At 39.2% G+C, this 72,089-nt stretch overlaps 2 protein-coding genes and 1 long non-coding RNA gene across 4 annotated transcripts; all 3 read left to right on the plus strand.

Annotated features, from left to right (window-relative positions):
* The first annotated feature begins 18,563 nt into the window (after positions 1 to 18,563).
* SPMIP4 (sperm microtubule inner protein 4) lies at positions 18,564 to 53,388 on the plus strand. The gene is made up of 10 exons (XM_007529056.3): positions 18,564 to 18,853; positions 19,543 to 19,697; positions 28,946 to 29,107; positions 34,671 to 34,742; positions 38,520 to 38,549; positions 43,806 to 43,987; positions 46,096 to 46,184; positions 50,067 to 50,241; positions 50,530 to 50,621; positions 51,621 to 53,388. The coding sequence occupies exons 2-10, from the start codon at positions 19,564 to 19,566 to the stop codon at positions 52,422 to 52,424; spliced, it is 1,740 nt and encodes a 579-aa protein (XP_007529118.1). The 5' UTR covers positions 18,564 to 18,853; positions 19,543 to 19,563; the 3' UTR covers positions 52,425 to 53,388.
* Positions 53,389 to 69,557: 16,169 nt separating this feature from the next.
* LOC132539887 (uncharacterized) lies at positions 69,558 to 70,351 on the plus strand. Of its 2 annotated transcripts, none has more exons than XR_009551173.1 (2): positions 69,558 to 69,818; positions 70,187 to 70,351. It is a non-coding gene; the product is annotated as an uncharacterized LOC132539887 (long non-coding RNA). The 2 variants fall into 2 exon arrangements; XR_009551174.1 differs by having other exon boundaries at positions 70,194 to 70,351.
* Positions 70,352 to 70,786: 435 nt separating this feature from the next.
* Positions 70,787 to 71,801, plus strand: LOC103118841 (cytochrome c, somatic). The gene is made up of 2 exons (XM_007529055.3): positions 70,787 to 70,964; positions 71,060 to 71,801. The coding sequence occupies exons 1-2, from the start codon at positions 70,796 to 70,798 to the stop codon at positions 71,206 to 71,208; spliced, it is 318 nt and encodes a 105-aa protein (XP_007529117.1). The 5' UTR covers positions 70,787 to 70,795; the 3' UTR covers positions 71,209 to 71,801.
* Positions 71,802 to 72,089: the final 288 nt, after the last annotated feature.

A 72,089-nucleotide genomic window follows, 5' to 3' on the forward strand; every position in this document is an offset into this window, starting at 1 on the left:
TCTCTATCCTGTCATGTCAAATGTGAAACAAGAAGACAAATAGACAAATCTGCCTGGTCTCTATAAGCCCACATAACATAAATAACATATTTTAACATGTGTGCTTAACCAGGTGTGCCACCACCCAGCCTCCAAATAACATATTTTAATATTTTTCTTTCACTGGACTATAATTATTCTTTTTGTTTATTTGTTTGCTTTTTTAGTTGTTTCACTATGAGAAGTGATTGTGAATGAGACATTGTTATTTTTATTTCACTTTAGTTCACTATTTACTTCTAGAAATGCCACAAATTTTTTTCTTTATTGAGGGATTAATGGTTTGTTGTCAACAATAAAATACAGTAGTTTATACCTGTGTAACATTTCTCAGTTTTCCACATAACAATTCAACGTCCCCACTAGGTCCTCCACTGCCATCATTCCAGAACCTGAGCCCTTCCCTAACCCCAGAGTCTTATTTATTTATTTCTTTATTTTTAATAATTTTTTAAAGTTTTCCCTTTATTGAGGGATTAATGTTTTACAGTTGCCAGTAAATTCAATAGTGTGTACATGCATAACATTTCCCAGTTTTCCACATAACAATACAACCCCCACTAGGTCCTCTGTCATCCTTTTCCAGGACCTGTACTCTTCCCTCACCCACCCCAGAGTCTTCTACTTTTGTGCAGTACACTAACTCCAGTCCAGGTTCTTCTTAGTGTTTTCTCTTCTAATCTTGTTTTTCAGCTTCTGCCTGTAAATGAGACCATCCCATATGCATCCTTTTGTTTCTGACTTATTTAACTTAACATGATTTCTTCAAGCTCCATCCAAGATGGGCTGAAACCAATGAAATCACCAATTTTAATATCTGAGTAGTATTCCATGTTGTATATATACTACAATTTACTCAGTCACTCATCTGTTGTTGGACACCAACCAAGAGTTTTTTACTTTGATTCAGTAATTTTCTAACTTATTATTATTATTAGTGATTCAATAATGATCAACAAGATTGCGACAAATTTTTATATGTTGACATTGGATTCTACCAATTTTCTGTATCATTTATTATTTTGAGTAGTTTTGAGGGGGACTTTCTAAGGTTTTCTATGTATTTTATCACACCACCTGCAAAAAGTCATAGTTTCACTTGTTTTGTAGATTGTATTATTTGAGTTCTCTTTCTTGCCTAATTGTTCTGATTAAGACTTCCAATGTTGTTTTGGCTTGGTTTGGTTGTTTGTTTTTTCTTTTTTAATTATTTATTTATTTATAAAAAGGAAACACTGACAAAATCATAGGATAAGAGGGGTACAACTCCATACAATTCCTACCACTAGAACTCTGTATCCCATCCCCTCCCCTGATAGCTTTCCTATTCTTTAACCCTCTGGGAGTATGGACCCAGGGGCATTGTGGGATGCAGAAAGTGGAAGGTCTCGCTTCTGTAATTGCTTCCCTGCTGAACATAGGTTGATCCATACTCCCAGCCTGTCTCTCTCTTTCCCTAGTAGGACAGGGTTCTGGGGAATCAGAGCTCCGGGACACATTGGTGGGATTGTCTGTCCAGGGAAGCCTGGTCAGCATCATGCTAGCATCTGGAACCTGGTGGCTAAAAATAGAGTTAACATATAAAGCCAAACAAGTTGTTGAGTAATCATGAACCTAAAAACTGGAATAGTGCAGATCAAGAGTTGGGGGTAGAGGGGGGTCTCCATTCTGTAGATAGCTAGTAGGCATATTTTAGTTATATTCCAAAGGGCCTGTGGCTATACTAGCTTTTTTTTTTTCCCTGAGCCTAAAATCTGATATGCAGGTGGATCCTAGTTATTGTCTGAGGAGATGATGTCATGGCTGGAAAAAGGACCAGAAAGCTGGGTCAGGGAAGAGAGTAGCTCCCATATATGGGAAAGGTATTTAAATACTGTTGATTGTTAAACCTCATTGATTTGATGTGATCTGGGGCCCATATTCATCTTAGAAGCCTATGTGACCTATGTATCCCTGTAGATCCGAGCTCACATTCTATGGTCATCAGTAGGAACATTCCAAGCTGCCCCAATATCAGAACCCATCTTCCTCAGGTGTAGCATAGAGTATGTAGTTCATGCTCCTTTCAGAGGATGGAACATTCTCTACCATTGTTGATCCATGTTGAGGGCAAGGTTCTATGGGGGTCCACAAAGGGGTCTGTTTTGTTGTTCCTGATATAGATGACTGGTAACAATAGAGAGAGGGATTTATTCAAGGTCTAGGCCCATCTTGTCTGTTTTGGAATCTCAGGACTCCCCCAATAGAGCCCCAGCTGATGGGGTGGCCTGATAGTGACTAAAGAATCATAGTATGCCAGTCTCTTGCCCTTATTCAGCTTTTGCAGTCCTTGCTTTGATAGGATAGCTTGGGAGCGAGTGAGGGAAGTATAATAGGAAATAGGTGAGGAGGGTATATAAGTAAACACTATTTCATTATGAACTTCATACTGACTCACTGTAGACTATTGTGTACTTTTTCTTTCAGGTATATATTTTGCCCTAAATTATGGATACATGTGAATATATGCCCTATCTCATGGGACCTGTTCTATATCTAGGTTTTGGGACTTTGTCAAGAAGTGAACCACCTGGAATGGAATTAGAGAATCCTATGAAAGGAAAGGTCTCACCCAAATAATGAAGCTGCAGGGTTGATATTCTATGCCATGTTTGTTTTTTCTACAAGGGAACATTAATGAAGTTTGGTGTACAACCAATCCACAACTCCTAGTGGCCATTTTTTCCCTTTTTCTTTCTTTTATGATAAAGACAGAGAAAAATGACGGTGAGAATGAGGAGAGAGACACTTGCAGCACTGCTCCATCACTCGTGAAACTTTCTCCTGCAGATAGGGACCAAGCTGTTGAATCCATGGCCTTGCTCATGGTAACATGTCCACTCCACCAGGTATGCCTTGCTCATGATAATATGTGCACTCTGCAAGGTTTGCCACTACCTGGTCCCTCCAGCTAGTGGTGATGGTAGGCATCTTTGTCTTGTTTCTCATCTTCAGGAAGAAAGTTTCAGGTTTGCTATACAATGCCTACATTGTATTGAGGGTTGCTCCTTCTATTTCCAGTTTATTGAGTTGTTAAAATTATAAATGGGTATAGAATTTTGTCAAATGCTTTTTCAGCATATGATCATGTGATTATAACATTTCCTTTTGTCTAATTAATTTGTGTATGTTGAAGCATTCCTGCATCCCTTGAATGAATTCCACTGGATTGAAATATATGATTCTGTTTATCAATATTCTGTTAATATTTGAATTTATATCTATTAGAGATATGGGTCTATAGTTTTTCACTTGTTCTTTTGTGCTATCCTAGTATAGTTTGGAAAGTCAGCATAATTTTGGCCTATTAAATTGTGTTTGGGAGCATTATTCCTGCCCCTTCAATTTTTTAGAAGAGTTTGAGGAAGATATATATTATATCTTCTTTGAAAGTATGGTAGAATTCATTCATGAAACCACTTAGTCCTGGGCTTTTTTATTAGGAAGATTTTTGATTACTTCTTCAGTTTGTGTATTTGTGACTGGTCTGTTCAATTTATCTATTTATTCTTGGTTCAGTCTGGTATGATTCTGAAAATTTGTCCATTTTAGGCTGTCCAATTTGTTTTTATAGAAAAGTATAGTAATCATTTGGTGATTCCTTGTATTTCTGTAATGTCTGCTGTATTTTTTTTTGCTTTAATTTCTGATTCTTGTTTTCCTTTATTTACCCTTTTTTAAAAATTTAGATAGGAATTCCCTTGTGCTTGTGTATTTATTTTATTTTTTTTGATTGTATATATTTATTAATGATAAAGACAGGAGGAGAGAGAAAGAGCTAGACATCACTCTGGTACATGTGTTGCCAGAGACTGAACTCAGGACCTCATGCTTGAGAGTCTAATGCTTTACCCACTGCACCATCTCCTGGACTGCCAGGCTAGCATGGGGGTGCCTCTTCCTGGGCACATACTCTCTTCATACTCTTTCATACTCTCTTTCATACTCTCTTCATACTCTCTTCATACTCTCTTTCTGGGCACATACTCTCTTCCTGGGCATGGGTTGGAAAGAACTCAACCAGAGCCAGCCTGGGATGCTACTCACTCAACGACACAGGAACGATGACTCATGAACTCGTGGTGGAGTGGCAATGCAATGTCTTTATTGATCAATGCTTTTAAAAGGTAGACCCAGAAGTGGCAAGTCGGAAATGGAAATGGCTAGGAAGGAGGTGGAGAAAGGCAAAAGTGGGCTGGAAAGGTAGGAACTTCCTTAGCAACTGTTGTGAGGATTTTAACTGGTAGGATTAATATTACCCTGCAGGCAGGGAGGGTCTCAAGGTAGAAAGAAGACAGATCAAAGGAATGGGATGGGTGGGGAATCTCTCAGGCAAAACAATGATTATGTAGATAGGCCATATTATCAGGAATGCAGGGTGCTTTGTGAGGCTCCTCACAATTACCCAACACTGGACCATACCTTTCTTTTCCTTTTATTTTCTTTTTCTGACACCAGGGATATGGCTGAGGCTCAAAGGACTGTACAACCAATCCACCTCTCCTGGTGGTCATTTTTTTTCCTTTTTTCTTCTTTTGTTGATAGAGACAGAAATTGAAAGGAAAGGTAGAGATAGTAAAGAGAGGGAGAAAAAGATAGAGGTACATGCAGCACTGATTCACAACTTGTGAAGCTTTCCCACCTGCAGGTACTCGAATCCATGTCCATGCTCACGGTAATGTGTGTGTTCCACCAGATGTGCCACTGGCTTGGCCCCTAATTCTCTTAACAAAGTTTTCTCTTATTTTAAATAAGTTAAGCCAAACTAAGAATTTACTAATTTTATGTATGCTTTCAAAGAGCCATCTATTAGTTTCATTGATCATTTATCTTTTTTAATCTTGTTTCATAGTTTTGGTTCTCTTTCATTGATTTCCACTTTAAGTTTTACTATTTTCTTCTTTAATTATTTTATGTTAGTTTCATTTGTTCTTTTTTTTTTTTTTTTACCAGTCCTTTTAGATATAAAGTTACATTGTTACTATGCAGCTATTAAGAACAATGAACCCACCTTCCTGACCCATCTTGTATGGAGCTAGAAGGAATTATGTTAAGTGAGCTAAGTCAGAAAGAGAAAGATGAGTATGGGATGATCCCACTTATAACCAGAAGTTGAGAAAGAAGAAAAGAAAAGGAAACTCAAAGCAGGATTTGACTGAGTTTGGAGTAGGGAACCAAAGGAAATATCTCTGGGTGGAGGGTGAGGGTGGATGTTCAGCATCAGTGGGGGAGGGGGACAGGACAGTCTTTCGGTGGTGGCAATGGTGTTTATGTACACTCCTATTAACTTGTGGTTATATAAATCACTTTAATTAATATGAAAGGGGATAAATGGATTGAATGTCTCAAAATTTTCAATGCACAGAACATAGGCTAAGTCTTTGAAATGCTGACTCTCCTAAAAGCTTATGCCAGGAGAACAGAATAACCAGTGGTATTACTTTATTAGATAAAGTATGTATATATAAATAGCATCAAAAGACAAATTATGGTGAGGTCGTATATGATATAGCAAATCCTAACAATGGGATTTTTCATAATCAACCCAATTGCCAAATAATTTGATTATAGAAATAACTATTACCTTCTTAAACCCTAATACAGCAGGAACTTCCTGATTTCTCTATGAAGCCCAAATTTTCTCCAGTCCTGGAAACTCTAGTGTGGGACTCACTTTTCTGCAGCTTCTCTCAATTTATACCAACTGATACTACATCTGCTGATCCCAACCTATTCAATGCAATGAGTACCACCTTGGCATGCTTCACTTCAGAATGTGTCCAGAGACATCAGGCATGGTATGTCACCCCTTCAGCCTCATTACTCAGATGAGATCTTTCCTTTCTCATAGGGCTCCTTAATTCCATTTTCGGTAGTCCACTTCCTAACAGAGCCTCAAAACCTAGATATAGACCAGATCCCATGAGATAAGGCAGATGTACACATGTATCCATAAATTAGGGAAAATATATACCTGAAAGCAAAAGTGCACAATAGTTTTCAGTGAGTCAATAAATGAAGCAAGCAAGTAGAAAGACCTAAAAAGACAACATAAAGTACCTAATGAAATAGTTTCTACTTAGACCTAGATACCCTCCTCATCTACTTCCTATTAACACTTCTCTCAGTCACTCCAAAGCTAACTTTATCAAAGTAAGGACTACAAAAGCTGAATAAGGGCAACTGACTAGCATACTTTAATGATGACTTTTAAATCACTATCAGGCCACCCCATTCAGCTATGGCCTGAGGGAGTCCTGGGATTCCCACACAAACACAATGAGCCTAGACCTCAAATAGATCCCCTCTTGATTGTTACAGGTCATCTCCATCAGGAACAACATAATAGACTCCTTTGGGGTCCCCATAGGACCTTCCCCTTCAATGTGGATCAACAATGGTAGAGAATGTTCCATCCTCCAAAGGGGTGTTGGATAACATACTCTATCTACCACCTGAAGATGATGGGTCCTGAAATTGGTACAACTTGGAATGTTCCTCCTCATGACCACAGAATGCGAGTTCATACCTACAGGGATGTAGATGTTACATAGGCTCCTATGCTGAATATGGGCCCCAGATCAAATCCATGGGGTTTACAGTCAACAATATTTATACACTTTTCCCATATTTGGGAGCTACTCTCTTCCTTGATGCAGCTTTCTAGCCCTTTTTTCAGCCATGACATCATCTCCTTAGACAATAATTTGAGTCCACCTGCATATCAAATGTCAGGCTCAGGCAAAAACTAGTAAAGTCATGGGTCCTTTGGAATACACCTAAAATATACCTACTAGCTATTTCCAAAACGGAGACCCCAAATATTCATCTGCAATAATCTAGCCTTTAGGTTCATGATTAGTCAACAATATATATATGGCTTTATATGTTAACTCTTTTTCAGCCACCAGGTTCCATGATGCCAATAGGATTGCCCTGGGCAGATGACCCCACAAATGTGTCCTGGAGATCAGTTTCCCCAGAGCCCTGCCCCATTAGGGAAAGAGAGAAACAGGCTGGGAGTATGGATCGACCTGTCAATGCCCATGTTCAGAGGGGAAGCAAATACAGAAACCAGACCTTCCACCTTCTGCACCCCATAATGACCCTGGGTCCATAGTCCCAGAGGGTTAAAGAATAGGAAAACTATCAGGGGAGGGGACGGGATATTGAGTTCTGGTGGTGGGAATTGTACTCCTCTTGTCCTATATTCTTTTAGTGTTTCCATTTTATAAATAAATAAATTTTGAAAAGGAAAAAAGTTACATTGTTTGAGACTTAGTATTATTACTATGAACTTCTCTTAATGCCAATGTTACTGTATCCCAATGATAGCTTGTTTCTTCATTTTCACTGGTCTTCAGAAAATTTTTTATTTCTCTTTTGATTTCTTCTTTGACCCCAGTTATTCATAAGCAAGTTTGTTGTTAAAATTTCGGAAGGCTCTGGCCGGCCGGTTTACCTTCACGGGCGGGTAACAGAGATGCGGAGACAACGGCTGGGCAGGGCAGCTGTATTTCTTTATTCAGGAACAAAGATTCACAAACTAAGACAAACTAATCACCAAACAGAACTCTGCTGTCTCTTTGCGGCAGCACAAGCACTCCCTCTTTCTGGAACTCGGGAACTCTCCAACTCTGGAACCCTCTCTAGCTTCACGGGCGGGTAACAGAGACGCGGAGACAACGACTGGGCAGGGAAGCTGTATTTCTTTATTCAGGAACAACGATTTATAAACTAAGACAAACTAATCACCAAACAGAACTCTGCTGTCTCTTTGCGGCGGCACAAGCACTCTCTCTTACTCTGGAACTCAGGAACTCTGTCTCTCTGGCACTCTCTCTTACTCTGTAACCCTGAAACTCTCGAACTCAGGAACTCAGGAACTCTCCAACTCTGGAACTCTGGAACTCTCGTACTTGAGAACCCTCTGAAACTCTGGCACACTGGAACTCTCTCTTACTCTGTAACCCTGAAACTCTCGAACTCAGGAACTCAGGAACTCTGTCTAACTCAGGAACTCAAACTCATGAACTCAGGAACCCTCCCTCAGGGTTCCTTCGGGCGGGGCCAAGCAGGCCCGCGAAATTAATTGGACTGATCCAATTCTCTTGGTTTGGGGAGGGCTAGAACAAACCAATGTAACGCATACGACAATTCCCCCTTTTCTTTTTAACTAAATGACTATAGTATCAAGGGTGTGGGGTGAACAGAAACATATATAACAAAAACCAGCATGTTGCCAAGGGAAGGCCTGAGGGGGCCATATCTGCCTCTGGGGGGCTACTTGCCTCGATGGGCAATTGCATGGGGGCAGGGAACGGCCTAGGGTCTCAAAGGCAGCTGGCTGCAACTTACTTACTATGAAACAAAACTTGTTATTAGCATATCTACTGCACGATCCAACGTTTCTAATAGAGAAGAAATTTGAGACTTTTACATATCAACAACGTCTTTTAACCTTTTGTTACACCCATTCAAGATGGAGACACACCCTACGTGTGGGCCGGAGAGGAAACCTCAGGCATGAGAATAATTAGCATAGCCATTGTGCGATCTACCATTTCTAATAGAGAAGGTAGTGTTTTACATATCAACAAGTCTATTTAACCTTTTGTTTAGACCAACTTAGTTAAAATATATTGATTGTTAACTAATTTTTACCTCAGACTTTAAATGTAAGTTAATTTTATCTTTATGAGAATTACATTGAAAACCTTTTTCATTTAACTTTGACTAGTAAGAATTTAGCCTTAAAGCTACTGTTTACCAAACTTTAAACATACACATAAACATGGTCATTAATACACAAGGAGAGAAACCTTTGTTACGAAGACATGTCATTTTAAACACGAATTTAAGTCTGTACTTAACAACTCTACTGCAAACCATTAGTAGCCCCAATAAAATAATAAGCAAAAAAAGTGTAGCTTTTTCCTTACGCTTCTAAATACTGAAATATGACCAATACTATTACATTTTCACCACTAGAGGGCAGAAAATATTCCACATTTGTACATAATTTTAAATTCTTAGACCAAAATAATAGTAGCCATCTTCACTACAACAACACAGTCTTTAAGATCCTCTTGTTGATACTATATAATTTACTATACGCTTAAGATTCAGCTAACAACTCTAAATTTTTAATTAGTAAAAAAAATAATTAATGTATAGCCACCTCAATGTTGGCATATACTAGATAAAAGTATCATTTTCGCCCTTAAGATCCTCTTGTTCATACTATATAATCTATTATACCTTTAAGATTCAGTTAACAACTCTAAATTTTTAATTAGTAAAAGAAAATTAATTAATGTATAGCCACCTCAATGGTGGCATATATAGATAAAAGTATCATTTTTGCCCTTTAAGTCTAGATTTCATTTAGGGATTATCAGCAGCAGAGAATCAGTGTATCCTTAAGGGAAGGCAGAATACTGAAATAGTGCCCAATGACAAGTAAATTGCACTAATTATAATTGAAAGTCACTGAGGCCACAAAGGAATCAAACACTAAAATATACACATTCTTCTCTTTGATTTCTACATTTCCTTTCTTTTTAACAACAAACCAACTGTAGATCTAATTGCAGCAAAAAAAAAAAAAAGTTTTTAGTTTCCTCTTAACATTGTTGACCTAATTAACTTTTGCTTCCTTCCCAATTAAGTCATTTGCATTTCAGTAACCAAAGCATTACTTTCTCTGATTAGAAAGCACAACCTCTTCACTTTTTCACTCTCATTAATTAAAATGGATCATGGTAAATTAAGCTGTTTGGATTACAGTCTAGATGGGTGACATTTTAACAACTGCCCCTTCAACCTCCTCTCTCTGTCAATCTTGCCATGTCCTACATCCTAGGACAGTAAGAGGGCAACCGTGGCAGTCTGATGAAAGAATGGTGCAGGAAAGGAGCCATGGGTAATATATCACTACAGCCAGTTATTCCTCTGATACATGAGCCTTTCACATGCCAGTCAAACTTGGTAAGCCTCTTACCATGTAGGGTTATGCATGACCTTACTCGAGACACTAAATTATTTCTGAAGTTTTGTTTCTTCCCCCAATCAAATCAGCTTTCACTACTTTTCAGGTCTTTGGGCATTGTTCACCTTATTACTTATAAACACAGCATGTGGTACAGAAAAACTTGGAGAATGGGACAAGGTGAAGGTGTCACATCTTTGGACTAATGAAATCAGTGCACTTCTAAAATCAAGGCTAGTCACAGAAAAACAATTTTGTACTATTGCCTACTGGTAAAGGTTACAAACTATCAATTTTGCAGAAGCTTCTAATAGTTATAGCTATTCAATAAGGGAACAATTAGGAGGCATGGAAATGTGTCTGAAAAAGACTGGGTGCTATATATACACTATACACTAGGAATAGCACAGAGAGATTACTACATAGACTGTAAAGTTGTACTAATTGACTTCCCCAAACCTCATCAGTCTTTTTTTTTTTAGATTAATTTTATATAGAGAAAGAAATATGGGGCCAGGCAGTGGTGCTGGGCACCCAGTTAGTGCACATAATACTACATGCAAGGACCAACTCACTGGTCCGGATTCAAGCCCTCACTCTCCACCTACAGGGGGGATGTTTCACAAATGGTGAAGCAGGTCTGCAGGTGTCTATCTTTCTCTCTCCCTCTCTTTCTTCCCCTTCCCTCTCAACTTCTCTCTGTCCTATCAAATAAAATGGGGAGCTAGGGGGAAATGGCTACTGGACGCAGTGGATTTGCAGTACAGTTACCAGCCCTAGTGATAACCCTGAAGGCAAAAAAGGAAAGAAATTCATGCACAAGGTTAAAAATCAAAATATTAGCATTGTAAACTCCTCTTATTTTTTTTAACTGCATACACCTAAAAGAGTTCCAGGAATTGACTTTAAGAAAACTGACAATCAGCTGTGAGTCCAATCACTCTTGACATTATGCAGACCAGAGCATAGCAGGAGTTTCTTTCTTTTTTTTTTTTTTAATTTCTTTATTGGGGAATTAATGTTTTACATTCAACAGTAAATACAGTAGTTTGTACATGCATAACATTCCCCAGCTTCCCATATAACAATACAACCCCCACCAGGTCCTCTGTCATCCTTCATGGACCTGTATTCTCCCCACCCACCCACACCAGAGTCTTTTACTTTGGTGCAATATGCCAATTCCATTTCAGGTTCTACTTGTGTTTTTTTCTGATCTTGTTTTTCAACTTCTGCCTGAGAATGAGATCATCCGATATTCATCCTTCTGTTTCTGACTTATTTCACTTAACATGAATTTTTCGAGGTCCATCCAAGATCATCAAGGTCACCATTTTTTACAATTGAGTAGTATTCCATTGTGTATATATACCACAACTTGCTCAGCCACTCATCTGTTGTTGGATACCTGGGTTGCTTCCAGGTTTTGGCTATTACAAATTGTGCTGCCAAGAACATATGTCTACACAGATCTTTTTGGATGGATGTGTTGGGTTCCATAGGCTATATCCCCAGGAGAGGAATTGCAGGATCATAGTCCATTTCTAACCTTCTGAGAGTTCTCCAGACTGTTCTCCACAGAGGTTGGACCAATTTACATTCCCACCAACAGTGTAGGAGGGTTCCTTTGACCCCCACATCCTCTCCAGCATTTGTTGCTGTTACCTTTTCTGATGTATGACATTCTCACAGGAGTGAAGTGATATCTCACTGTTGTCTTTATTTGCATTTCTCTGACAGAGACTTGGAGCATATTTTCAAGCAGACAGGGATACAACCAAAAAAGAAAACTACAGACCAATATCTCTGATGAACATAGATGCGAAAATATTGAACAAAATTCTAGCCAACCGGATACAGCAGTATATTAAAATGATTGTTCATCATGACCAAGTGGGGTTTATCCCAGGCATGCAAGGTTGGTTTAGTATACATAAATTAATCATTGTGATCCACCACATCAACAAAACCAAGACCAAAAACCACATGGTCATATCAATAGATGCAGAGAAAGCCTTTGACAAAATACAACATCCCTTTATGATCAAAACACTACAAAAATGGAAATAGATGGAAAATTCCTGAAGATAGTGGAGTCTATATATAGCAAACCTACAGCCAACATCATACTCAATGGTGAAAAACTGGAAGCATTTCCACTGAGATCAGGTACTAGACAGGGCTTCCCACTATCACCATTACTATTCAACATAGTGTTGGAAGTTCTTGCCATAGCAATCAGGCAGAAGCAAGGAATTAAAGGGATACAGATTGGAAGAGAAGAAGTCAAACTCTCCCTATATGCAGATGACATGAGAGTATACATGGAAAAACCTTAGGAATCCAGCAATTATCTTTTGGATATCATCAGGCAATACAGTAAGGAGTTTCTACATCAGAAACTGCAACTCAGGTTCTAACAGAATTGTGACAATGGCTGGGTGGTGGCACACCTGGTTGAGCACCCATTACAATACAAGAGGAGGTTCTAGTCACCTCATTCCCTACACCTCTCCCCCCACCTGCAGGGGAATGCTTTGCAAGTGGTGAGGCAGTGCTGCAGCTGTCTCTCTGTCTCTTTTCCCCTCCATCTCCCCCTTTCCTCTTGCTTTCTGAGTGTCTCTATCCAATAAAGAAATAAAGATAATGAAAAAGCTTTTTTTATAATTGTGATATCTTCCAGAGAAAGACAGAGTTTGTCACCTGCAACTTGTCTCCAACCCAGCCTTCTCATTCTTTACCCTTAAAGTCCCTGTTCAATGTCTAAGCTACTAAGATAGTGTCTAAGACAGCAATCTGCTGTCTTCCTGGGCTGTTCTTGGCACCTGGCTTTCTGAGCAGTAAGCACTAAAACGTCTTTCCATAACAAAAGGAATTCTACAGGCTTGAAATTAGGGTGACTGCATACTGTTTTTCAGGGACAGTCCTAATGCACACTTGTTATCTTGTTTTAATAAGTATTAATAGGGTTAAATGAGATATAATAGTTATCTAAAAGACTTTCATGCCTAAGGCTCTGAGGTCCTGGGTTCAATCCAAAGCACCACCATAAGCTAAGCAATGAATGCTTTGGTCTCAGTCTCTCTCTCTCTCTCTTTCTCTGTGTGTGTGTGTGTGTGTGTGTGTGCGTGTGCGTGTGTGTTTCTCTCTCCATCTTTATCATTAAAAAATAAATATTTTTAAAGCCTAATAATTATCAATGATACTTGTTTCACTCTGAAATGTGTCCCACATGGAAGAAAGACTACTTCCCCCAGATCCAACCTCATCCTACTCCCCAAAAGTAACTACTTTCATTTGTTACCATAAACAAGTTCCAGGTTCAAGGCCTCAGTCCCCATCTATAATAGGATGCCGGGCTAGCTTCGCGGGAGGGAGAGACAGATGACCAGGGACTCATGGCTGAGTGGTACGCAGTTCAGTCTTTATTCTTGTGGAATGCAGCACAATCTAAGCTATCTCTAATCACAATCTTGTCCTTATATATCCTGAGGTGGAAGAGTCAGGATCGAAGAGGATGTATGTAGGATAGGGGGTGGGGAGAAGGAAAAAGCATGCAAAACAATGAGGATTAAACCAATGCCCTGGAGGCAGGGTGGTGCTTAGTTAACAGTGGTTATGTAAATAGACAGCAGTGTTAAGGGGGGGGGATTAAACCAATGAAACAGAAGGAGTCTTAGAAGCAGAATTTAGAAGCATACCAACAATAGGGAAGCTTCACAAGTGGTGAAGCAGTGATGCAAGTGTCTTTCTTTCTCTATCTCTACCTCCCCTCTTCAATTTCTCTCTGTCCTATCAAATAAAAAAAGAAATAAAAAGAGGAAGGGAGAAAAACAGTGATAGATTCATCCTGCAGACACTTCTGGCTAAAAAAAAAAAAAAATTTCCTAACTAGAAGCATGGAAATAAAATGAAGAATTATAACATCAGAAAAAAGTATACAAATAAACATAGAAGATAACTGATGACTTGAGACAATAATAATAGCAATTTCCCTAGGGGTTATTACCTATATACACACACATGAATGCATATTTTAAATACATGACAACAGTATCAAGCAGTGTGTGTATGTGTGTATGTGTGTGTGTGTATGTGTATTAAAAGGTTAATGGAAGAAACAAATAATAAATTCTTGACTAACACATAGTCAAGAAAGAAGGCATAAAAGGAGCAAAGGGTAGATGAGGTACACAGAAAACTAATAATGAGGTCGGTTGGTGGCACTCCTGGTTGAGTGTACATAACGCAATGCACCCAGGTTCGAGCCCCCAGTTCCCACCTGCAAGGGGAAAGCTTCACAAGTGGTGAAGCAGGGTTTCAGGTGTCTCTCTGTCTCTCTTCCTCTCTATGTCCCCTTTCCCTCTCAATTTCTGACTGTCTCTATTCAATAAATAAATAAAGGATAATAAAAAAATTTTTTAAAAAGAAAACTAATAACAAGTTAATTGACCTAAAAATGGTCCCTTTGGGCTCTACTAGAGACCATACTCTATAAACAGCAAGAAAGGAAATTGAAAGACTTTTTAAAGAATACTAGCCATATCACATTGGAGTAGGTTAGTACAAGAGGAAGTTATGTAAAGTGATCAGCTCATGAGTACATCTTAAAGCCAGAGCTGATGGATATATTATACATTGGTTAAGGAATATGAAGAAAAGAGTAGGATACCAAGCACTGTGGGTATATCTCCCTATAGAATGGCTTCATTGGAAACCCATAGGGCAGACCAGCTAAGCAGGCAGCTCCTGGCAGGGAAATATTTTAGTAATCTCAGTTTCAGGCATTATTGCAATGGCAGACACCAACCAATCAATCTACTTGTAACTTAAGGGCTTTTCCATAGACCAAAGTGAACCAGTTCTATAGTGGTGACTACCATAAGCTCAGAAGTAACCTGCCCTGTTGCACCAGCTGGGTTAAATCTCTATCAGATCTAGGCAAGGTAAGACCATATGTGGAAAGAAAATGGTAAGGCAGTTCCTGGAACAGGAGATCTGCCTACACCTACTTTGCATAGACTCCCAACTATTGGGTTGTCAGAAAAATTATGATGTATCTAATGGATTGGTCAAGATCAGAGTTAGTCCACGAGTCTTAAATAGTATTGTACTATTAAACTACGAGTTAAGTTTTTTTTTTGGGGGGGAGCATCAAAGCTTTTATAGATATAAAAATAGCAAAAATATTTTAAATTGATAATAGTTACAGAAACAGACAATAGTGCAAATCATAAAATAGCTAAATAAATAAATAAGAACTTTCTTTATTCATGAGACTTGTTTAGTTTAATCCAATAATAAATATCCAACCCCACCCAGCAGATGCATTAGCACCTTTACTTGTGTGTTCATTGACACTGGCTTCAAAAATGAAACAATTTAAATATATATTATTTTGGTGAGTATTTAAATTCCTGTTAGGTATCAAGTACTAAAAGTGGACACTGGAAACTCAAGATAGGAATTAAACGTAAATTTCTGCTTCCTAATAACTATTATGCTAATGAGATAGTAATATATGAGCCAAAAAGAACTGCAGTATAAGTGCTGTAATACATAGGTATGCCCATATTAACCCAGGCTTAATATTCTATGCATCCATCTTTTTCACTTCCAAATTTCTTACTTGCTCAATGGATTATTGGTGGTACAGACAATAAATAAGAGCTGGGCTAGGGAGATATCATAATGGTTATATAAAGGAGCTTCCTGCCTAAGACTCTGAGGTCCCAGGTTCAATCCTCAGAACCACCGTAAGCCAGAGCTGAGCACTTCTCTGGTTTCTCTCAACACTTCTCTCATGAAAATAAGTAAATGATAGACTGAAAAGATTTTAGAAATGGAGAGATGGTTAGAGGTTACGCACTGCTGTAGATAAATCATGGAATTTCTAACTTGTAATATGTCAAAATTGTATTGACTTAAATATAGAATACATTTTAATAGTATCATAAAAGCAATCCTTATGTTTTACAGTTAACAGTATTTATATACTTTTCCCATATTGGGGAGCTGTATTCTGCCCTGATCCAACTTCCTAGTCCTATTTCCAACTCTGAAACCATCTTCCAGATAATACTTTCAGCCCACCTGTATGTTAGCTTTTGGGCTCAGGCAAAAAGTCATGGACATCTTGGAATATACATAAATAGACTTCCTAGTTTCTTCCAACATCAAGACCCCAAATCTCATCTGCTATATCCTTACCTTTAGGTTCCTGCTTACTAAACAAGTTGTTCTGCTTTATATCTTAATGCTTTTCAACCACCAAGTTGCAGATGCTACCATAATGCCAACCTGACTTCCCTGGGCAGAAACCTCACCAGTGAGTCATGAAACCCCACCTCCCCAGAGCCCTACCCCACTAGGGAAAGATAGAAATAGGCTGGGGATGTGGATCAACCTACCCAATGTTCATGTCTAGTGGAGAGTAAACTACAGAAACCAGACCTCCCACCTTCTGCATCACGTAAAGAATTTTGGTTCCTGGGCCGGGTGGTGGCGCACCTGGTTGAAAGGACACATTACAGTGCACAAGGACCCAAGTTCAAGCCCCCAGGCCCCAACTGCAGGGGAAAGCTTTGTGAGTGGTGAAGCAGGGCTGCAGGTGTCTTGTCCATACTCCCAGAGGGATAAAGAACAAGGAAGCTTCCCATGGAGGAGATAGGATGTGGAACTCTGGGGGTGGGAACTACCTGGAATTATAACCCTCTTATCCCACAATCTTATCGATCATTATTAAATCACTAATAAATAAAATGAAAAAAAGAATCCTTACAATTTGAAAGTTTTTGGACTTTAGTTTAAAAAGAAAAGGTGTCTTTCTGAAAGGAAACTTTCATTGATTTCTATTTTGTGATCTGAGTCCTCCTGTTACTATGTCAAATATGGTTTACTTTCTACAGATTTAATGTTGCAAAGTGTAATTTTATGAGACAGTGGTTTACATAAAATTGACTTTAGAATGGAGAATATTTTCAACATATGTAATTTAAGCAAACAAGTGTGTTGCTTTTTGATAAACTTAGGAACATTTTGATCTAAAAGACTGAGTTGTTACTGAAAGAATGCTGACCTACAGAATGGTTTCCAAAAAAAAAACAAAACCATTTTTGTGAAAATAAAATTCAGATATGTTTTATGTACCATGAAAGAATGTTTTAAAAAGAACTGTATTGCTTTTCAGTCACCAAGTTGCAGATGCTAAGATGATGCCAACCAGACTTCGCTAGACAGATGACCTCACCAATGTCCCTTGGAGTCCCACCTCCCCAGACCTCTGCCTCACTTGGGAAAGATAAAAATAGGCTGGGAGTATGGATCGACCTGCCAAAGCCCATGTCCAGCAGAGAAGCAATTACAGAAGCCAGAACTCCCACCTTCCACTCCCCATAAAGAATTTGGGTCCCTACTCCCAGAGGAATAAAGAATAGGTGGAATTGTACCCCACTGACTCTACAGTCTCATCAATCATTATTTAATCAATAAAAAAGAACTATATCACTTTTATTTTTAAAAAATAAAAATATTTGTTTACTTAGAAAAAAAATAAATAAGTAAAATGTTAAACCAATGAGCTATATTAAGAAAGCTGTATCAGGAAAAAACAAAAATGGTAATAAGGCTACAGAACCCACTGTTGGCATTATAAATCTGTCATTTAATCATTTTGAGTATGTCTTGTGTTATGGGGTCACAAACAAATTACCTGATGGCTAGGGCTATATAAGTGGCAAAAGCTTAGAACTGAGTAATGCTCAAATAAATAGGCCCAATCCTGATATCCCTGAGAAATTTTCTGTTGGGATAGCAATTCCCAAAAGAGCAAATGTTTTACAAAAATATGACAACAACAAAAATGTTGCCCGTATATTTTATTTGAAAATTAAAAGATAAGAAATAAACACATTTTCCTATCTTTACACTCCTATGACAGAAAACAAAAATTCATACCCTCTAAGGGTAAAGATAAACTTCTGCAAAAAAAAAAAAACGGGGGGGGGGTATAAAGTGGTTAGAGATAATGCCAGTCCTCACTAAAAGAAGCTACTCTTCCAGCTGAGAGGACTAGAAAATAGACAAAAAATACTAAGTCACCACCTTGCCCACTCCTGCCCTCCCTGTCAGTTAACAGCTTCCTGAAAATCAGCACAAAATAAATACCTACTGATAGGCTACTTAAAATGTCGTCAAAATAGAGACTGGCACTTCTCAGAGGTGTTTAAGCTCAGTTGTAGCCTCTCCCAAAATGTAACCTGACCACATGCCCCTTCTCAGAGACCCAGTTCCCTCTTCACCGAAAACTCATGCCCCATTGTTTCTAGATAATTGAAGTGACCCTGGGGGGACTACGCACGGGAGGAGAATAGCCCGAGCGGCCGCCAGAGGACGCAGTGGACAGGGACTCCGCGGGGTGAGGAAAAAGGACGGGTTCATTCTGCCTCCAGATCGGCACTTGGTCCTCTTTCCTGGCCACCAGTCCCGCCAGGGCTCCCTACGGTTCCTGTTGCCCTGGGCTTGGCCACCGGTTGTCCCTCGACTCCCCCCGCCAGCCGCCGCGCCCCGAAGCATTACCTAGTGCTGCGGTCACGGTTGCCGTCACAGGCACCCTCCCAACCCCACCCTTGACCTGCCCGCGGTCCATCTCCCTCCCTCCCCCGCACCTGCCAGCCAGCAGCTCCCCGGGGCCGCAGGTGCGGACAAAAACGGAATTCCACGCCCCGCGGAGAACTGCCAGCTCTTGGGAAAAGAAGGGGAAGTGCTGCCAGGCTGATGTCCCAGGTGCGTGCCAGTCCTCGAGGCGCCACATGGCGGCGCGCTGGTGGTCATGCTCGGCATCAGCTTCGGGGAGGGGGGGCCCCTCCGCAGCCACTGGTCCCACCTTAGCCTCCTCCTCACAGTGAGCCCAAGTGCAAGCGAGGGGTGAGGTTCTCAGCCATCAGCATCCAGTTCACGCTGCACCCACTGATTCTCCACCTTTCTGAAAGGACTAACTTCGTTCAGGATTCCCAAAGCCTTTAGAAGTCCAGTTACTGATTCTAGTAGATAAGTCTCCCTGCTTCTTAGAAGGGGCCGGGGAGGGGTGTGGATATGGGAGGTGCGTCTTGAATAGTTAAGTTAAATTTGTGGCAAAAAAAAAGTTGGGTACCAGTGAACAAGGTAGCCTTGTATGGACTTAACATGCAAGTCGTCCATAAAGCGTTCAGACCCTGCTTAGGAGTATCTTCCATTCTGTGGAATTGCTCTAGTTTAAATTCATTTCCACAGACCTTAAGTAAGCTGCTCTTTATTACTGAGGCAACCTCTGAGGATCCACAGACTGGCTCTCTGTGAGAGGGGAAGTTCCTAATTCCTGTGCACTGCTGGGGTGAACAACTTAGTAGTAACACAAAGCATGTGTCATGCCTACCCTTAGGGAAAGTCAGTGTGCTAGCGCCCAAACTAAGTGTTCCTCTGCTTCCATTTTCCAGGTTGTGCCTTTTTAGCCAAGTATGGAAGTAATTCATGGCAGGCCCTACTGTTACAGGGACCATGAAGGAGCTGATATACTCTCAGACACCTTTTACTCCAATGAAGTGCACACTCCACTACTAAGAACTACTCGCCCAACCGCATCAGAGGACAGGTAAAACAAAAACTAAAGAAAGCAAAAATGGAAAGAGTCTTTCTACTAGTGGTTTTTTTTTTTTTTTATGTGAGAAAAACATTCGTGGTTATGGGCATCTTCTGTTTAACATGCCATAAGAAAGTTATGACATGACAATTAACTAAACCTTAAAGTAGCCACATCCACTAGGAAACTGTGAAATAAATAAGAACTAGTGTTAGCTATCACAGACAATCTGTACGTAGTAACTTTTCATTCTCTTAGTAATCTTATAAATACAATTTTATATATGAAGCAACAGGGGCAACCAAGAAATTTGACTGGATTTTAATGCTAGTTGTCTGTATTGTGATTACTGGAATAATTTTTGAAAAAGACAAAATCCTAAAGCATGTGGCTAGGGAAAAAAATCTATGTCATTGTACACTGTAACTTCACTTGATCAAAACTCTCATTTAACAATAGTTTAAGAACTCAAGCAAAAAATCACCTAGCCTTAATTTTAAACACTTCTAAAATGGAACATCACAAGGCTGAAGATACAGCACAGTAGTTATGCAAAAGATTCTCAGCCCTGAGGCTCTGAGGTCCCAGGTTCAATCCTCGGCTGTACTACAAAGCAGAACTGAGTAGGGCTCTGGTCTCTCTCTCATAAAATAAAATACTTTTGGGGACCAGGTGATAGCATATCTGGCTTAGTGCACATGTTACAACGGGCAAGGACCTTTTTCAAGCCCCCAGTCCCCACCTGCCAGGGAAAAGCTTTGCAAGTAGTGCAAGCAGTGCTACATGTGTTTCTCTTTCTCTCTCCCTCTCTTATCTGCCCCTTCCGCCTTTTGATTTCTGGCTGTGTCTAGCCAATAAAGATAATAAAAAATTAAAAATTAAGTAAAATGGGACATCAATACCACATAGGCAACCCAAATCATTTTGAATGTTCCTGATTAATAATTTTCTTTCTACTGAGAAGACTTTATCTCTTCATATTTTTACCTATTGATTCTGATTCTTCTCTTAGAAGTCAAGCAAAATAAGAATAATTTATCATCTCCAGCATCCTCTCGAACTCTGAATTTTCTTTTGGCTGAGAGCTCTCTTTGTTAAACAGTGATTCTCAGTAGGTTTTATTTTTCTTTTTTCTTGCATCTAGTCTTTCACCATCTTAGTCAGACTTAAAAAACATCTATTCAGGAGTCGGGTGCTATGGACCGGCGTAAGGATCCCGGTTAGAGCCCCAGCTCCCCACCTGTAGGGGAGTTGATTCACAGGTGGTGAAGCAGGTCTGCAGGTGTCTATCTTTCTCTCCTCCCTCTGTCTTCCCCTCCTCTCTCTGTTTCTCTCTGTCCTATCTAACAATGATGACACCAATAACAATAACTACAACAACAATAAAAAACAAAGGCAACAAAAGGGAAAATAAATAAACACAAAAAGCATCTATTCTTGTTTGTGAATATATCCTCTATGTTAAAAAAAGCATTTCCCCAAGTATAAAGGTAACATATACTCCTTTTAAGTAGATTATAAATTGTAGATATAGAGAAAACACATTCTATATAAATTCTTTCATTTTGTTGTTTTCCCAACAGAGGGAAAAAATATAAAACTAAAGTAAAAGGAAGGCAACCACTCCTTTTCTCCTATCTAGAAACAATAACCATTTTCAACATCTCAATGTATCCTCTCCAATTTTAAAACTTAAAGGTCATAATTGGTACTATTTTGTTAAATTAATGAAAAGGAATGTTTTTTATATTAAGGGTAAGAAATTTTACCTCATTTTTACTTCTGAGTCAGTCTCCATTGTCTTCTTCTGTTGCCTAAACCCCAAAACTGACCGCTGGTCCTAAATTCCTACACAGAACTCCAAGGACCAGAGATTAGAAAAATCTTCCCTGGAGTCAGAGGCTTTCCCTCATCATACTGTAGGTTATTCCTTGACTCAAAAGCAGAAACACCAGAGTAGTAACTGTTCTCTATCAATATTGAGGCTTACTTCAAAGTAGATTCAAGGAGGTCTCTGGTAATCTCACCTTAAAGCTACCAGAATCTCCGAAACAAAACATACACACATACAAACACACACACACACACACACACACACACACACACACACACACACGAACACTCCCCTTTAGGGATTGCCCTTCATAATGTAAAGAGGAATATGAGTTTAGCATGTGTCAGCTCTTAGCAATTAAATTTTCTAGACATGGATAAACTTCAGGTGATGCCTTTTATTTAAGGTCACAATGTATCTAGAACAAACTTGCCACTTTACCTGCAAAGTAAAATAATTTTCTCATATCATATCTATTTTTTTTTTTACCAGAACACTGCTAAACTCTGGCATATGGTGGTGTGTGGGGGATTGAACCTGGGACTCTGGAGCCTCAGGCATGAGAGTCTCTTTGCATAACCATTAGGCTATTTACCCCGGCCCAGTCTACTTTTATTTTTCATTCCAAACTAAGCAACATAGCCTTGCTCCATTGTTATCTAGCATTTTTCTGTAGACAGGGTACAACAGAAATGTTGTTGTTTTTTTTATTGGGGGATTTATGGTTTATAGTTGACAGTAAAATAAAATAGTCTGTACATGCATAACATTTCCCAGCTTTCCAAATAACAATTCAATGCCTACCAGGTCCTCCTCTGCCATCATGATCCAGGACCTGAACCCTCCCCCAGCCCCTCACCCCAGAGTCTTTGACTTTGGTGCAATACACCAACTCCAGTCCAGGTTCTACTTAGTGTTTTCTCTTCTGATCTTATTTTTCAACTTATGTCTATCCCATAGCCATCCTTCTCTTTCTGACCTATCTCACTTAACATGATTTCTTCAAACTCCATCCAGGATGGGGTGAAGAAGGTGAATTCACTATTTTCAATAGCTGAGTAGTATTCCATTGTGTAAATATACCACAACTTGCTCAGCCAGTCATCTGTTGTTGGACACGTGGGTTGCTTCCCAGGTTTGGCTATTACAAATTGTGCTGCTATGAACATGGATATACACAAATCTTTTTGGATGGGTATGTTTGGTTCCTTAGGATATATTCCCAAGAGAGGAATTGTAGGGTCATAGCGTAGGTCCACTTCTAGCCTTCTGAGTGTTCTCCACAGGGATTGGATCAATTGACCATTCCTACCAGCAGTAAAGGTCCAGTGCTTTGCCCCCACAACCTCTCCAGCATTTGTTGCTGCTACCTTTTCTGATGTATGACATTCTCACAGGAGTGAAGTGGTATTTCATTATTGTTTTTATTTGCATTATTCTAACACTCAATGAGTTGGAACATTTTTTTCATGTTTGTTGGTCTATTGGATGTCTTCTGTAGTGAATATTCTGTTCATATCCTCTCCCCATTTTTGGATGGGGTCATTTGTTTTCCTATTGCTGATTTTGGTGAGCTCTTTATATATTTTGGCTATTAGCCTCTTGTCTGGTGTATGAGATGTAAAGATCTTCTCCCATTCTGTGGGAGTTCTCTTTGTTTGAGTGGTGGGTTCTTTTGCTGTGTTAAAGTTTTTTTTTAATTTGATGTAGTCCCATTTGCTTATTTTTTATTTAGTCTTCTTTGTAATTTGTTCATATCACTGAAGATGCCTTTAAAATTTAGATGGGGAAGAGTACTGCCAATATTTTCCTCTAAGTATTTTGAGTTTCTGGTCTAACATCCAAGTCCTTGATCCACGGGAGGGCGACTCAGCCCAGTGGCAACGCTCTTGCCTCCCAAGTCCTTGATCCAATTGAAATTTACTTTTAATTTTGGTGAAATATAGTGTCTCAGTTTCATTATTCTGCACATTTCAACCCAATTTTTCCAACACCGTTTGTTGAAGAAACTCTCCTTTCCCCCATTTAATAGTCTGGGCACCTTTGTCAAAGATTAGATGTCCATAGGTGTGTTATTTCTGGGCTCTCAATTCTATTCCACTGGTCAGTGTGTCTATTTATGTTCCAGTACCAAGCATTTTTTATTACAATGGCCTTCAAATACAATTTGAGATCTGGGAATATGATGCCTCCAGTTCTGTTCTTTCTTCTGAAGACTGTTGTGGAGATCCTAGGCGTTTTCTGGTTCCAGGTAAACATTTGTAGCCTTTGTTGTATTCTCCTAAAAAATTTTGGTTGGGATCTTAATAGGGATTGTGTTAAATTTGTATATGGCTCTGGATAGTACATTCATTTTGATGATGTTAATTTTCCAACCCATGAACATGGAATATCTTACCACTTCTTTGTGTCTTTTTCTATTTCCTTGAATAGTGACTCCTAATTTTCAGCATATAAGTCTTTTACTGCTTTGGTTAGATTTATTCCTAGATATTTTATTGCTTCTGTTGCTATTGTAAAAGAAATTGATTTCTGGACTTCTTTTTTCTGCAGCCTTAGTGTTTGCGTAGAGGAATGCCACTGACTTTAGTATGTTAGTTTTGTAGCCTGACACCTTACTATATTGCTTGATAATTTCCAAACGCTTCCTGATAGATTGTTTAGGTTTTTATATATATATATATATATATATATATATATATATATATATACTATCATGTCATCTGCAAATAGGGAGAGTTTGACTTCTTCTCTTCCAACCTATATCCCTTTAATTCCTTGCTCCTATCTGATTACTATGGCAAGAACTTCCAACACTATGTTGAATAGTAATGGTGATAGCGGGCAGCCCTATCTAGTACCTGATCTGAGGGGAAATGATTCCAGTTTTTTGCCATCAAGTATGATGTTAGCTGTAGTTTTGCTATATGTGGATTCTACTACCTTGAGGAATTTTCCATCTATTCCCATTTATTGTAGTATTTTGATCATAAAGGGATGTTGGATTTTGTAAATGGTTTTCTCGGCATCTATTCATATAATCATGTGGTTTTCGGTCTTGCTTTTACTGGTGTGGTGGATCACACTGATTGATTTATGTATATTAAACCAACCTTGCATCCCTGGGATAAACCCCATGTGTCATGATAAGCAACCTTTTTAATATACTGTTGTATCCAGTTGGCTAGAATTTTGTGCAATATTTTAGCATCTATGTTTATCAAAGATATTGGTCAGTAGTTTTTTTTTTTTGTGTCCCTGTCTGTTTTTGAAATCAGGGTAATGTTGGCTTCATAGAAGCTGGAAGGGTGTTTTCCTGTGTCTTCAATCACTTGGAAGAACTTTAAAAGTATAGCTATTAAGTGTTTTTTGAAGATTTTCTAGAATTTATTTATAAAACCACTTTTATTGTTGATAAGGTTTTTGATAACTGTTTCAATTTCTTTTGCTATGATTGGCCTGTTCATATTTTCTAGATCCTCTTTGTTTAATTTTGGAAGTTTGTATGTATCTAGGAACTCGTCCATTTCTTCCAGGTTCTCTAGCCTGGTGGCATATAGTTGTTCATAGTATTTATTAATTTGTAGTTGCATTGCCTAAACTTCACCACTTCAGGTCTATACTTTTTTTTCAGATAGAGACAGCATTATACCATCTGCCATAATGATTTTTTTTTACATATATGCATTTTACTATTAGCTCTCTGTCAACTGAAAATGAAATTAACATTTGTCTTCAGCTTTTCTTTAAAAACAAGTTCTGGGAGTTGGGCAGTAGTGCAGCGGGTTAAGTGCACATGGCGCCAAGTGCAAGGATCCCGGTTCGGGCCCCAGCTCCACACCTGCAGTGGAGTTGCTTCGCAAACCGTGAAGCAGGTCTTCAGGTGTCTTTCTTTCTCTCCCCCTCTCTGTCTTCCCCTCCTCTCTCCATTTCTCTGTGTCCTATCCAACAATGATGACAACACTAATAGCTACAACAGTAAAACAACAAGAATAACAAAAGGGAATAAATTTTTTTTTAAAGTTCCAATAATTACTAAGTAACTATTAGGTAAATTGAACCCCCTGAGTTTGGGATATAATGTTCAAAATGCTTTCTGGTAACTCGAAAGCCAGAGAGATTGGTTTATCCATAGGAATTATATTTTTATCAAAAACAAGATGACACAATAGTAAGTGGCTATAGGTGAGACACTGATAATTTATTATTATTTATTATTATTATTTATTCTATGGTTTTAAATGCATTACTTAAGCCTTAAAGTTATTTAATCCTGAAACTTTAATAATTATTTTAATTAGTTCTGCCTAGATAGTGCTGTTAACATTAAAGTTAAGAGGATCAGAAAAAACTTAAAACAAAGAACTATGCCTTAAATTTGGCCTGCTTTTATTTTAAATGATTTCCTGCAATTTACTGGCATTAGGTGAGCACCAATCCAAATGATTGATTAACATTTTACTCCTGGCTCATCGTCCTAGAACAGTGTAATATATGGGGGTCAGGTGTTGAGAAATTGGCATGTCTAATTTAACTTTAAATTTAATCTTACCTGATCTAATTTAAACTTTCAAAAACTTAGATATTAAATCTTCGGTTGTCATTCATCAAATGTATTTAAATATTTTTCTACTGTCAATATTTTTCTACCTCCTCAAAGTATGTCTGTTGATTATACTCATGGAGCTGGTAAAGGCCTCAGAAGTCTGAGAGCTGAATGCTAACACTCCTCCTGCAACACCCCAAATCAGTAGTCAACCCTCTTTATATTCAATGTGGTACGGAAGAAAAAAACCAAAGCCTCACTCATGAATATTACTGCTAAACCTCTTTCCTGGAATAATTCTTATGTTATGTTTTTACGTGACACAGAGAGAGAGGCTTGGGGCGAGGGGTAAGGTCGGCAGAAGGAGAGAACGTACCCTTCATGGAACTCCACTATCTCTGAACTTAGTGCTCCCATGTGGCACCAGAGACTGAACCCAGGTACTCACATATGAGAGTATGTGCTCTATGCATTTAACCACCTTCTAAAGGACTACATAGTAAATATTTTAGGGTTTATAATCTCTGTCAGACTACTCACCCCCATTACTGTAGGGTAAAATGAGACATAGACAAGAGATAGCGTACAACAAATAGCTTTGCTTGCACTGCAATAAATTTTACTCACAAAAATGGGCAATAAGTTGAAATTGGCCAGTGAGTCATTACTCTGCCACCCCTTATCCAATAAAAGATTTCTGGGACAGAGAGATTGTTCACCTGTTAACAGTATGTTCAGCATTAAGGGAGCTCTATGGAGTGGTTCTGTGGTATCTCAGTTTCTCCCTTATCCTGTCTTTCTCTCAAAAATAAAAATATTAAAAAATGGATCAAGAGGGCATTCAGAGATGTATTGTACATGAGTGAGGCCCCAGTGCCACATAAAAAAAAGCAAATTGATAAATATAGTATGTTTTATGGGTAAAGCACTTGCCTTTCACAAAGGTTTCCATTTCCTTCATCCCACTCAACAAATATTTACGGAAGGGGGTCACATTAACCAAAAACTATACAGATACAAAGAAGAAAGGGTCTCTAAAAAAGCATAAGAAGATAAGCTGAGGGTAGATAGCATAATGGCTACGCAAAGAGAGTCTCATGCCTGAGGAAGCCCAGGTTCAATCCCTCACAACACCATAAGCCAGAGCTGAGCAGTGCTCTAGTAAGGAAAAAAAACAAAAAAACAAAAAAAGATAAAGTACTGGAGAAGAAAAGGAAGAAGAAGGGAAAAAAGAAGAAAAGGATTCTGGAATCAGCACTGTTAGGAGATATTTGCACATCACACATCAGACAAGTGACTGATATACAGGATTGGTACAGATCTACGAAAGAAGCAAAAAGTAACTCAATAAAAAGTGGGCCAAAGAACTAAACAATAGTTTTCTAAAGAAGAGATACACATGGCCCACAGACACATGAAGAAATGCTCGGCTCCCCTTACCATTAGAGAAATGCAAATTAAAAGTACACTGAGATACCATCTCACACCTGAGAGAATGGCTTACATCAACAAACCAGGAAATGACAGGTGTTGGAGAGGTTGTGGAGAAAAGGGAACTCTGCTACATTGCTGGTGCGAATGTAAACTGGTACAGCCCCTCTGGAAAACTGTATGCCTAGTCCTTAAATGAAAATGAGATTAAGGCATTTATCCAGTGGACACTCAAATGTTAACTAGAAGGGCATATGCGTCCCTATATTAAATAGTGGAAGCAGCCTAACTAACTATCATCAGATAACTGGCTAGAGAGGTTATGAGATATATATTTCATGGAGTCAAAAAAGATGATATTGTGTCCTTTGGGGCAAAATGGATGGAACTGGAGGTGATTATGCTTAGTGAAATAAGTAAAGAGATAAAAGATGGTTTCATTCATGTGTGGAATCTAGAGATCAGATACACATGAACTAGAAAAAAAAAATGGAAGACCAAACCAAGAAAACTGTTTCTTCTTTTAAAGGTTTTTTTTTTATTTTTCTATGTTTTATTATCTTTATTTATTGGGTAAAGACAGCCAGAAACCAAGAAAGTAGGGGGAAATAGAGAAGGAGAGAGACAGAGACATCTGCAGACCTGCTTCGCCACTTGCAAAGCGTTCCCCCTGTGGATAAGGAGTGAGGGCTTGAACCTGGGTCTTTGCACACTATAAAGTGTGCACTCAATCAGGTGCACCATCACCCAGCCCCCAAGCAAACTATTCCTAAGACTTGTAAGAACTATGGTGGTTCTCTTTGGGAGGTGGGAGGATGCGGATGCAGAACTTTGGTGGTGAGTGTGCTGTGGAACTGTACCCTGTAATCTGACAATCTTGTAACTGTTATTAATCACAAATACAACAGTTTTGAGTTAAAAAACAAAGGAGCCCAATAATAAAAGTGGGCCAAAAAAAAATCATGGGCCAAATAAAAAGATAGTTTTCTAAAGAAGAGATACACATAGCCCACAAATATGTGACAAAATGCTCCATTTACCATTAGAGAAATGGAATTTAAAACTAGAGGGCAAATTAAAACCCAATATAATAAGATACAGTTTTAAAGGATGGAAGCCCAGAATCCTGACACCCGCAGTGGTAATGTCTGGTGCATACCTTCTTCCTGACTTAAAGCTCACATCTACCCTCTGTGTCATGACAAAGTAAGAAGAAGCTAGCAAGTTCTCTATGGTCCTTTATAAGAGCATACATCCCCTCCATGAGGACTCCACCCTCATGACTTAGTCACCTCCTGCATCCTCACCTCTCTTCCTCCATCACCTGGACTTCAAGATCTTGACATGAACTTGGACCAGAGGGGGGGTGGGCTGTGGTGGTGGACACAAACATTCAGATCATGACATTCTGTGCTGAAGCTATTACTACAAAAGTCTGTCTGTTCACAGGTATCATGAGTTAAGGGAGTTGCTCCAACGACGTAGGCTTCCATGGGGCACTGAACAGGAATGTGGTAGGATACCCATTCCACTCCCTGAAGACCACAGGTCAAAATGTGTCATGCACAAAGGACATCATCATTATGGACTTGGTGGAGAAAACTGGCCAAGGTGAGTAAAGTCTGCCTTCACATAGAGGCCTTCATTATTCATTTTTCTTTATTTCTATTTGAGTTCTTTGTTTTCTTAAATTTACCTTCAAACATTTCTTTTACTGTTTATGAAAAGACACCGATGGAAAAACTTGATTACATACATTTTTAATGTAAAGTCAGTTAAACAGCTGTCTTCATGTCCCTACTGCCCTTGGAGATGTCTGAAAATTGTGATAAGAAATTTTGATTTGTGGGGGTAGATAGGATAATGGTTATGCAAAGAGACAATCGTGGCTGAGGCTCCAAAGTCCCAGGTTCAATCCCCTGCAACATCATAAGCCAGAGATGAGCAGTGCTCTGGAAAAAAAAATGTTTTTTGATTCATTTAATTCCCTTGTTAATCTCATTTTATCTAAAACCAAATGGAAATACTCCTGAGAGATTAAATCAAAATGTCTTCTCTTGAGCAAACAGCCAGACTAGTTGATACAAATGTTCTTGATTGCTGTTAATCAATCTCTTTGAATCTATTGGGCATTGCTTTCAAGCATTAAAATATTTCATTTATAAATATTATTAATTTATAAAATTAATCATTTGTAAACCTTAAAATCACTCAACTTTATTCAAAGACTGGTTAAAACTAAAGAGAAAGCAAGAATATGAGCAGCAAACTATGTATTGCTGTATTTATTCATTAACAATTATGACATTCAAAGCACTGTGACATTCTGGGGTAGGGAGATGGCTCAAGAGGTAGAGCACATACCTTACAATGTGAAAGGATCTGCATTTGAGTTCTGGTCACTACACAGGAGCACCTACCTGCATGGAGGAAAACTTCATGAGCAGCACAATAGTGATACAGTGTCTCTTCTTCCTCCTACTCCTTCACTCTCCCTTTCTCTGTTACTCCCTAAGAGAAAGAAAAGAGAAAGAGAGAGAGAGAGAGAGTTGTTAGTTCACTGGAAGCAGAGAAATCCTGTAGGCATGGAGCCCCAGAGAGAACACCCAAGAAATGTATTTAAACTAAAATCTATCAAGCAATCACAACAACTACTTTGCTAAGAGTTCCATTAACCAGTTTACTAATAATAATGTAGATAAATAGATTTTAGTTAGAGTCATCCAAAGAAAACGAGAAGAGAAATTGCATGTGCGAGGCACCAAGCTCAGTCCCTGGCACTGTATATGCTGCAGTACTCTGCTTGCTCTGTCACAAAATAGATAAGTAAATTGTTATTATTTTAATTTTAAATAGAATTTTTAAGAAATAATAAAATTTTAAAACTACTTAAAGGGGACTGGTGGGTGGTGGCATAGCCACTAGAGCACACGTGTTATCATGCACACTGACCCAAATTCAAGCTTTATTAGCAGTGGATTGGTGCGGCAGCTATCTCTCTTTCTCCCCTTTCTATCTCTCTTACAATGTGGGTGTGGGGAGAATGGCTTCCAGGAGCAGTGGAGTCATCCTGTCATCCTGCAGACATCAAGCTCCAGTGATAACTCAGGCAAAAAAAAAAAAAAAAAAAAGCTAAAAATGAAAAGGGAAAATTTTTAATTTAAAAATGAATAAAAAAACTCAAAAACAGAGAAGCTATGATAAAAAAGCTGATGATGAATCATGAATCCATTCAAATATGAAATGGCTGGACATTAAGTAGTGAGCACTGAATTCATTCATATGATCGTAGAACCATGTAAATGTTTGAAATCCTTGCAGAATGTAGACTGTATAAACAGGAAGAGGAAGAAGGTACAAGTACAATGGATTTATCATCTCCTCTTTTGTGTCTGAAAGTCAATATTACCTAAAAATTAATAACTCCAACATCCAAATTGTTTCAAAATCTTCACCTTAATTTTGCACAGATACTTTAAAAGTTTACATCTATAAAACAAAAATATTTATATGCAAGAATTCCTAATTTGACTTTTTCATACACTGGGTAATGGTAAGTGTTTTTAACTCTTGTGTTCTTTTAGAAATTACATAAATTTTGATCTTATTCTCTAACTTTTGTTTTACCTAAAGTAGTCCATCTCTCCAGCTCTTTATTCTTTCTCCTTGACTTTTTTTTTTTTTTTTTTCCTACCAGAGTCACTGCTAGAGTTTGGTGCCTGCACAGCAAATCCACCACTCCTAGTGGCCATTTTTTTCCTTTTTTACCATATTTTTTTTCTTTTTGCTTGCTAAGGCAGAGAGGAAATTAGAGGGGAGAGGGTGAAAAAGAGAAACCCCTGCAGCCCTGCTTCACTGCTTGTGCAGATGGGGAACCTGAGGTTTGAGCCTGGGTTCTTGCACATAGCAATGCACATAGCTGGATTTGCCACTGCCTGGCCCAATGTGTAGCATTTAATGTTCCTCAAAATCTTATCATGATGTTGTATGAACCAATTCCATAAAAATAAATATCTTTTTAAAAAACCTGCAAGTTGTTTTAATCAAGTACTTCTAGTGGTCTGGGTGATAGCACTGAGGCTAGTATTGAACTTTAACTAAGTTTAGTCCCCAGCATCACATATGTCAAAGTGATGCTCTGGCTCTTTCTCACAAATAAATCTTTTTTAAAAAGACATTTGAAGGGAAGGAGGTGAGGGTGGTGGTGCACCTGGTTGGGCGCACATGTTACAATACGCAAGGAACCGGGTTCTAGGACCAGGGTTCTAGCCCCTGGGCCATACCTGCAGGGGGAAAGCTTTGCAAGTGGTGAAGCATGTTGCAGGTGTCTCGCCCTCTCTTCCTCTCTATCACCCTCTTCCCTCTCAATTTGTGGCTGTCTCTATTCAATGAATAAATAAGTAATGATTTTTTAATCCTTAAAAAAAAGAAAAGAAATTAAAGGGGTGGGGTAGAGAGCATAACAGTTATGCAAAGAGACTCATGCCTGAGGCTCCAAAGTCCAAGATTCGATCCCCTGCACCACCATCAGCTAGAGCTAGGCAATGCTTTAGTAAAGAGAAAGAGAGGAAAGAAGAAGGAAGGAAGGAAGGAAGGAAGGAAGGAAGGAAGGAAGGAAGGAAGGAAGGAAGGAAGACAGGTAGAAAGAAAAAAGAAATTTAAAGAATCAAGTACTTCTGTATGCCACCCATTGTGCTAATTGCTATAAAAACATTACTTCATTTATACTAAATAATATTTGTTTTCTTTAAGGTCCATTATTTAATAAAACTACTTTTGTTCTTTTCATGAAATCTTAATCTCACAAGTTATTTATTAGGATGTATTAGGACTTTTCGTTGGAAACAAAAGAATTCACTTTGGCTAGTGTAAGAATATCTTAGAGGATATTAGTTTAACTCACAATACTGTAGGAGAAATAGAGAAATAGCCTACCTAACGGCCAACTTTCCAGGAAAAGTAGCCAAACTCATTCCCCAGACTGGACTCAGCAGGGGAAGAGTTTTAACCTCTGCTGCTATCTTGTGAGCAATATGAATGTATCACTTGAAGCCTGTGGTCTTCTTAGACTACACAAGTTCAAAGTCTAGTGCAGAAAATGAATTTTCTACATTTTACTGGAGAGAAGTATTTGAAGTGTGGGAAACTGGTAAATGCAGAGAATGACATAAAGATGTTAATAACTGTCAGTGCTAGTTGACTGTCACTTTAAATAGCAGTGACAACAATTAAATGGTTTCCTGTTGAACATGTGGTTCATAAACCAGCAGCATGAGCATCACCTAGGAAATGGTGACTGCAAAATATTGGGCCTCACCCCAGATTCATCGAAATACAAAATGCCTTTTAATAAAACCATTCAGGTAATTCTAACATGCAGTAAAGTTTATGAACCATTGCTCCAATATAAAGAACAATAACAACAACAAAAAAAAAAAGCAACACTTCTCAGACAAATGGAGATACTCTCATTTCCCCATCAAGGAGAAACCCAAATCTCATTAGCACCTGTATCCAAATGTTTATCCCTCTTTTAGTTTAATCATAGCCTTACCCTGGAAGTTTGCACTTGATAATGTAAACTATCACCAACACCACCAATATAAAATAATAAATAAAAGGGGGCTACGCAGTGGCACACCCAGTTAAGCGCATAGAATACCATATGAAAGGACCCAGGTTTGAGCCTCTACTCCCCACCTGCAACAGAGAGACGCTTCACAAGTAGCGATGCTGGTCTGGATGTGTCCCACTTTCTCTCCCTTCTCTATCTCCCCCCTTCCCCTCTCAATTTCACTCTGTCCAGTCTAATAAAAGAAAAAAAGGAGAAAATGGCTGGCACAGAGCCCCTGTGATAACCCTAGTGGCAATAAATAAACAATAATAAATAAATAAATAAATAAATGGAGGAGGAGATAGAAGGAGAAAAAGGAAAGAAGAAATTAGTTGGCAAGTATATATTTATGTATGCATGTACATAGAACAGAGTAAGAAAAGGAATAAGAGAAGTGCCTATAGTTCTTATTTCTCTAGCTAAGCTTCAGGCTATTGTTGGTGTTACCACCCACCTCAGTCTTCAGTCAGTGCCCGAACTGGCAAGAGTTCATTCCATGGTGGGGCAGTATTCAATGAATTTTAGGCCGTCATAACCAATAGGAAGGGAAGTGATCAAAAGTTTCTTTAAACTTTAGAAATACTCATTCCCATCATTTATAACCCATTATTTATAACAGAAACAGTGAAATAAACCTTTTTTTTTTTCTTTTAACTAGAGCACTGTTCATTCTGATGGTGCAGGGGACTGAACCTGGGACTTTGGACCCTCAGGCATCAGTCTCTTTGCATAACCATGATGCTGTCTCCCTCCACCTATATACAACATTCTTATATGCTTTTAATATTTGTATGTTTTATTTGATTTTTTAGATTGTTAATCTACCTGAAATAGTGTGAATAGTATGAGGCAAAAATTAGCTTTAGGGCAGGATAGCATAATGGTTATGGAAAGACACTCTTGGAAATCAGCTGTAGCGCAGAGGGTTAAGCACAGGTGGCCCAAAGCGCAAGGACCGGCATAAGGATTCTGGTTCGAGCCCCCAGATCCCCACCTGCAGGGGAGTCGCTTCACAGGCGGTGAAGCAGGTCTGCAGGTGTCTATCTTTCTCTCCCTCTCTCTGTCTCCCCTCCTCTCTCCATTTCTTTCTGTCCTATCCAACAACGACTACAACAAGGGCAACAAAAATAAATATTAAAAAAAAAAGAAAAAAGGAAAGATACTCTCATGCTTGAGGCTCCAATGTCCCAGGTTCAATCGCCCACACCAACTTAAGCCAGACCTGAGCAGTGCTCTGGTAATAAGTAATATAATAAATATAATATAATATAATATAATATAATATAATATAATATAATATAATATAATATAATATAATATAATATAATATAATATAATATAATATATAAACTAGTATAAAAATTCAGTTTTTCCCGAGTGACTAGTGAATTTTTTCCTGCATTGTTTACTGTAAACAATTTCCTCCTACTTTAAAATGTAATCTTTGCATAGCCTAAATCACATATATCCATGGTTATATGTGTCTATTTATCTTTTACTGTTTCCATTATATTGTATTAATTTAAAAAGATGTTCATTCTAATTTTTTTTTCTTTTCAGAAAAATTCCTATTGAACAATACTACTATTTGACACAGAACAAAAAAGGTGACCTCTATGAAAATGATGCTTTGTAAGTTTGAGTTTCATATGAAATCAAATAACAATTTTAAGTGAAAGTTGGTTATATGAAAAAATTAGGGGGGCTGGGCGGTAGTGCAGTGGGTTAAGTGCACATGGCGTGAAGCAGAAGAACCAGCATAAGGATCTGGGTTAGAGTCCCCAGCTACCCCCCCGGGGGGGGGGGGGGGGGGGGGGGGCGAGCGAGTCGCTTCACAAGCGGTGAAGTAGGTCTGCAGGTCTTTCCCTCCCCCTCTGTCTTCCCCTCTTCTCTAGATTTCTCTCTGTCCTATCCAACAACAATGACAGCAACAACAACAATATTAACAACGATGGGCAACAAAAGAGAGAAAAAAGCCTCCAGGAGCAGTGGATTCATAGTGCACAGAGACCCAGCGATAACCCTGGAGGTTAAAAAAACGGGGGGGGGGGGAGTCGGGGGGTAGCGTAGAGGGGTAAGTGAACTTGGCACGAAGCTCAAGGACCCGAGTAAGGATCACGGTTCGAGGTCCGGACTCCCCACCTGCAGGGGAGTCGCTTCACAGACGGTGAAGCAGGTCTGCAGGTGTCTGTTTTTCTCTCCCTCTGTCTTCCCCTCCTCTCTCCATCTCTCTCTGTCCTATCCAACAACGACAACATCAATAACAATAATTAAAAACAAGGACAACAAAAGGGAAAATAAACAAAATAAAAAATTTAAAAGAAAAAATAAAAGCCTGCAATTGGGAACTTTTAGAAAAACAAAGTATTCCTTTTCCCCAGAGATAATAATAATAATAATAAATATTAAAAAAAACAACAAAACAGAATAAATAGAACAAATGCAAAACCATTAATATTTTATAACAAGAGAAAAATAGGAACTGTAGAATAATAATTTTCAAAAGTATTCATGCAGCTCATTATTGGTCCTGTTCCCTGCCTCTGACCTTTGACCTACTTAAGCAATATAACAAGATTCTGCTGCAGTTTTTTGAAGGGTCATAGGAAACATCTCAAACCCTCAACAGAACTTACAATTTTAAGAAAAAAACATTCTCATCTTTAGATAAGAAATACTCGTTAATTTAGAGAAGTACATTTTCCAGCATATTAAATTACTTTTTATTACTATTTGAAATAGAACATTGTATGTATTACAAAATAATACCTTTTAATTTTCAAATAAGCATACAGCAGTGACAGCAATAAACAGTGAAATACCATTTAAACTTTATTAGACCATTAGAAATGTGTTTATGGATCCGGGAGGTGGCGCAATGGATAAAGCACAGGACTCTCAAGGAATGTGTTTATGGACAAGACATTATTATAGAGATCAGCCACAAGAGGGAGCCAAAAATACATGGACTTTGTTAAGGCATTGTTGCTTGGGATTAGTAAATTTTGAGATGTTCACTAATTTTATTTAATTTTTTATGAAATTTACTTGAAAGTGTAAAACAATAAACCCACTGATATCAAGGAATTGGTTTCTCTGAGAATTTTCATTGTATCCTTCCAAACTTTGATTTTTTTAAATTTTCTTGTCCCCCTTATTTCAAATCAAGTCATTTTAGAATATAATTGTTATAATGATATTGTAGTTAAATTTGTTGTGTAAGAAAAAATTTAATAACATGATATTTAATGTTAAATATAAAGTAGACAGTATAATTCTAGATCTCTTGACATTTTATGTTCCTTTTTACATATGAATATACTTAAGTTCATATTATTTTCATATATTTGGATATTATTTTCTTTTATACATGTATAAAATAAATAAGGTTATATCCCCCCAGTACCCAATTCAGCCACATATATAACTGGAAGACATAGTTGTATTAGTTCCAAATTCACGAATTTAGAATGCATATAGAAAAATACATTAAGAAAACTTTTATGGTTCATATGAATTATATGTTTATAATACAGCGATTCATAGAAATATATGGATTAGATATCACTTTCTAGAAAGCTTTAAATTAAACAGTATAATAAATTTTACCGATTTTTAAAAAAATATTTATTCCCTTTTGTTGCCCTTGTTTTATTATTGTAGTTATTATTGTTGTTGTGATTGATACCATCATTGTTAGGACAGAGAGAAATGGAGAGAGGAGGGGAAGACAGAGGGGGCGAGAAATAGAGATACCTGCAGACCTGCTTCACCGCCTGTGAAGTGACTGCCCTGCAGGTGGGGAGCCAGGGATCAAACCGGGATCCTTACTCCAGTCTTTGTGCTTTGCGCCATGTGCGTTTAATCTGCTGAGCTACCACCCGACTCCCGATTTTACTGATTTTTATCAATGATAACCTTCTATTCTGTTTTAATCCCTGAAATATTTCAGAAATATTTTATAGACTGAAATTAACTGTTGAAATCCAGTATAAGTGAATGACAATCCCTCTCTAATGTGGACTGTGTTCCTAGGCTGCAGAAATATGTCTGGGCATTCAGGATTCACAGTAATTACTATACATAAACTTCACATGAGTTGATTCAGGCATGCCCACAGAAATTTGTTAAAATTTGTTCTAGTCTTTCTGTCGACTATTCACTAACAGGAGAGGTCAATAATCCTTGGCAAAGGGACAGAGCACACACAGTACTTATCTATCTTCTCCAATCAAGTCACACTCAGGTCATTTCAGGTCGAATAATTGCATCAGCCTGGTGCCAGGCTGCTTCAGAGGACTTTGGCTACTGCTTAAGAATCAGGCCTCTACTATCATTAAAAGTAGTCAGTTCTGGGAGCCAGGCGGTGGCGCGGATTAAGCACATGTGGCACAAAGCACAAGGGCCGGTGGAAGGATCCCAGTTCAAGCTTCTGGCTCCCCACCTGTAGGAGAGTCGCTTCACAGGCGGTGAAGCAGGTCTGCAGGTGTCTATCTTTCTCTCCCTCTCTCTGTATCCCCTCCTCTCTCAATTTCTCTCTGTACTATCCAACAACGATGACATCAATAACAACAACAATAAAACAAAAGGGAATAAATAAATAAATATTTTTAAATGTAGTCAGTTCTGTACCTGTACTGCAAATAAATGAAAGACTGGGGCTGAAGTTAAAAGAGGAGACTGAAAAGAAGCTGACGAATAAACAAATGAGATATGATCTCTTATTCCTTTGTCTGGTAAATGTTCAATGTTCCCAAAGTAAGAATATCATCTTAGTAATTGGGGAGATGGCTCAGTAGGTAGAGTAAACGACTTGTATAGATGAAGCATGGTTTGATCCCAGGCAGTACATATGCTAGAGCAGTGTTCTGGTCTGTCTCTCATCTCTCCTCTCTCTTTTTTTTAAATTTTTTTTCTTATATATTTACTTATTTTCCCTTTTGTTTCCCTTGTTTTTTACTGTTGTAGTTATTATCATTGTTGTTTTTGATGTCGTTGTTAGATAGGACAGAGAGAAATGGAGAGACGAAGGGAAGGCAGAGAGGGGGAGAGAAAGACACCTGAAGACCCGCCTCAGAGACGCCCTGTAGGTGGGAGAGCCTGAGGCTCAAAATGGGATCCTTCCGCTGGTCCTTGAGCTTCAAACCACGTGCACTTAACCCACTGCACTATGGCACTACCGCCTGACACACACACACACACACACACACCACACACACACACCTCTTACAAATAATAATAATAATAATGTTATCTTAAAGACACTATAGTATATTAAGTAAGATAAATTGTAATTCTAAAGGTAAAGTTTTTATAGCAATGTAAGCTTTGAAAAGTCCTTATAAACTGGAATTTATCTTTTCCTTCCTTTATTTCTTTCTTTCCTTTTTTTTTTTTTTTAAATTTTAGGATGCCCAAGCCACCTAGTTCAGCAGCAGTGTAAGTATACAATTCTCATTTTATGATAAATAGAAAGTTATTATGGCAATCTGTCCTATGAAAACAAATGAAACTTCTCATGAAAAACGATGTTTCTTAGCAAGTGAAAGGACTGGTTGGTACAATATTAGTGATTTTGCCCAATCATATTCCCTGTTACTTTTCTTTTTACCTTTAAATTTAGTATAGTTTTATATTCACCAAAACTATTGGGAAATTAGTACAGAATTACTACAAATCCCCTTACTCAGTTTCCCCTATTATTAACATCTTCATTAGTATGTTATACTTGTCACAATTAATGAGCTGATATTGATACACTATTATAAACTGGAAGTCCATAGTTTTTTCATATGTCGTCATTTTTCCCCTAAAATCCTATTGTCTAGGATCCCATACAGCACATTACACTTAGTTGCTGTAATTACTCAGATTCCTTTAGTCTGTGACAGTTTCTCTGTTTTACCTTTTGTTTTGATTGTGTCAGGTAGACAATTTTTAGAAGCACTAATCAAATTTTGTAGAATATACCACAGTTGGAATTCGTCCGACATTTTTGCATGGTTATATTGGGGTAATGTGTAGTATGGAAGAAAACACAGAGGTAAACTTTCATTTTCATCACATCCTATCAAAAGTACATGCTATCAATAACTTATCACTGTTGGTATTAACCTTGCTAATGGCTACCTGAAGTAACATTTATCAGATTCCCACACTGTACAGCTAATTGTTTTCATACTATACTCTTTAGAAGAAAGTCACTGTGAACAATCCATTCTTTTTTATTATTATTATTTAGAAAAGGAGACATTAACAAAACCGTAGGATAGGAGGGGTACAACTCCACACAATTCCCACCACCCAATCTCCATATCCCATCCCCTCACCTGATAGCTTTCCCATTCTCTATCCCCCTGGGAGTATGGACCCATGGTCATTGTGGGTTGCAGAAGGTGGAAGGTCTGGCTTCTGTAATTGCTTCCCCGCGAAACATAGGCATTGACTGGTCGATCCATACTCCCAGTCTGCCTCTCTATTTCCCCAGTAGGGTGGGTCTCTGGGGAAGCAGAGCTCCAGGACACATTGGTGGGATCGTCTGTCCAGGGAAGTCTGGTCAGCATCATGCTGGCATCTGGAACCTGGTGGCTGAAAAGAGAATTAACATACAAAGTCAAACAAACTGTTGAACAATTATGGACCTAAAGGCTGGAATAGTACAGATGAAGTGTTGGGGGGTACTCACTGAAGACTATTGTGTGCTTTTGCTTTCAGGTATATATTTTGCCCTAGTTTATGGATACATGTGAACATATGCTCTATCTCAGGGGACCTGGTCTATATCTAGGTTTTGGGACTTTGTTAGGAAGTGAACCACCTGGAATGGAATTAGAAAATACTGTAAAAGGAAAGGTCTCACCTGAGTAATAAAGCTGAAGGGTTGTCATTCCACACTTGAAGTCTCTGGACACACTCTGAAGTGAAGCATGTTCGGGTGGCACTGGTTGCGTTGATTAGGTTGCGATCGGCAGATGCAATATTATTTGATATGAATTGAGAGAAGCATGCAGGAAAGTGGGCCCCACCCTAAGGTTCCAGGACTGGGGGAAATATAGGCTGTATAGTGGAAATGTGAGGTTCCTGCTGTCTTAGGGTTCAAGAAGACAATGGATAGTTATTGTTATCATCACATTATTTGGTAATTGGGTTAACTTTGAAAAGTCCCTTTGTTAGGGTTTGCTGTATAATACCCAGCATCTTGTATATAGCTGTGCCACCACCGGTTGCTTCTATTCTGCCTGGTCTAGGCTTTTGAGAGAGTCAACATATCAAAGACTCAGCCTATGAATTAAAAAGACTCAGTCTGTGTTTTAAAAAGTTTGAGACATACAATCAATTTTCCTCTCTCATATTAATTAAATAGTGACTTATATGACTACACTTTAATAGGAGTGTACATAAACACCATTCCCACCACCAAAAGACTGTGTCCCACCCTACCCACCTAGCCCCCCCACCCCACCCCCATCGCCCTGGGAAGCCGAATGTCCACCCTCCCCCTCACCACAGGGTTTTTACTTTGGTGCCCTACTCCAAACTCAGTCAAATCCTGCTTTGAGTTTCCCTTTCTGTTCTTCTTTCTCAACTTCTGCTTATGAGTGGGATCATCCCATACTCATCTTTGCCGGTCTGACTTAGCTCACTTAACATAATTCCTTCTAGCTCCATCCAAGATGGGTCAGAGAAGTTCATTGTTCTTCATAGCTGCGTAGTATTCCATTGTGAATATATACCACAACTTTCTCAGCCATTCATCTGTTGTTGGCACCTGGATTGCTTCCAGGTTTTAGCTATTATGAATTGTGCTGCTATGAACATAGGTGTAAACATATCTTTTTGTTTGAGTGTTATGGAGTCCTTGGGGTATATCCCCAAGAGAGGAATTACTGGGTCATATGAAAGGTCCATGTCTAGCCTTCTGAGAGTTCTCCAGACTGCTCTCCAGAGAGGCTGGACCAATTTACATTCCCACCAGCAGTGCAGAAGGGTTCCTCTGTCCCCACAACCTCTCCAGCATTTGTTTCTGCTGTCCTTTTTGATGTATGCCATTCTCAAAGGAGTGAGGTGGTATCTCAGTGTTGTCTTTATTTGCATTTATCTGACAATCAGCGACATGGAGCAGTTTTTCATGTTTGTTATACTTTTGGATCTCCTCTGAAGTGAATGTCTTGTTCATATCCTCTGCCCATTTTTGGATGGGGTCATTTGCTTTTTTGGTGCTAAGTTTGCTGAGCTCTTTGTATATTTTGGTGATTAGTCTCTTGTCTGATGTATGGCATGTGAAGATCTCCCATTCTGTGAGGGGTCTCTTTGTCTGTGTGATAGTTTCTTTGGCTGTGCAGAAGCTTTTCAATGTAGTCCCATTGGTTTGTTTCTGCTTTAGTCTTCCTTGCAATTGGGTTTGTTTTATCAAAGATGTCCTTGAGGTTTAGGTAGGAAAGTGTTCCACCAAAGTATTCCTCTAAGTATTTGATAGTTTTTAGTCTAATATCCAGGTCCTTGATCCATTTGGAGTTGATTTTTGTTTCTGGTGAGATAAGGTGGTTCAGTTTCGTTATTCTACATGTTTCAACCCAGTTTTCCCAGCACCATTTACTGAAGAGAGCCTCCTTCTTCCATTTAATACTTTGGGCCCCCTTATCAAAGATTAGATGTCCATAGTTGTGTGGCTTTAGTTCTGGGCTTTCAATTCTGTTCTACTGGTCTGTGTGCCTATTTTTTGTTCCAGTACCAGGCTGTTTTGATGATGATGACCTATTAATATAGGTTGAGATCTGGAAGTGTGATGCCTCTATTTCTGTTTCTTTTCCTCAAGATGGTTTTGGCAATTCTAGGTGTTTTCTAGTTCCAGATAAATGACTGTAGTTTTTGTTCTATTCTCTTAGAGAAGCTTGCTGGAACTTTGATGGGTATTGCATTAAATTTGTATATGGCTCTGTGGAGAATATTCATTTTGATGATATTTATTCTTCCAATCTATGAGCATGGGATGTCTTTCCATTTCTTGGTATCAGTTTCTATTTGTTTGAATAGTGACTCATAGTTTTCAGTATACAAGTCTTTCACTTCTTTGGTCATCTTTATTCCTAGGTATTTTATTGATTTTGCTGCTACAGTGAATGGGAGTGATTTCTAGATGTCTCCTTCTTCAGATTTAGTGTTTGCATAAATAAATGCCACTGATTTTTGTACATTGATTTTGTAGCCTGACACCTTGCTATATTGCCTAATAACTTCCAGTAGTTTTCTGCTGGAAAGAAAACTACTTGAACCTAAACTACTGTTTAGGTTTTTCTGTGTATACTATCATATCATCTGCAAATAGTGAGAGCTTGACTTCTTCCCTTCTAATCTGTATTCCTTTGATTTCTTTCTTTTGCCTGATTGCTATGGCAAGAACTTCCAATACTACGTTGAAGAGTAATGGTGATAGTGGGCAGCCCTGTCTAGTCCTTGATCTGAGGGGGAATGCTTTCAGCTTCTGTCCATTGAGTATGATGACGGATTCCACTATCTTGAGGAATTTCCCATCTATTCCCATATTTTGTAGAGTTTTGAGCATGAATGGGTGTTGGATTTTGTCAAAGGCTTTCTCTGCATCTATTGAGATAATCATGTGGTTTTTGGCTTTGCTTTTATTGATGTGGTGAATGACATTGATTGACTTACGGATGTTGAACCAGCCTTGCATTCCTGGGATAAATCCCACTTGGTAGTAATGAACAATCTTGTTGACATACTGCTATATCTGCTTGGCCAAGATCTTGTTTAATATTTTGGCATCTATGTTCATCATAGATATTGGTCTGTAGTTTTCCTTTTTTTGCTGTGTCCCTATCTGCTTTTGGTATCATGGTGATGTTGGCTTCATAGAAGGTGGAAGAGAGTGTTCCTGTTTCTTCGATCTTATGGAAAAACTTTAGAAGTATGGGTATTAACTGTTTCCTGAGGTTTTGTAGAATTCATTTGTGAAGCCATCTGGTCCAGGACTTTTGTTGTTGGGACAATCCATTCTTAAAGAGTCTGAAATTAACTATGTCTCCTTGAGGACCATGTTCTTACATATTGTTTACATTCTTCTGTATGAGAGATTTGTCTGTCTCACCCCCAAATTTATTTAATTATTCAATCACTTATTTGTATCACTATACTCACAGACATTTCTTTTGTAAAGATTATTCAATTAATTATTCAAATAATTGCATATCTCTACTTATCAGAGTATCAACAAGATAAATACTAATGAGTCTTTAGCACAAGGCCAGAGGGCCAAGCAAGGTGGCCCCATTTATACTAATTTGATGTTGATAAGAACTTCCTGAACAAAGACCATATCATTTGTTTTTAATTTTTCCCTTTAGACTATTAAAAAATTTTTTCATAGCACTCTAAAGACCACAAGATTCATATACCATCTCTTTTACATCAATTATGAAAGTTACTAATAAAAATTTGGTATGACTTATTTTTTTAAATAAAGTTATATTTTCTCTATCAAAATTGTAAAAATATATATGGCATATGTTCCACCAGAATGTTAATTCAAAGAAAATAGAGACTTAGGTCCCCTGTCATATTACCAAAAATTAGAATGGGGGTCACAATAAAAGACCCCCAGTAAATATTTGATGACTAACTTTTTTCAATTGCACTTTTTTCTATCCCTTTTGTTGTGTTTGCTTGATTGAATCACAGAGAAATCTGTTCCCCATATCCAATTGAACACCCCTACCACACACACATCCCTCGCTGTGCCATGTTCCCGAACTTTACATCACCTAAGGAGCGCTACACTGGCGTTAAAGCACGAAACCAGCAGCCATTTCCTCCCACTGTGCCAACAAAGCCTTATGATGCAAGGATTTTGAAGACAAGAGGTAAAATGTGATTTGAAATTATTTAATAACAAAATGAAAGATGTAAGTGGAGCGGGCTCAAGTCACAAATGTGTGACTTGTAAGTAGACTAAGACAGTTATTCTCAACTGTAGCTGAACTTCAGAATTGTCTGGGATCCCACAAAGCCCAGTTAAATCAGATTCTCAGGGCTGGGTAGTGGTGCACCAAGTTGAGTACACATGTTACAGTGTGAAAGGTCCCAGGTTTGAGCTCCGGTCCCCACCTGCAGGGGGAAAGCTTCGAGAGTGATGAAGCAGGGCTACAGTTGTCTCTCTCCCTCTATGTCTCCCCCTTCCTCTTAACTTCTGGCTGTCTCTATCCAATATATAGATAAAATATTTCAAAAAATCAGATTCTCTACAGAGCTCTTAGCTTTTTCTTCTTTATTCAGAGCCTCCCACAGTAGAATCAGAAGCCAAACATTGTAGAGCTGGTTGTTTTGTTTCTACTTGTATTTTGTATTTTTACTTTCTTCTTGCTCCCTCCTATGTTTTAGTTATATAAAATTCTACTCTAGCTCAGGAATTAGCATAAGGGTAAATGTTTGGTTCAGAGCTGTGTAAAAGAATTACAAGGCAGAAGACCTAAGCAACTGAAATTTTTATGATCTTATTGGGCAAATTGTCAAAGTAAATTTAGTTTTTTTCAATCCCTAAATTAGTTAACTTCTGAAATACATATATTCATGTAGTTAACAAAAAATCTCAGCAAGGTGATTTTCAGTAGAGTTGTAGATGAGGAATTGAAGGAATAAGTTAACCATCTTTATTTTCTACTTTCCATAGCATTAACCTGCACCTGATCAGTTAAACACTCTTGCAGGATTTTTTTTTCTAAGACTAGATTTATTTCACATGAAGTAGTGTTTTGAAAGAGAATGAAAAAGAGATAAAAAGAGAAGGCAGAGGACCACTCTGGTACATGTGACTCCCAGCATAGAAGTCCCAAGTACACAAGTCCTGTGCTTTGTCAGTTGAGCTACTTTCCACACTTGGACTCTTAAGGTGTGGTGTGTGTGTGTGTGTGTGTGTGTGTGTGTGTGTGTGTGTGTGTGTGTGTGTGTGTGTAAGTAAAGTATATTCTCACAGCTCTCATAAAAGGTCAAGGCTAGGTTCTAGAACAAGATTACCCAAGTTTCAATTTTTCTGTTTCTAGCTATGTAATTTTGGGCAAATTACATCATTTCCATGATTCAATAAAGTACAGATGATAATACCTTTTTCATAGTGATGTTGTAAAAAATTCATGTGATATATGAAAAACATAGATATATAGAAGTGAAGTAAAAATGGCGTAATACTGCCATATAGTAAATGTTCAATGAATGCCAGATTCTTATCTTATAATATATGAGGATGAGTGTCAGAGCATTTATGTGGAATTTATCATAGAATCAGAGGACTCATACTGTATCTGGAAACATTTATCAGAATCCCACCAATATCTACAAAGCTGTATTATTTAAAATGTTCTCTTTGTGTCTTCCTATTAAGCAAGTACTAACTCCATTTCTTGATATATAGGCAGAGAAAATCTAGCTCAAACAGTATAAATATGTGCTTGCTGTAGAGAAAGGATTCAGGAAGATTTATAATTTACCTAAGAACCTCACTGATTAGCAAGAGAGGTGAGAAAGGCAGGAGATGGCTTATCCAGCAAAGGACACACTTTGATGTGCTCCAGGACCCAGGCTGGAGCCCCACCACACACCACATGACAGCACAATGTAAGAGAAGCTTCCTAAACAGTGAGGTGGTACTTTGGTGTCTCTCCTCTCACTCTCTTTTTTTTTTTCTTGCACTTTCTAATGGGAGTGGTGGAATCCTGGAGGCACGAAGCCTCAGTGAAGCCCAGGAAGCCAGTCCTCATGCGGATAATAGCACTAGAAATCAGACTCATTTTCACTCTATGCAGCCTACATTGTTGCTCATTGAGAGAACCTAAAACCAAAGCTGTATAGTGTGTACCTGCATTCTCCTCTACTTCTTATTATTTTGGTTCTATTTATTATTCCAATAAGCCCTATTAATTTAGAAGACTGTTCTTGCAGAATATTCAGGATAACAGTACTCTGCTGAAAATTTCAGGCAATCCTTATCGATATGAACTAATTGATATTCCTATGGATTCAAAGAAGAAAGCCTTGAATTGGCCAGGTCAGGCTGTATATTATGATGTAAGTATTTTTGAAGATGTATAACTAAAACACAGGGAAAAAAAGTGTTTTACTCTGTTGGTAAATATCCAAAACAAAGTTTGGTTTTATTTTCTATCTGGGTAGAAATTTTGGATTTTGGGCAGTAATATATTTTTGTTGTTGTTTTCATAAACTTTTGACCCTTCTGTAACATTTCCACTTCTAAGAGCCTCCCCTCATGAAATAATGGAATAGAAATACATTTCCCTCACTGTATATCTACCAACTCTTTTGTTCTAAACTTCTACTGAGGAAATATTATTTTATGATGTTAGGCAGCTTCAGGTGTTTAACTTTATAATTTGGCCTCTGTATATACTACATCGCTGTAACCACCAAAGTCTAGTTTCCATTCAGCACCATACAGTTGACTTTTTGTTTTACTTATTTCACCCACCCCAACCTCCTTATCCTTTGGTAAATTCCAGTCCGTTCACTGTGTCTAACAGTTGGGGTGGGGGTAGTTTGTTTTCGTCTCATTCATTTGCTTTATCTTTATCTTTCTGAATGAAATCATATTGTATCATTACATGTCATTTAGCCAGTCTCCAGTATAATTTCTTCTTTCAGTTTCCCTCACTTTTACTACTCATTAAAATCAAGCTGTCCACAGGGGCGATCACATAATGGTCATGGCAAACAACTCTGAAGCCTGAGACACTGAAGACCTAGGTTCAATCCTTAGTACAAACACAAGCCAGAGCTTGAGCAGTGCTCTGGTGATAAACGAACAAACAAACATGCTGTCTTCAAGCCATACTCCTGTGCAACAATCTTGACTAGCATCTCTTAACCCAGGTATAAATCCCAGTGATTTAACTGAATTAGTAGGCAGACCCTTCAGGATCTGACCTTCCACCCTAAGGCCTGGTTCAGCTCACTAGTCCTCAAAAGACTGTGGCCACTTCTTGATCCTAAAAATATTTTCTTCTCAAGACCTCGCTGCTTACCTAAAATTTGATTATTTATCAAGGTTCAGCTCAACACTGAATGTTTCTCTCACATAACAGAAAGTGAACCAAGTCAGATGTTCTAATTATGTCCTATCTGCCATTTGTTCTCTAATTATATTAGGCATATTGTTTCTCTTCTTTGAACTTTAATTAACAAAGTGTATCTATATATTTCAATAAAATATGTCCTACAAACTTCACAGGATATGAAAGTTTAAGAAAGCACTTTGAAGGGTCAGGTGATGGTGCACCTGGTTGAGTACACATGTTACAATGCATAAGGACAGGCTTTCCCCCTTGGTCCCCACCTGCAGGGGGAAAGCCATGCTACAGGTGACTTTCTCTCTCCCTCTCTATCTTCCTCTACCTTCTCAATTTTTGGCTGCCTCTATCTAATAAATAAAGATAATATTTTTTTTAAAAAAAAGAACTTTGAAAATAGAAAGTATTATAATTTATAAAGGATTACTCCAAAGGAAGGGATTTTTCCCTCTTCTGACTTTCTACAATACTTATTAGAAATAAACCACTTTTCATGTGCATTTTATATCTTATCAACTAAAGTAAAAATTCATTGAATATGCAATATATATTCCTCACAGCACTTTGTAAATGAATAATTTCTGCTTTATTGCCGGATTAGCTTCACGGGCGGGAGACAGAGACAACCAGGGAATCATGCCTGAGCTGAGAACACAGTTCAATCTTTATTCACGAGTGGGGATGCAGTCCAACAAACTAATCACAACACAATTCTGTCCTGTATCTCTCCCACCTCCCTCCACACCCTAGATGGATGGAGAACTGAAAAATTCTCTGATAAGATGATTTCGAATTCATCTCCAGAGTTTTCCTGGGGTCGCTTTTCAGCTGCATCCTCCCACAGGTTCAATATTCCTCACCTAGTTTATACCTCTACACCACAGGAGTGACTAAAAGATGGCTTCTTGCTAGAGCTGGAGATAATAGAACATGGAGCTTGAACTTGAGGATGAGGGTGCCCCTCATGTACAAAGTACTTCCTAGTAAATGATGGGATTTGTAGAAGAAAACTAAAAAAAAAAAAAAAAAGCAAGCAGTAAGGGGTATTAAGGCCCTTAGTACCAGTAATTTGCTCTTTCTAAACCACCATGTCTATGTGAACAATCAGGATAGTCTAAGAAGTATTCATTTGAAGCTGGTCTTCCAGGTTGTTATGAAGGTATTTTCTTACAGTAGTAATGAAACAGGTTGCACTTATTTTAATAGATTCTATAGGGCTGGGGAGATAGTGTAATGGCTAGGTAGAAACTTTCATTCCTGAGGTTCGAAGGTTTCAGGTTTAATCCCCAGCACCACCAGAAGCCAGAACTGTTCAGTGCTCTGGTTAAAAAATAATAATAGTAAAATAATTTATATTTAATATAATTTAAATTATAATTATTATATAATTATAATTAGTTTATTATAATCATATAATTTATAAGTTAGACACTAATATATTTATACATTAAAGTATTTAAACTAGTGGTCCAGAAGTGGCACAGTGGATAAAGCATTGGACTCTCAAGCATGAGGTCCCAAATTCTATCCCTAGCAGCACATGTACTAGAGTCATGTCTGGTTCCTTCTCTCTCCTCCTGTCTTCCTCATGAATAAATAAAAAAATAAAATCTTTTAAAAAATTTTTAAGTATTTAAACTAGTGGAATGGGGGGTTTCATCTTACTTTAGCCCAAAATCTGCAAACAGTAAAGGTAAATTTAACTTTAGGGGCAACTAGCTCACAGTGTCCAAAAATTTTCATATTTTAATTTTTAATTACCTCCCCATCTTCTGCATGTCATTCAGAGTCTTTTCTATGGAATGACATATCATGACCTCTAGTCTTCTCTACTACCAGTCCTATTCACCTATTCAACTGGAATCAATCTCCCCCCTCCTGTGACCTTCCAAATAACTTTTGTCTTAGCATTGTATATAACAGCCACTGTTCAATTTACAGTTATTTGTGTTCACACCTTATCTCCCCCTTCTAGCAAATATATTCTCAGATGGCAAGATTTGTTTCTGATTCATCTTATTTTCCTGCCACTATATCACATATAGGTGCATAGTAAATAGTAAGTAGCATCAACTTGAGAAAAAGAAAATTTCTAAGCAACCAAAAAAGACTGCAGTGAAATTCATTCATGCATTCACTTTTACATATACTTCTCTTTCTGAAGACACAAATAAAACTCCACAAAAAGTATTCAAGTCTACAGAATGATTTTTTAATTGAAGTGACTGAAACATCAGAAATTCATAACAGCTACACAATGGTGCTATTTCAAGCAGACAAGGAAAGTGAGGAGCACACAATTTTTAACTAAAGTTATTCAAAAGAGCCCTTTATATAGTTTCATTAGAAGTAGAATATCTCCAGAGACATTTCTCTAATATACATTATTATAGCCCCTGCTAAGGCAAAAACCCTTTTAGAGAAGAAGACTGAATCACTTCCTTGAGAAAACTTTGTACTTACCAGTAATAGTAATAGTGTGCAGAATGTTAGTAATTCATGAAGTAAAAGTAAAAATAGTGTCTAAGACTGGCGATGTAATTCAGTGGTAGAACACACACATCAAGACCCTGGTTTCATCTTTTGAATGTATATTTTCATAGCATCTAAATAAACCTGACTAAAATTTAAAAATATATATTTGTTAGCAATCATATGGAAATTCCTCAAACTGTAAACAAATTAGATTCTAAAAAGATATCCATAGTCTATTCTGTTGTCTATGGCCAAGGGAAAAAGTAAGGGAAAAAAAATGCCTGACTTCAGCCTGAAATGTCCTTTACCACTCTTCCCACTGAGATAGTAAATGGGCCTTTATTCAACTGGATGATGCTTTTAACAATAATCTTCTTTGTTGATGTTCTAGCTTCCTAAATGTGCTGCAAAAAACAAGCCAGTATTCTACCCAAAACCTCCTAAAACCTTCGCTCCTAACACTACTTTAAATACATGGGACGCTATTAACTCTCTTAAAGAAGCCAATATGCAAAGAAATCTTGAGAGATCCCACTGGATCACTTCATACAATCATGATTTTACAGGTATGAGTTCACTTTAATACAAGTAATCAGAACAAAACTGGAATGTTTGGCAAATGCTGTTATAAGGTTTCATGATGTAGTATTTTTCCTATTTTCTTAAACCAAGTACTAATAGAACTTAAGGTGGGTGGTACATTTCTTAGTAAGCAACTGAGAAGAAAGTTGCCTTTGATTTTATTGGTTTTCATTTATTACAAAGGTGAATGGATAAGTTTTTCTATGAAAGATTATTTAAATGTCATTCTTTGTTTACTCACTAACAAAATAAGATATAATGTCTCCATTAAGGTTTGGGACCCATGAACCCTCTTGAACTAGATGATTACCATGAAAAGGAAGTAGCAGACTTAACTGGACAAGTAGGATTTGACCCAGAACCTGTAAGTCATTCCAGTCAAATCTCATTTATTTAGAGGCAGGCAGGTTTTGGATCCCTTCTTGCCTACCTTTTAAATGTGTTATGAATATTGATGACTAAGCTATCAAATGGAAATGTTAACTCTTTTTAAAGTTAATTCTAAACTGATTTGAACTAGTTGCAATAGCCTTGTCAATTATTTTGAAGAACAAGCAAAGCATCTTCTACTTCACACTGCTCATTTTCATTTATTAAAAGATGTTCTGGGGGTCCGGCAGTAGCTCAGAAGGTTAAGCGCATATGACTCGAAGCGCAAGGACCATCTTATGGATTCTGGTTCAAGCCCCTGGTTCCCCACCCGCAAACGGGTCGCTTCACAGGTGGTGAAGCAAGTCTGCACGTGTCTGTCTTTCTCTCCCCTTCTGTTTCCCCACCTCTCTCGATTTCTCTCTGTCCTATCCAACAACAACAGCAATGACAACAATAATAATGATAACAAGGGCAACAAAAAAGGGTGGGGGGAATGGCCTCCAGGAGCTGTGGATTCATCCGAGCCCCAGCTATAACCCTGGAGGCAAAAAAAAAAAGTTCTACTATTCTGCTATTGCTAAAATCTACAAAGGAATCAGATTATAAGCACTTTCCTAAGTAATGATATTCTTTATAAATTCTGTGACTTTTTGCCATATTTCTTTCTTTCTTCCTTCCTTTTTAAGAATTTATTTATTCATGAGAAATACAGGAGAGAGAGAAAGAAACAGACATCACTCTGGTACATGTGCTGCCAGGGACTGAACTCAGGACCTCATGGTTGATAATCCAGTGCTTTATCCACTGCACCGCTGCCCAGACCACCATATTTGTTTCTTTAAATGGCATAAAAGAGCATTGTAATGTGCCTTCCTACATGCATTCTGTTTACTCTGTGCAAATCACTATGACTTTAGACTTCCATTTGTAGCAATATTCTTACAATGATAGAGGTATTAATTTTTTTTTTCTTTTTATCCAACAACCACAGCAAGAAAAATCCCATCCTGTCATAAGTCCTCCCAAACCTCTGGATGGAAGAATTGCCAGACTCATGCATAACCGACGCCCCCTGGAGGCTACTAGCCAGCAAAAACCACCCCCCTGTCCAGATTGTACCCCTACCCTTTTGTGTACTTTTCATACCTTTGTATCCGCTTCTGAAGAAATGATAGCACTTAGGAATAGCACACAGGCAGAGGTAGCCAAAAAAAATAAGGAAATTGAAGATAAGATTAAGGAAGAACTGAAGTTGCTATCAACTTGTTATGCAAAAAAAGACATGACTAACAATGATGATGTAAAATCATGTCCCAAAATCACAGATACTAAAAAGACAGAAGACTTATACTGGAGGCAGTTGTCATCAAAACCCCAACCTACATCTCAATGTAACCCAAACCAACACATTCAGTATGACCAACTTAAATCTACCTTACGTGACCAGTACGACTCATGTCAAAACCCTAATAACGCTAATAAGCCTAGTATTTCACGAAATAAATCAGACTCCGGTTTCAATTTAGAACACTTTTTAAGTAAGTCAGAAGAACAGTTCCTCTTGAACATGGAAAACAATGAAGACATGAGACCTATCCTGGATTGGATTCCTAGAGCTGGAATAGCAAAGCCACAAACTGACCTGCTGGAGCTTAAGAACTGTTTTTCAAAAACTGGTGCACAAAAAAGCTTCTATAAATCAATTTTAGAAGATAATAAAGACCTCAGGGATAAGGTGCATGCAGGGATGAAACACCAGTTTTATGGCCATAATTCCTATTATTTCTATAATTGAAATATCCATCTTTCCCTTCGAAACTCAGCTTCTCTCAAGAAAAAAAAAAAATAGCAGAAAGTCTTCCTTGTTGAAGTCTGCTTTCTGAAGGAGTCATAATGACCTTAATAAAAAGGTTTATCTTTTCAGGGATTTAAGTTAAGATCTTCTCAGAGGAACTAAAAAGAAAAAGGAGAAAAAAGTGTTGCTCTGACTTCCTGGAAAGATAGACAATTTGGCAATAAAAGACTAGAACCAGAAAAGTTTACGGTCTTTAATCTCATTTTAAAATATACTCCAGATCCAGGAAGCTGGCTTAGTGATAAGAGCACTTAAAGTGTATGTTTGAGGCTCTGGAATCCCTAGAAGTTCATAAAAACAATACATTGGCAGAATAGTGCTCTAGTATAACACATATACACAGAAAGAAATATACTCCAGGACATTTTCCAAAACCATTAAAAGCAATATATATTATGTGTATGACAAAGTTCAGACCAGCAATTTGCCAAAATGAATACAGATAATCCCTGAATAATGTGGACTATAAGGACAGCAAGTTAAAGCTCCCAATATATCAGTAACTTTTAACTCCCTGAAAACTTAACTACTAGCAGCCTACTTAATCCTCATAGTCTCAAGTTAAGAATATGGAGAAGAGTGAGGTTTGAAAAGAAAAAAAAATGCACGTGTAAGTAGACCCACGTAATTCAAACTTGCAATGTTCAAGAGTCAACTGTACTTGAAAAAATTCAGATGCCCACTAATTGATAGATGTCTGTACATTATTAAAAATAAGTATGTGAACACTGTTCCTTTATGTAAATGTATGAAATGATAAATACATACAAAAGACAATAATTAAATATCCAACTGAATGCAGGATGGACAGCTCTCTACAAACTCCATTACTTAATAAAGTAAATATGTGGATCTTGTTCCTCTCTGTAAACATGTAGACAAAATAAATCATTAAAAGAGAAAACCCTCAGTGTTCTACATGTACACATTCTAAGTTGAATATTTCCTTTTACTTTCTGATAAGCATTTATTTTATGCATAAAATCACTTTATTGTGAAGACCTAGCAATGGCCTTAATCAGTAAATAGGGGGTTCTGGTTGTGGCAAGAAAGGATGGTGTATAAGCCCATCTGAGCTATTATTAACACAACACCGCATGAGTTATAAAGAAGTGTTTCTCACAGTTCTGGAGGGTAGAAGTCCAAAGTCATAGTGCCAGGAAGTTTGGTGTCTAGTGAGGGCCCACTTCCTCACTGACAGCCAGTCTGTTACTCAGAGGTAAACTTACTTGGTAGAAGGAGCTTCTTTGAGGGTCAGGCAGTAGTACAGCAGATTAAGTGCACATCGCGCCAAGCCCAAGGTGTAAGGATTCTGGTTCGAGCCCTGGCTTTCCACCTGCAAGGGGGGTTGATTCACAAGTGGTGAAGAAAGTCTGCAGGTGTCTTATCTTTCTCTCTTCTTCTCTGTCTTGCCATCCTCTCTATCCCATCCAGCAGCAATGGCAACAATAACAAGGGCAAGAAAATGGGAACGTTGGCCTCCAGGAACAGTGGATTCAAAGTGTAGGCACCAAGGCCCCACAATAACTCTGGAGGCAAAAAAAAAAAAAAAAGGCACCTCTTCAGAGTCACTTACACTTGATAGAACTAGTGAAGGCAGGGTCAGGCGGTAGTACAGTGGGTTAAGCACACGTGGCATGAAGCAGAAGGATGGATGTAAGGATCCTAGTTCGAGCCCCCTGCTCCCCACCCGTAGGGGGGATTCCTTCACAAGCAGTGAAGTAGGTCTGCAGGTGTCTTATCTTTCTCTCCCCCTCTCTGTCTTCCTGTCCTCTCTTGCTTTCTCTCTGTCCTATCCAACAATAGCAATGACAACAATAAGGGCAACAAAATTGGAAAAAAGGCCTCCAGAAACAGTGGATTTGTGGTGCGGGTACGGAGCCCCAGCAATAACCCTGGAGGCAAAAAAAAAAAAAAAATAGTGAAGGCTCTGCTTTGATAACTTCCAAAAGCTCTACCTCTTAAAAGATTTGGGGAGGCCTAGAATTGCAAACATTCAGAGCATAGCAAATGCTTTGAGGACAATCCTAATGCCAAGTACATTTGGGGGGATGTCCACCAACTGTTCATCCCTAAATGAGGTCAACTTATCCAATGTACCAAGAGATATATTTTAAATTGTTTATCCAATGTTGGGCCTTAAAGCCAGCCCTCCTGCTCTGCTTACATAATCATTGTTTTGCCTGAAAGATCCCCACCACGTTATCCCCTCAGGGTATTGCTAATTCAGTTAAAACCATTGCAACAGTGGCTAAGGATGCTGTCACCTTCCCAGCATGCCTTTTGCCTCTCTCCGCCCCCTTTCCTAGCCATTTCCTTTTCCAATTTGCCAATTCCAGTTTTTACCCTATAAAACCCACTGCTATTCCAGTTTCACTCTCTTTCTCTTCCACGCCCTGACCTGGAGAAGACCTGGAGAAGCGCTGGTGTGCATAGTGGGAGGTGGCCATTTTGCTAGCTCCACGTGGCCTAAACTGCTGTGATCACATCCAACTCTGGGGTGTCCATGTGAATAAAGATTTGCGTTCCCGCTCTGCCATGAGTTCCTGGTCTCTTTTCTCTCCCCCGCGACGCAACCCGACAATACAAGAAAGTTCATGATGCTTTGAGTGCTTAAATCTTTAAATTTAAATTTTTGTTTTATGATCAGTATGCCATTTGATTACACTCAATTTAAAGCTATTCTGGGATTTAAAAAAAAAACATAGAAATTCCCCCTAAATTGTGTAGTATAATATTAATTAGATATAATAGCTACATTAATTAACTTGGAAGGCAAAAGCTGCATGTTAAAACATACTAAAAAGAAGTTAGAGAAATAGCTCAGGAGGTAGAGTGTGAATCTTGAAAACAGAGGCTCCCAGTTTAACCCCTGGCATTACATGTATTACAGTAATGCTCTGACTTTACTGTCTCTCTCATGTGAAACTATCTCATATCAAATACAAGATATACAGGACCCCAAGAGGTAACACAGTTGATAAAATACTAGGTTCTCAAGCATGAGTTTGATCTTTGGCATCACCTGTCAGAGTGATGCTCTAATGCACTTGTTTTCTCTCTCTCTCTCTCTCTCTCTCCCTATCTCCCCCACTCCCTCTCCCTCTGACCCTCTCTCTCCTTCTTCCTTCTCTCCATATATATCTTCTCATAAGTAAAGAAATTATCAATAATAAAATCGGGGACAATAAAGGCACCCCCTTGACTTAATCACAGGATTCCTAATAGCATTTGGTAGATATTTGGGCATGTTTGAGATGAAGGTGATATAGTGCACATATTTCTTAAAAGAAGTTGGCACTTTTACTATAGAGAATATTATTGAACTAATTTTTTTTTAGTTTTTTTTATTGAAATTAGACTGATACACTATAACTTGCTTTAATTTAGAAGATGTAACTCTGCAGTAAGGGAATCTGGGTTTTTAACTGCATTTTTCCCAGGGCTATAGGGACACAAAATGTTATTTTTGACTATGGGAATTATGCATAAATGTGGTACACTCTTCTCTACAGACATCTTCCTCCTCAACTCTAAGAAAATGTCATCCTACTCATTTTCCTGGTTGCTAAAGCCAATGGATCTTTTTTTATGGTAGAGAATACTCTCCACTTATCTGAAGGAAAAAAAGTTCCCAGATCACCAGTGGCAGTCTGAATGTATGCATAGTACCTAACAATGCATTGAAATACACATTTTTCCTATACATACATGTATATTATGAAATTTTATCAGTGACTTAACAGTCATTTACAGTAATATAAAATTATAGGGGTATAGTTCCACATCAAGCCCCCCTCTCCTAGTGCCTCCACCCCCCATAAACACTATAGCTTCACAAAGTCTTAGAGACAGTTTGCAGTTGGGCTACTTCTTTTCCCTTCAAGTTCATGTGTTTCAGTTCACCATATTCTGCATATGAACAAAAACATCCTGTAGGTGTCTTTCACTTCCTTATTTCTCGAAGCATAATCAATTCCAGTTCCATTCATTTATAATACACTTTACCTTATAAGTTAGAATTTCCTTTAGTTTCCATTAATGTGCATATGCATATGCTAGTGACAAATTCAGCTTTTGTTTGAAATGTCTTTGTTTGAAATTCCTAGAAGTTATTTTTCCAGAAAAAAATAATTTGACAGCTATTATATATATTTGATAGGATAGAGATAAATTGAGATGGAAGGGGTGATAGACACTGTCTTTTTAAAAAAAATTTTTTTAAGAATTTATTCATAAGAGAGATAGAAGGAAAGAACTAGATATCACTCTGGTACATATGCTGCTGGGGATCGCACTCAGGACCTTATGATTGAGAATCCAATGCTTTATCCACTGCGCCACCTCCCAGACCACAATAGACACGTTCAACACTGATTCACCATAAATGAAGCTCCCCATCCCCCATAAGGCTCTTGCACATGGTAAAATGTGCATTCAGGTCATTTTAGATTTTTCTCTTTGGAGTACCTAATTCCTGGCCTTTTGCTGTTTTGGTCTGGACCTGGCCTGATTTTTTTCTTCAATGATCTTCAGCATGCTCTTCTGACTGATAAATTGTGTTTTGAGGGAATACCAAAGGAGACCTCCTGGGACTGAAACAAGACAGGACTAGAACAACTTCAGGAACCCACCAAATCACCAGTGAGTGCAAACACATGTGGCTGATGGACAGAGAGGAGCCTAAGGAGAGATTAAGTGGCTGGTAACAGTCCGGCAGTTTACCAGTTGAGACACCACCTCCAGTCTGTTCCACCAACAAGGGGACAGCTGAAGGGAGAAGAGGACTCCCTGGAGACTCACCAAATGCAACTGTGAGTCTCCATTGCTACTGCCCTCAGAATCTGGAGCAGCAGCAGGGAAGCCCTATGGGACAGAGATCTAACCAGGAAACTTAGGAGAAGACCTATACCTTGGGACATATCGGTGGGGCTACGAAAGTATCTTTGCATAACCACTGGATTATCTCTGGCCCACCCTACTTTATCTCTTGGTCAGGAGTCAGTTCTTCTTCTAGCGTTTGCCCTTCTTCCGTAGCCAGTCAACAGCGTCAGGTTGAGCCTGATGTAAAGTTTCGAGACCTCCTTTGAATCTGGAGAGGCGGCAGTCATTGACTATGTGGGTCATTGTCTGTAGCCAGCAGTTCGGGTCGTCTCTGGCTCCCCAGCGATGGAACATAGCGGTGCACCGGCCATGGCCTGTTTGATAGCGATTGAGGAGGGCCCAATCATAATGTGCTAGGTCAAAGCCGGGTTGACGCTTACAGGGGTCTGTGATGAGGTGTTTGTTCTTTACCTCAGCTGACTGCCAACTCTGTTTCCAAGAGTCTGGAACAGAGAAGTTCAGTGTAGGCGTAGGGGACCAGATTGGATGACGAGACATCGAGCGTTGAACAGGGTGGGCAAAGATATCCATGTATATTGGCAGGTCCAGTCGAGCGTAGACGTGGGAAATGAACTTAGATGATGCCGCATCCCGATGAATATCTGGCGGGGCGATGTTGCTAAGAACTGGCAGCCATGGAACCAGGGTGGAATGGATGGTTCCAGAAATTATCCTCATGGAGGAATATAATTTGGAATCGACCAAGTGGACGTGGGGGCTACGGAACCATACTGGGGCACAGTATTCTGCAGTGGAATAGCATAATGCCAGAGATGATGATCGTAGTGTGGATCGCGCCCCATGAGGAGCTGGCCAGTCTTGCAATGATGTGATTCCTCGCAACCACCTTTGCTGCAGTTTTTATGAGATGTTCGTGAAATGACAGGGTGCGATCGAGAGTAACGCCAAGATAGACTGGCTGGGCTTCATGCCGGATTCTCGTATTGCCAAGCTGCACATTAAGCTCACGCAAGGCCGAGGCATGGTGTAGATGGAAAACAGATGATACCGTTTTTGCAGTGCTAGGGATTAGTCGCCATTTTTTACAGTAATCAGATATCAGAGACATGTCTTTTGTGAGTGTTTCCTCGAGGATGTCAAACTTGGATGCCTGAGTTGCACAGCAGATGTCATCGGCGTAGATGAACTTCCTTGAAGAAGTTTCTGGGAGGTCATTGATGTAAATATTAAATAGCGTAGGAGCCAGAACAGAGCCCTGGGGGAGGCCACTTGAGACAAGTCTCCATCTGCTAGACTTGTCACCCAGATGCACCCGGAATCTTCTGTTTTGGAGAAGAAACGATATAGTGTTGGCCACCCATGGAGGCAGGCATCTTGAGATCTTGACTAGGAGACCATGGTGCCAGACCATGTCATAGGCTGCTGTGAGATCAACAAAGACAACACCCATCTTTAAATTCTTCTGGAATCCATTTTCAATGTAAGTTGAGAGGGCCAGGGCTTGTTCGCAGGTAGATCTTCCTGTGGGAAACCAGCTTTGGCGGGTGATAGGAAATTCTCTGTAAGAGGAGAAATTCGTGACAGAAGCAGCCTCTCAAGGAGTTTGTAACACATGGAGAGGAGAGAAATTGGTCTATAGCTGGCGGCCAGTGTTGGGTCTTTCTTTGGTTTCAAAACTGCTATTATCTTCACACGACGCCAAATTTTGGGCATAGATTCGGTTTCCAAGATGTGGGACAGGAATGTAGTGAGCCACTTCTTTGCCGCGGGGCCCAAGTTAAGAATGAGTTCTGGGGTGATGTTATCATAGCCAGCAGCCGTTCCCGGTTTAACCCTCTTCAAAGCGTCTTCCAGTTCAGACAGTGTAAAGGGACAAGATAAACGGAAGTGGGATGACTACTCATGGGAAATTTCTCTTTTCCAGACTGGGTCGATCTTAGCACATCCAACTTGAGTTAGGTGACTGGCCACTGAGTTTGGAGATATGGGAGGATGGGAGACAGGAGAGGGTTGGCTACCGGCACCCAGTCTGTGAAGAAGCTTCCAGGCCTTCCTACTTGAGTGGGTGAAGTTCAGACTTTCTGTGAGTTGTTGCCAGCAGGCTTGGCGTACTGCATCCAGGGAGGCAATGAGATGGTCGGCCGCATCTGTGTCACCCGACTCATCATACTGCTTTAGTAGTTGCTCGCATTCAGCATCAAGACAAGGCGTATAGTTAGCATGTCTCCCACGAGGAATGGCTTGGGAAGCTGCTTTGAAGATGGCTTGGCGGAAGTGCCTGTAGGAATCTTCAGAGGGGATAGAGTTAATTGGAATTGCAGGAATAGATTTGTTGGTAAGATCACTGAACAGACGCCAGTTTGCTTTCCGAAAGTTCCATCTTAGTTTCTCCAAGCACAGAATCAGTGGGAGCTGGAGACCAATGTGGATGATAGCTGGGTGGTGATGACTGTGCGGGAAGATCTTGAGAACTTGTCTCGTAGCGGGAAAGACTTGGCCGTTGACTGTGCTAATCCAGCACAGGTCGGGTGACGAGTCTTTATTCCATCTAGAACTGTGAAAAGAGCCTGGCTGTTTGGGATCGTATAATAGGGAGAGGTCATTCGCTGAAGCCCAGTCGGCCAAGATAGAGCCGTCAGCATGAGTGGAGGAATATCCCCAGTCTTGGTGATGACTATTAAAGTTCCAACGTAAACGGCTGGGTGATTCAGGCTAGGCAGGACCTCATTATCCCATGAGGCACTGGGAGGCTTATATACATTGACGAGCTGAATAGTTCCAATAGTAATGGAGTTGTAGAAGGTCGAAGAGGCCGTATGGTAAACGTCCGCAAGATACGATTTGGCATAGATGGCTCGGCGGTGTTTAGGATAGAGATTATAGCATATTAAATCAAATCCACTGATGGTGAATCAAGCAGCTTCATCGACTGCTATATGTGTTTCTTGTAGGCAAATAACATCTGCCTGATGCTGTATCGCCAATTGACCAATAAGAACGCATTTGGCAAAGGACAGCCCCTCAACATTAAGTTGGAGGACTCAAAGAGTAGGACCAACAGCTTGAAAGCTGTCAGGAGCTGCTTGTCACTGGCTTTGAAAGTAACTGGGATCCATGTGGATTCAGTCGGCTAGGAAGGATCGTCAGTTTCCCCAATGAATGGGTACTCACGGGATGTACCACGGGAAGGTCGTGATTAAGCTAAGAAGCCTACTTATAGTTTAAAAGCCCTCAGGCTCCCATAGCCTACAGGGAAGAAAAAGCACAAAAGAGGCTTTTAAGCCCCTGAGCTCCAACTCAGGGATTAAAATACTACTGAAACAACTATTAACTTCCACCACTGTGAAACCTTTAATTACCTTACTTAGACATAAGTCAATCCAGGCAATAGTGATCAGTAATTTGAAAAGTACTGAGAGAGGGAACTCATAGCATAATATATAAAATGGTTAAACCAACATGAAGAACTACTGGAGAAATGAACCAGGACAAGAGTACAGCTAAAAGCCCCCCAAAGGGTGAAGCACAAAATAATGAGCTCAACATCCAAACTCTAGCTAAGGAAATAATCACAGGAGTGAGTAAAGAGTTTGAAAGAATTGTAATCAGAAATACAGGAACAATAAATGAGATTACGGAAGAAAACACTATTATCTCAAGGTTATTAGAGAGCTGAAACCTGAAATAGCTAAGCTAAGAACACAACTGGCTGAACAAGGTAAAACAGTATCAGAACAGGGTAACAAAATAGATGAACTCCAGAAAACAGTAGAGGGGAGAGAGAATACAATCAATGAGGCTGAAGACAGAATTAGCAAGATCGAGGACGAATTAGAGACAACTGAAAAAGAAGAGATCTTAAAAATAGATTGAGATACTGGAAACAACAACAGAGTCCTTTGGGATGTCTTCAAAAGAAACAATATATGCATTATTGGATTACCAGAGGAAGAAAGGGAGAGGAAGAAAGCAGTCTTCAAGCCTTAATAGCTGAAAACTTCTCTAGTCTAGGCAACATAAAAGACATAAGATTCGAGGATCAGGCAGTGGTGCAGTGGGATAAGCGCACATGGCACAAAGCGCAGGGAATGGTGTAAGGATCCCAGTTCAAGCCCCTGTCTCCCCACCTGCAGAGGAGTGGCTTTGAGGCAGCGGAACAGGTCTGCAGGTGTCTATCTTTCTCTCCCCCCTGTCTTCCTCTCCTCTCTCCATTTCTCTCTGTCCTATCCAACAACAAACAACATCAACAATGGTAATAATAATAATAACCACAATGAGGCTACAACAACAACAAGGGCAACAAAAGGGGGAAAAAATGGCCTCCAGGAGCAGCGGATTCATGGTGGAGGCACTGAGCCCAGCAATAACACTGGAGGGGGAAAAAAAAAGACATAAGATTCAAGAAGCCCAGAGGGCCCCAAACAGAATTAACCCAGACTTAAAGACACCGAGACATATCATATTTAGAATGAAAAGGAATAAAAATAAAGGATCCTGAACACTGCAAGAGAAAATACAAGAGTCACCAACAGAGGAAAACCCATAAGATTAGCAGCAAACTTCTTCACACAAACACTACAGGCCAGAAGAGAATGGCAAGATATCTATTGAGTAGTCAATGAGAAAGTCTTTCAACCAAGAATACTGTATCCTGCTAGACTGTCATTCAGACTAGATGGAGGCATAAAAACCTTCTCAGACTAGCAACAATTGAAGGAATTTACTATCACCAACCCTGCCCAGAAAAAAGTTGTGAAAGGTCTCCTATAAACTGTCAGACCACCATAAATAGGCCATATATCAGAACACTCTAAAACTCTACAAGAATGATGTTAAAATATCTTCAATCTTTGATACCAATAAATGTCAATGGCCTGAATTCACCTATTAAAAGACACACAGTAGGAAGATGGATCAGAAAACACAACTCAACAATATGCTGTCAAAGAAACCCACCTAACTCAGCAAGCAAACACAGACTCAAAATGAAAGGATGGAAAACTATCATATAAGCCAATGGCCCACAAAAAGGCAGGAACAGCTATTCTCATATCTGACATGATAGACTTTAAAATAGATAAGATTTTAAAAGATAGGAATGGAGACTACTTAATGCTCAGAGGATCAATCAATCAAGAGGACTTAACAATTATTAGCATCTATGCACCCAATGAGAAGCCATCTAAATACATCAAACTTCTACTGAAAGAGCTACAGCAATATAGTAAAAGCAACACAATCATAGTAGGGTACTTCAACACCCCACTCTCTCAACTTGACAGATCATCCAGGCAGAAAATAAAGACATAAGGGAGCTAAATGAAGAGATAAACTAGAACTATTGGACATTTTCAGAGTCATTCATCCCCAAAAAACTGGAATACACATTTTACTCAAATTCACATGGGTCATTCTCAAGGATAGACCATATGTTAGGCCACAAAGACAGCATCAGCAAATTCAAGAACATTGAAATCATCCCAAGCATCTTCTCAGACCACAGTGGAATTAAACTAACACTGAACAATCAACAAAAGATTAGTAATAGTCCCAAAATGTGGAAGCTCAACAGTACACTTCTTAATAACTCCTGGGTCAAAAAGGAAATAAAGGAAGAAATCAAAATGTTGGAGAGTTCAATGAAAATGAAGACACAAACTATCAAAATATTTGGGACACAGATAAGGCAGTACTGAGAGGGAAGTTCGTAGACATACAAGCACACATTAGGAAACAAGAAAAAGCACATAAACAACCTGACTGCACATCTTAAAGACCTAGAAGAAGAAGAACAAAGGAACCCTAAAGCAGCCAGAAGGACTGAAATCACTAAAGTTAGGGCAGAAATCAGTAACACTGAAAATAAGAAAACCATACAAAAGATCAACGAATGTTTAAATGTTGGTTTTTCGAAAGAGTGAGCAAAATTGACAAACCTTTTGCCAGACTCACAAAACAAAAAGGGACAAGACACAAATAAATCGGATACTAAATGAAAGAGGAGATATCACAAGAGACACCACAGAAATTCAACATATCATACGAGGCTTCAATAAACAACTATATGCCATCAAGCTAGAGAACCTGGAAGAAATCGACTATTTCCTAGATACCTACCAACTTCCAAACTAAGTAAAGAGGAAGTAGATAACATTAGCAGGCCCATCACAGCTAATGAAATTGAAACAGTTATCAAAAATCTCCCCAAAAATAAAAGTCCTGGACAAATGAATTTTACAAAACCTTCAAAGAAGAACTAAAACCTCTACTTTTAAAAGTCTTCCAGAAGATTGAAGACACTGGAATACTCCCTGCCAGCTTCCATGAAGCCAGCATCACTCTGATACCAAAAGCAGACAGGATCACAACCAAAAAAGAAAACTACAGACCAATATCTCTGATGAACATAGATGCAAAATATTGAACAAAATTCTAGCCAACCAGATACAGCAGTATATTAAAGAGATTGTTCATCATGACCAAGTGGGGTTTATCCCAGGCATGCAAGGTTGGTTTAATATACGTAAACCAATCAACGTGATCCACCACATCAACAAAAGCAAGACCAAAAACCACATGGTCATATCAATAGATGCAGAGAAAGCCTTTGACAAAATACAACATCCATTTATGATCAAAACCAAACAAAAATGGAAATAGATGGAAAATTCCTGAAGATAGTGGAGTCTATATATACCAAACCTACAGCCAACATCATACTCAATGGTGAAAAACTGGAAGCATTTCCCCTCAGATCAGGTACTAGACAGGGCTGCCCACTATCACCATTACTATTCAACATAGTGTTGGAAGTTCTTGCCATAGCAATCAGTCAGGAGTAAGGAATTAAAGGCATACAGAGTGGAAGAGAAGAAGTCAAACTCTCCTTATTTGCAGATGACATGATAGTATACATAGAAAAACCTAAGGAATCCAGCAATTATCTTTTGGATATCATCAGGCAATACAGTAAGGTGTCAGGCTACAAAATTAACATTCAAAAGTTAGTGGCATTCCTCTATGCAAACACTAAGAAGAAATTGAAATACAGAAATTAATTCCTTTTACTATAGCAACAAAAACAATAAAATATCTAGGAGTAAATCTAACCAAAGAAGTGAAAGACTTGTATACTGAAAATTATGAATCACTACTCAAGGAAATTGAAAAACACACAAAGAAGTGGAAAGATATTCCATGTTCATGGGTTGGAAAAATTAACATTATCTAAATGAATATACTACCTAGAGCCATCTACAAATTTAATGCTATCCCCATCAAGATCCCAACCACATTTTTTAGGAGAATAGAACAAATGCTACAAATGTTTATCTAGAACAAGAAAAGACCTAGAATTGACAAAACAATCTTGAGAAAAAAGAACAAAACCGGAGGCATTACACTCCCAGATCTCAAATTGTATTATAGGGCCACTGTCATCAAAACTGCTTGGTACTGGAACATGAATAGACATTCTGACCAGTGGAATAGAATTGACAGCCCAGAAGTAAGCCCCCACACTTATGGACATATAATCTTTGACAAAGGTGCCCAGACTATTAAATGGGAAAAACAGAGTCTCTTTAAAAATGGTGTTGGAAACAATGGGTAGATCCATACAGAAGAATGAAACTGAACCACTATATTTCACCAAATACAAAAGTAAATTCCAAGTGTATCAAGGATTTGGATGTTAGACCACAAACTATCAGATACTTAGAGGAAAATATTGGCAAAACTCTTATCCACATAAATTTTAAAGACATCTTCAATGAAATGAATCCAATTACAAAGAAGACCAAGACAAGCATTAACCTATGGGACTACATAAATTTAAAAAGTTTCTGCACAGCTAAAGAAACTACTGCCCAAACCAAGAGACCCCTCACAGAATGGGGAGATCTTTACATGCCATACATCAGACAAGAGGCTAATAACCAGAATATATAAAGAACTTGCAAATCTCAACAACAAGACAACAAATAACCCCATCCAAAAATGGAGGACATGGACAGAATATTCACCACAGAAGAGATCCAAAAGGCTGAGAAACATATGAAAAAAATGCTCTAAGTCTCTGATTGTCAGAGAAATGCAAATAAAGACAACAATGAGATACCACTTCACTCCTGTGAGAATGTCATACATCAGAAAAGGTAACAGCAGCAAATGCTGGAGAGGGTCTGGGGTCAAAGGAACCCTCCTACACTGCTGGTGGAAATGCAAATTGGTCCAACCTCTGTGGAGAAGTCTGGAGAACTCTCAGAAGACTAGAAATGGACCTACCCTATGATCCTGCAATTCCTCTCCTGGGGATATATCCTAAGGAATCCAACACACCCATCCAAAAAGATCTGTGTACACATATGTTCTTGGCAGCACAATTTGTAACAGCCAAAACCTGGAAGCAACCCAGGTGTCAAACAACAGATGAGTGGCTAAGCAAGTTGTGATATATATATATATATATATTACTCAGCTATAAAAAATGGTGACTTCACTGTTTTCAGCCAATTTTGGATGGACCTTGAAGAAGTCATGTTAAGTGAAATAAGTCAGAAACAGAAGGATGAATATGGGATGATCTCACTCTCAGGCAGAAGTTGAAAAACAAGATCAGAAAAGAAAACACAAGTAGAATCTGAACTGGAATTGGCATATTGCACCAAAGTAAAAGACTCTGGGGTAGGTGGGTGGGGAGAATACAGATCCAAGAAGGATGACAGAGGACCTAGTCGGTGTTGTATTGTTATATGGAAAACTGGGTAATGTTATACATGTACAAACTATTGTATTTACTCTTGAATGTAAAACATTAATTCCCCAGTCAAGAAATTTTTTTAAAAATGTGCATTCAACAGGGTGCGCTACCACCCTCAGCCCCACAATAGCTGTTTTCTTTCAGTACACTGAAGCTATCCATATGCTGTCCTCTGACTTCACTGCTGTTGCACAGAATTCCATTGCTGTCCTCATCAGCCTTTTTGTGGGCCTCTTCAGGATCTTCCCTTACTACTAACTAGCAATGGTAAGGATTGCCCTACTTTCTGAAGGGAGGCTGTGTCATCCTTATCTACCTCTCAAGGAAAACTGGTCCTGTAGTGTGCATAGCCCAGAATGTTCCAAGTTGTGACCATTGACGGTGAGGTCACACTGGCAGGGGCCTGATGTTATATGGGCTCCTCTGCTAAATATATACATAGGCCCTGGGCAAGTCAATGTGTTAAGCAGTTAATTGCAATTATACATCTTTTCAAATTTGGAAGCCACTCTCTGCCCTAACATGGTTTTTGACTTCTTTTGTGATGATACCATCATCCCAGACAAAATTTCTAGTCTACCTTCATGTTAGCTATCAAGCTCAAGCAAAAATTAATAAAGTCCTGGGCTCCTAGGAACATATCCAAAATAAATATCCTAACTTTTTTTCAATCTAGGGTCTCTACTTTCATTGCTCTATTCCTACTACTTGGTCCCTGCTTATTAAATATTTTGTCCTGCTTTATATCTTTCAGCCACCCAAGTTCCAGATGCTACTACAATGATCTCATCTTGACCTGCTTAGGAAGACAACTTCAACGATGTGTCTTAGAACCCCACCTCTCCAGAGTCTTACCCTCCAAGGAAAAGATAGAGACAAGCTAGGGGTGTGTGATCAGCAAACCAACATCCATGTAGAGAAACAATTACAGAAGCCAGAACTCCTTACTGCACCCCAATAGAAAATGGGCAAAAATACATATAAATACAGATAGATGTTAGAAATGATAGTCAACCCCTATCTGGAACCTTGGGAGAACTACTTTCCTATGTAGGAAATGGGGAAAACTCTGGTGGTAGGAATGATATAGAATTATATTGTTATCTCATAATTTTGTAAATCAATACTAAATAATTAATTTTAAAAAATTTAAAAGAATTTTGGTCCATACTCCCAGAGGGCTTGGAACCCCACTTCCACAGACCCAGAACTTTTATAACATAGTACCTTTGTTTTTTTTTTTGCCGCTGCGATGATACAGAAGTGATTCTGGAAAAAACTTGAGGAAGTCAGGTACTGATTCACTTATCTGAGAGGGAGAAGAAAAACAGGAAGGGCAACTATGGGATGATTTCACTCATAAGTATAGAGAGAGAGTTGAAACACATGAAGTTGAAAAAAAAAGAAAATATGTATATACAATCAGTTGTTTTTGCATATTAAAAACTCAGAGAAATAGGCCACAAATCCTGCTCCATCTAAAATCTTTAAATATCATTTTGTAGTGTACATTGTGAAGGCGAATAAAATTATGTCTTCTGTTTGTAAAGGTAGATCCATACTCCCACCTGCCTAGGAAGAAGCCGCTTTTAGAGAGCTGTTGGAAATCTAGAGGCCAGGAGTGCCACAGAACCCAGGCCCAGTCCTGTGCTCCCAGGAGGGATGTGAGGGCAGCACCAGGAGTTTCCCAGGTTGCAGGTTCAATCCCAGGGACCTCGGAAAGCTGGAGCTGAGCTAGAGCTGAGGTGGCCTTCGCTCTCTCAAATAAATAAAGAGGGGGGGAGTAGACATAGGAAGCTTGAATCTTTATAAAAACAAAACAATGGGCAAAAATCACAACTCCAGAGGGTTCAAGTTGGAATGATTAGAGACTCTTTGGAAGTAAAAATGTCATAGCAGTGACCTCCTTGAAGATGTCACTATGGAGAAAAAAAAATGTGTGTTCTATATTGACTAAGCATAGTGAAATAGTGGCAATCTATAGGAAACTAGCAATCATAATAAAAGCCACAGTTTACAACATGCTATTTTTATTAGTGATTTAATAATGATCAACAAGACTGTAGGCTAAGAGGGTTACATATAATTCCCATATAATCACAACCATCAGAATTCTGTATCCCCTCCCCTCCATTGGAAACTTCCTTATTCTTTATCCCTCTGGGAGTATGGACTAAAGATCTTTATGGGGTGCAGAAGGTGGGAGGTCTGGCTTCTGTAATTGCTTCTCTGTTGAACATGGGTGTTGGCAGGTGGATCCAGAACCCCAGCCTGTTTCTATCTTTTCTCACTTGGATAGGGGTCTGGGGAGGTGGGGTTCCAGGGTTATCATGATATTTTTAGCGAGCACAGAATGACAGCCTTTTTAGGATTTCTAATACCCTTCTTCTCCGTCTTATCCCACAATTTTATTCATCACTATTAAATCACTAATAAAAAAATTGTGGGTGAGCAAGAAAACAGTAAAGTCAAGGATTTTATCCTTACGTTGTTTTTTTTTTATTTTCTTTTATATATATATTTATTTTCCCTTTTGTTGCCCTTGGTATTTTTATTGTTGTTGTTGATGTCGTCGTTGTTAGACAGGACAGAGAGAAGTGGAGAGAGGAGGGGAAGACAGAGAGGGAGAGAGAAAGATAGACACCTGCAGACCTGCTTCACTGCCTGTGAAGCGACTCCCCTGCAGGTGGGGAGCCGGGGGCTTGAACCGGGATCCTTATGCCGGTCCCTGCGCTTTGCGCCACGTGCGCTTAACCCGCTGTGCTATTGCCCAGCCCCCTAATTTTTTCATATAACCAATTATCACTTAAAATTGACTCCCTTAACATTCAGTTGTTTGTGCTCAAGGACTCATATAGCTTTATATATGTTTCTAAATGTCTGACATTTCCCGGGGGTTGGGGTGGGTTAATCTACAGGATGGTTTCATTCATGGGTGGAATGTAAAGAATTGAAACACATGAACGTGTAATATTTAAAAAAAAAAAAAAGTGTCTTCCTAGAGCGCATATGCCCGACATCCCTTCTCTCCCAGCAACCCGAGCTGGAATCCAGAGTCTTCCAAGGTGAGTGACAATAACGGGGGCAGGGGTCAAGGGCAAGGTCACAAGGGCAGGCTGAGTAATGATCCTGGGCTGTAAGGGTGGTAGCTAGGAGACCAGTGAGACCGCCATGGTTGGCCCGTGGCCCTCGGGGCAGGAAATTAGTTCCTTATAAAGTGCATTAAATTCTGCAGCACAAGAGGCGTTACCTCAGCCGCTTGACGCCCTCCTTCGGCCTCGGGACCCCACTCCACCCACCCAGAGGACTCACGCCTGCGCAGAACGGCCGTGAGGTGACGTCAGCAGCTTCGGCCCACCCCTACCCACACTCCCCCACCCACCACCACCACCCCCCCCCCCCCGACGTCGTACGTCTAAAGGTCTGTCGTAACTGCCGGGCAAGAGAGGCTGGGAGAAGGGCACGCACACGCGCCACACCCTAAACTGCTAGCCGGCATGCGCGCGCAGGTCGCTGACTCAGGCCTCGGCCACTAAAAACCAAGATAGGGTGTTGTGACGTCATCACGTTGCAGCCCGCCGGGACGCACGTTGAATAGCGATGGGGCGGAGCGAGTTCGGTTGCACCAACACCGGTACATAGGCGCGGGCCGGCGTGTCCTTGGACTTAAAGAGCGGGACGTCCGGCTGGTGAAGGGTAGCGCTTGGCTGTCGCGCGAGGAGAGAGCGGTGAGGGTCGGGTCCAGAGGCCGCAGCGGGTGGGAGGCGGAGCGGGCGAAGGCCGCGGGGCCCCTGCGTGGGGTTTACACGTCAGGTCGAGGCCAGAGCCCGGCGGCGCCAAGTACAACCGGCTCGGAACTGGCGGGGCCGGGAGCCCCCAGCCTCGCACTGCGAACAGCGGGAGCCCAGGAGCCCAGGAGCCGCGGCTTGAGATGAGGGCAGAGCCCGGGTCAAGTGTGGAGCCGGCGGCAGCGGCAGCCCCTCCCTCTGGGTCGGGGCCGGGGTAGGGGCTGGAGGCCGGGAAGCGATGGGCGAGACTCGACCCCGGGCAGTGTGTTGCGGGGGTGGGAGCTGGTGCCGCCTTTCGCGCCCTTGAGCGAGCAGAAACGACTCCGAGGAGGGTCATTTCCTGGCTGCCCGTCGTTCTCGCGTGGGACAGACAGACATCCTGGCCGTCGCCCTGCTCCCCCGCCAGGCTCGGTGGGCGGCCTCGTGGTCGCGTCCCGGGGCGCCTCGCACCCACGACCCCGCGGTGTGGGGTGAGCTCAGCAGGCGACTGTTTTTATGTGTGTTTGGCTTTATCTTTAGGTAGAGGTGCCTTCAAGTGGTAGAGTGAAGAAGTAGGCATTCAAAGTCGAAATTTGTGGAGATCTTTTTTCCCCCTCCTTGGACTGGTGCATTTCCCTGTGCAACTGAAGTTTCATGACTTTGTGTGACCTTGACCTCATCTTTTGGGTTTTGCACCAACTTCTCACTTTGCTTGCTTACAAGACCTGACAAACAGGAGCTTGTCTTTAAGGAAGTCCTCCTTCCAAATAGTATTTTTAGCATTAAAGTCTCTTGCAAGTGTGTAGAATTCGTACTGGTTATTAATGGCATAGATTAGTAATTGGCGAGAATGGTCATTAGTTTCCACTGTTATATATATATTTTTTAACTTGGAGACTACAACAAACTGAGTTTTGTTTTGTTTGTAGGTTTAAAAAATGGGTGATGTTGAGAAGGGCAAGAAGATTTTTGTCCAGAAATGTGCCCAGTGCCATACCGTGGAAAAGGGAGGCAAACACAAGACTGGACCAAATCTCCACGGTCTCTTTGGACGCAAGACAGGTCAGGCTGCTGGATTCTCTTACACGGATGCCAACAAGAATAAAGGTAATTGATGACTGAAGCATAGATTGTATATATGTAAGTAAGTTCTCAAATACTCACTGTCAGTGTGTGAAAACTTACTGTCTTTTCTTGTTTAGGCATCACTTGGGGAGAGGAGACACTGATGGAGTACTTGGAGAATCCCAAGAAGTACATCCCTGGGACAAAAATGATCTTCGCTGGCATCAAGAAGAAGTCAGAAAGAGCAGAGTTGATAGCTTATCTCAAAAAAGCAACTAATGAGTAATAGTTGGCACTGCCTTATTTATTACAGAATAGAAATGTCTCTGACTTTTTTTATGTGTACCATATTTAAATTGATCTCACACACCAGAATTCAGATCATGGATGGCAGATAGAATGCTTTTGTCAGACAATCCTTACTTAAATAAGATTGGCTTGTGGTTAAATGAGTATGATCAGCGTTTTGGATTTTGATAACTCCAGTTCAGCAACTGCAATCACCTTTTTCTTTGTAAAAATATAATTGGATTTGTGCTCAAATTGTCAAAGATGCTGAATGCCATCTCAAAACTTACAGGAGATTGGTTTTGTGTTTAGATTTATATAACTGGTTGACGTAATTAAATACTGTGGAAATCCATTTACTGTCTTAGAACAAAGAAATATTGACCTTTGTTTCAAGTTGTGTTCTTTAGCTGGGTGAAAACAGGGAGGGCTGAAGATAACGTTGGCAGTATCCACTTTATCCCTTTGGTCTCAAATAGGCCAACTGAATTAAAATCCCGTGTCTCTAAAATGTTGCCTTTTATGAATGAAAGGCATTTTAGTGTAATTTGTGTACAATATCAAATAAAGACTATTTAATACCACATCTTACAGATGATTCAGAAGGTCAGATCATTTGAAGAATTGGTGTAGCAGTGTAGAGTAGTAATTGAATTTTTAACTACCTCATTAAAATCGAGAATGTGTATTCAGAAACACAAGCATTTTCAAAATTGTCGTGTGTGTGGTTAGTAAAGGTGCTTTTGCCAATTCACTAAAGTAGAGGAAATATACCGCTAGCTCAAATTTTGTAAATTAAGGCTTAAGATTATTAAGATCACTGATTGTGGTTTTTCTAATGTGCTTAATTTAATGATTGAAAAGAACAATACAAAAGTA

Source organism: Erinaceus europaeus, chromosome 8, assembly GCF_950295315.1.
Source record: "Erinaceus europaeus chromosome 8, mEriEur2.1, whole genome shotgun sequence".
NCBI classification, from domain to species: domain Eukaryota; kingdom Metazoa; phylum Chordata; class Mammalia; order Eulipotyphla; family Erinaceidae; genus Erinaceus; species Erinaceus europaeus.

Coding starts and splice junctions, on each gene's coding strand:
- SPMIP4 (XM_007529056.3), top strand. CDS start 19,564: ATGGAAGTAATTCATGGCAGGCCCTACTGTTACAGGGACCATGAAGGA. Junction 29,108..34,670: donor GGTGGAGAAAACTGGCCAAG/GTGAGTAAAGTC, acceptor TTTTCTTTTCAG/AAAAATTCCTATTGAACAAT. Junction 34,743..38,519: donor CTCTATGAAAATGATGCTTT/GTAAGTTTGAGT, acceptor TTTAAATTTTAG/GATGCCCAAGCCACCTAGTT.
- LOC103118841 (XM_007529055.3), top strand. CDS start 70,796: ATGGGTGATGTTGAGAAGGGCAAGAAGATTTTTGTCCAGAAATGTGCC. Junction 70,965..71,059: donor GGATGCCAACAAGAATAAAG/GTAATTGATGAC, acceptor TTTCTTGTTTAG/GCATCACTTGGGGAGAGGAG.